The following is a 72,089-nucleotide window of genomic DNA, read 5'->3' as shown; positions in this document are numbered from 1 at the left end:
ACATAAGTGGCAATATAAATTTGAGACAAATCAACATAACTGGCAATATAACTTCGAGACAAATCAGCATAAGTGGCAATACCTTCCAATAGTCTTCTTGGATTCTCTCTTCCTTGGGGATTAGTTTGGATTGAATTTAAGCAAGAATTTCATACTTGAGGATAACTCCCATTGATTTTTGTGGGTCTATGCCCGCAATAAAAGAAAATCATTAGTTTAATTATAAACAATATCATTTGGCAATTGCATCTCAAGGTCTCTTATATATCGAGTATTAGTATTTGTGATTCAGATATTTCATTTAATCAACACAAAATTTAGAAATATTAAATATTTTAGGGACACAATACCTTCCGTGTACTTGCATAAGTTCATCTTATATAGACCCAAGTTAGACCTTGAAATTTACAGTTAAGAATTTCTCAAAGAAAGTATTTGCATGAATCGAATAAAATATTATTTTTCGCATGCAACTTCTGTTGCCTATTCATGGAATAAAGCCTGCTAGTTGCTTTTATTTAAGAAAATTATTACTTGAATATTTGTGAGGATGGGTGCTTGGTTGATGGTATTCACGGCTTGGTTTGTGATCCCTATACTTGCCATTTCGTTTGTAGTAATTGTGTCTGCAATGTTATTGGCAGCTCTTGCCTCCACGACCTTCGTAGCTTTCTTCTTCAGGGCCATGGTCTTTATCGTGAGATTGGAAAAAATGGAAATTTGGCGAAGGAGCTTGGGGGTAATTAGATTGATGAAATTTTGATTGATGGGAAGGAGTGATCACCAAAGATTTTGAGAAATCGAGAAGAGTCTTGATTCCATAAGAAGGAATAGGATAGAAGGGATGGAGGAATTGAATTTGAGAGCTCATGGAGTATCCTCCTTGTCTTCTTGATGAGAAATTCCCATGCTCGCGCTTCTCTTACCTCACTCCCCTTATTCTATACTCCTGAGAAGGGCCTCTCCCCTCTTGCTTGGATTACTCTCAATGGCTCCCCATGCCTCTTATTTAGAGATAAATTAGAGAGGAAGGGTTGTGGCTAAGAAGAAGAGTTCTTTATGGAGGGGATCTTATGATGAGGTCTCCTATGTCAAGATTGTGGGAGAGAAGGAAGGAGTCTCACTTGTAGCTTTCTTGCTTGCACAATGGGGGAATACACACAAAGGTGGAAGCTGAAAACAGTTTTCCTCTTCTTAGTTGTGTAAGCCAAAAGAACTCTCATACAAAGAAATAGAAGAACCCTATATATGGGTCTCAAACCAAACTCAACTAACTAAGGTAGCATACTAACTGAGCCACGAACTAGAGTAGATAAGGATAGCTGTCATCTAGCTATTATTCATGGGCGGTGTACCAACCGCATCTGCAACTGACACGTCGGTGACATAAATACACAACGGTCACCCTGGCATATCATGAGTGGAGCTCGATATCTCAACACTCCCCCTCGAGCTCAATCCCAATTCCTGCACACCAAGTAGGTCTCTGAACTTGCGCAACTTCTCTGCACCCAATGCCTTTGTGAATATGTTAGCTACCTGATCCTCTGTGCTGACATAAACTAGATCAATAAGACCTAGTAAAACCCTCTCCCGCACATAGTGATAATGCACCTCAATGTGCTTTGTTCTAGCATGATAGACTGGGTTATTTGCCAAGTGTATACTACTCATGTTGTCACAATAAATGACAACTGGCCCATATGTAGGCTGATGCATATCATAAAGTAGCTTATGCAACCAAGCTACCTCACATGTAGCCATTGCTGCACCCCTGTACTCAGCCTCTGTGCTGGATAAGGCAACCATAGGCTGTTTCTTGCTGCTCCAAGTGACTGCAGCACTCCCAAAAGAGAACACATATCCACTGGTAGATCGTCTATCAGAAATGCTACCAGCCCAATCAGCATCAGTGTATCCATGCAACTGTATATGAACCCCAGTCTCATAAAATAGTCCATACTGCAATGTGGACTTCACATACTTGAGTATGCGTCTAGCCGCATCCAAATGCGGTTTCCTTGGGCCTGCATAAACTAACTTACCAATCCAACAGCATAGCTCAAATCTGGCGTGGTAATAGTCATATAAATCAAACTTCCTACTATGCGTCTGTACATAGTAGGGTCTTCTAGAAGCTCACCTGCATCTGCGCTCAGCTTCACATTCTGCTCCAAAGGAACTGAAATAGGCTTATAGCCTGTCATCCCATATTTGGACAGCATGTCCAATCCATACTGCCTCTACAAGAGCTGTATCCCATTTGGTGATTTAATCACCTCAATGCCCAAGAAATAACGCAGCTCTCCCAAATCCTTCATCTCAAACTTTTGCTTCAATAGCATTTTCACATGAAGGATATCTTCATCAGTGTCACCTGTCATAATCAAATCATCAACATAAATGACAAGTAGCATAATACATTTCTCTGTTTTTCTCACATAAAGTCAGAAATCTGCCTTGGAAATCTGAAAGCCAATAGTGACAAGATACTCTCCTATCTTGTCAGACCATGCTCTAGGTGCTTGCTTCAAGCCATACAAGGCTTTCTTCAACCTACAAACAAACTCAGGATGAACATCATGCACATAAACTGGTGGCTGCTCCATATATACCTCTTCTTGCAAATCACCATGCAAGAAGGCATTCTTTACATCCATCTGATGTAAAGACCATCCCTTTGATGCAGCCATAGCAATGATTGCTCTTACGGTTGCCATTCTTGCAACCGGACTGAATGTTTCTTCATAGTCAATGCCATATGTTTGTGCATACCCCTTGACTACTAATCTTGCCTTGTATCTGTTCACAGAACCATCTGCATTGTGCTTCACCTTATAAACCCACTTACAGCCAATTGCATTCTTACCTTTAGGCAAAGGTACCAATTCCTATGTAGCATTTGCTTCCAAGGCATCCATTTCTTCATCCATGACTTTCTCCCATTTTTCTTTTCCCATGGCTTGCTCAAAAGAAGTGGGTTCTGGTTCCTGTATCACTTTGACCATATATGCATAGTGAATGGCTGTAAATCCATCATATTTTAGCCTATCCACAGGATACCTAGCTCTGGTGGACCTGCACAAAGTAGGTTCACTCCCAGGTGCTCTCAAAACATCCCTGGTCTTCCTTACTCCAGGTGTAACAATAGAAGGAATACCCAACTCATCATCAATGCTCTGTTCTGAGCCACTGGATTCATCATCCACATAAGAGTGACCTGCATTCACATCAAACATGGGCTGATCTACCTTCTCTTTTCCTTTTCGTGATACCTACATACCACTATTTGCACTGCCTTGAGAAGATTCTCCTGATCTCAATCTGCCTGTCCATGGCGAAGAATGTGAACCACTGCTAGAGGACGCTCCAGGTCCACTAATATCTTGTGACTGCTGCTGAGAATTCTGTGCAACATTACTATTTTGTGCATCTACATTATCAATCACATTTACTGGTTTATACCAGCTACTCATCTCATCAAAAACAACATCTCTGCTCACTGTAAACTTACGAGTAGAAGGGTTATAGCATCTATACCCTTTTTGCTGCAGAGAATAACCAATAAAGATGCACTTCTCAGCTTTTGGATCCAACTTGGATCTCAACTCATCTGGCACATGAACATAGGCAATGCAGCAAAAAATTTTCAAATGAGAAATATCTGGTTTCCTACCAGTATACCTCTCCTCTGGAGTCATGCCATATATTGCTGCAGTGGGAGTCCTGTTCATTATGTAGACTGCTGTAGCAACTACCTCAGCCCAATAAAAATCTGGCAAGTCTTTTTCGTTGAGCATGGCACGAGATACCTCTCCAATATGCCTGTTTTTTCTTTCTGCAATTCCATTTTGTTGTGGGGTATGACTGCATGAATATTGCTGCTTTATGCCATGCTCCTGCAGGAACCTTGCAAACTCATTTGCGAGGTACTCTCCCCCTCCATCTGACCTTAGGCATTTTATTTGCAGGCGTGTTTCTTTTTCAACCATAGCTTTAAGAGTTTTGAAATGCCCAAAAACTTCACTTTTCTTTTTCATAAAATACACCCAAACTTTTCTGCTATAGTCATCAATAAAAGTGACAAAATAATGACAACCTCCAAGAGATGCAGCTTTAGTAGTCCACACATCAGAGTGGATTAATTCCAATGGCTTCTTACTCTCTTAAATATGTCTAGGAAATGGTTTCCTTGCCTGTTTTCCAAACTGACAGGCTTCACATACCTTATGCATTTCTGCAATCTTGAATTTAGGCAATCTTGCAACAATATTTTGGGCCTGCATTGATTTAAGTCGCTGTACATTAACATGACCAATGCGTTTATGCCAGATATCAATATCCGCAACTACATCGGTCCCATGTGCAAACATTGCTACACTCAATTCAGACATGTCTGCATCCAACATAAACATTCTGCCCTTCTTTTTTCCTTTTGCTATCAAGCGACCTTTATTTTTCATATCCTCAACAAAGCATCTATGAGGATTAAATCTGACCTGTAAGCCCTGTTCAACCATTTGACCAACATAAACCAAATTCTTGGTGATATTCGGGACATGAAATACATCGGAGAGGTATTTCTTTTTCCCATCCTGCATAGACAAATGAATTTTTCCAATCTGCACAATAGGATGTGCAGTATCATCACCAGTCTCCACAAATCCTGGTTTTTCCATTTTCCTTGCATCCTCCATCCATTCTGCATGACCTATCATGTGGTTTGATCCACCTGAGTCAACATACCATACATCATTGCTTTCTTCTGCACTTGTCACAGAATTGTTCATGTGCTGCACCATAAACAAATGCTCATTTTTGTCATCACCCTGTCTACTAGAAGATGCATAATTCCCTTGTTGCAATTTACCATTCATGATGTCATTCTGCTTTTTATAGCAGTCCTTAGCCATATGACCCATTTTACCACAGTAGTAGCATTCAACATTGATGTTTGCATTTTGGCCTCTTTGCCATCCACCACGACCTCTTTGGCTCCCCCTGCCTCTAGAGTTACCACGTCCTCCTCCATAGGGCTGGTTTTCTTGAGTTTGCTGCATATTCTGATTTCTACCACGGCCTCCAAATCGGCCTCCTCTACCTCTGTCTCTACCTCTTCCAGCATTTGAGTAGAAGACAGCTTCTTTCAAAGTTCCTCCTGAAGAAGATGCACCACCATTTCTCTGCTCCTCATAAATTAGAAGAGCAATCAACTCCTCAAAATTAGGAAATCCTTCACGAACTGAAATGGATGTCCGAAACTGTGCATAATCCTTTCCTAGACCATTCAAGGTCACAGAAACTAAATCATCATCTTCCACTGGCAACCCAATGGAAGCAAGTGCATCTGCAATCTTCTTCACCTTCATGTGGTAGTCATTGATGCTCATACTTTCTCTTTGCACATTGTGCAACTCTTGCTTGAGCTGCATTTTCCTGGCTTGCGTATTTGTGCTACACATTTTTGACAAAGTATCCCATGCCTCCTTTGGCGTACTTGCATCCTGAATATGCACAATCATAGAGTCTGAAATACTGATAGACAGCCAGTACATAACTTTCCTGGCTCTCTCATGCCATGCTTTGAATGCCTACATTTGCTGTTAATTGGGAACATCAGGAAGAACTGGTTCTTCTTCATTTCCTGCAACAAATTCCCAATATCCTTTTCCCATAAGGAAATTCGTCATTCTAAACTTCCATGCTTGGAACTTGTTCTTGTCAAGCTTTTCAGTGACAATCTGTGAAAGAGAATCAGAAGCCATTACAGAACACTACAAAAAATTTTGTCACTGCAAAAAACACAGCTTCATCCTTACAAGGGCAAATCTGCAAAACTGGCAAAAGTGGTATTTGGCCACACAATCACTTCCTAGTGACAATTTTGCATCAACAGGCCACAAGGATGATTCTGTAACTCCCAATGTCTCTGTGCACAGGCATACGATGCAATTTCTACAGTAACTTTTCACCAACCTGTAGAACAGTGGTCGCACAGCATAAAACTGGGCATTTTCCTGAGTGGGTGCAGAAAACTTCCGCCTCCAAAATAGGCCCCGAAATGGCCTCAAATAAAAAAAACAGGGTCGCCAGGGGCTGAAGCCCTCTCCTGTAGCATATACTGTCCTCTTAATTCACCGCGAAGGGCGTCTCAACCTGAGACAATGCACTCTTGCAATTTCCGGCTGTGCTGCCTGCAGAGATTTGCTCCCAAAATAGAAAATGAAAGCAACACTGCTCCTCTTACCAGAACACCGCGAGCTTGGCTTGCTTTCTTGAGCTCCTTACCACAAACAAGGCTCTGATACCATGTCAAGATTGTGGGAGAGAAGGAAGAAGTCTCACTTGTAGCTTTCTTGCTTGCACAATGGGGGAATACACACAAAGGTGGAGGCTGAAAACAGTTTTCCTCTTCTTAGTTGTGTAAGCCAAAAGAACTCTCATACAAAGAAATAGAAGAACCCTATATATGGGTCTCAAACCAAACTCAACTAACTAAGGTAGCATACTAACTAAGCCACGAACTAGAGTAGATAAGGATAGCTGTCATCTAGCTATTATTCATGGGCGGTGTACCAACCACATCTGCAATTGACACGTCGGTGACATAAATGCACAACGATCACCTTGGCATATCACGAGTGGAGCTCGATATCTCAACATCCTACAACTGCACAAGATGTAAGTCCTATCATTTCAATGTGAGATAATCAATCTGCAAGAGCATTTACGCCTCCTCTCTAAGTGATATTTATCTTTTATTCTTTCCCTAGCGCAATACTATACAGAATTTTAACTTGACTTTATCTTTCTTTCTCAGGAATCTGATGCTCATATCACAAATCTGATGGACCCGTAAAGGGGGTAAAACCCCAAGACACTTGCTTAGAAATCTTCTAGATCACTCCTTCTCTTCTCCTTGTTAGAAGTGTTGTTTGATGCTTATAGACTGCGATCGCGATGCGCGTGATTTTGCCAATCCTTTTTTTACATTAAATCTCCAGAATTGGCTGAAAAAAACCACTTTTTTTAAAAAAAACATGACATCCTATTCTAGAAATTTTCATATCTTTTTAGGATATTTACAATAAGTAATATCTAAAATAAGCTAGTATTGTCTAAAAATCTAATATTTTTGGACCATCCATATTATACACATTGACACTAATGACTAATATGGCTCATAACTCTCATTCATATGGTAACTTCTATGATGGGTGGCTACACTCCTTGTCAATCCAAAAAATGTGGATTACGATCCTCGGGTCTTTTTGCTCGAGATCTTCTCTATTTAATGATGTTAGAGTTTTTAAAGTCCATTTTGTGAGAAGTTGGAAAATTTTCAAATTAAAGTCGGGATATCACACTAGCTGCTTTTGTGCAATGCACCTGGATCATGGCAACGAACAGCAGACAAGACCTTTAGTGACATCTCCCCAGATGAGTTAAAAGTATTTATTGATGACCTGGGGGCAGCCATTGTAAGGGAAAGGATATTGATTATCTTAAGTGCTTTGAGCGTTGTAGACAATTTTGTATCGCTCTTAACCCACAGAAGTGTTGTTGAGATATCGAGCTCCACTCGTGATACGCCAGGGTGACCGTTGTGTATTTATGTCACCGACTTGTCAGTTGCAGACGCGGTTGGTACACTGCCCATGAATAATAGCTACATGATAGCTATCCTTATCTACTCTAGTTCGTGGCTCAGTTAGTATGCCACCTTAGTTAGTTGAGTTTGGTTTGAGACCCATATATAGGGTTCTTCTATTTCTTTGTACTTGAGTTCTTTTGGCTTACACAACTAAGAAGAGGAAAACTGTTTTCAGCCTCCACCCTTGTGTGTCTTCCCCCATTGTGCAAGCAAGAAAGCTTCAAGCGAGACTCCTTCCTTCTCTCCCACAATCTTGACATGGTATCAGAGCCTTGTTCGTGGTAAGGAGCTCAAGAAAGCAAGCCAAGCTCGCGGTGTTCTGGTAAGAGGAGCATTGTTGCTTTCATTTTCTGTTTTGGGAGCAGATCTCTGTAGGTAGCACAGCCGAAAATTGCAGGAGTGCATTGTCTCAGGTTGAGACGCCCTTCGCGGTGAAGCAAGAGGGCAGTATATGCTGCGAGAGGGAGCTTTAGCTCTTGGCGACCCTGTTTTTTTGATTTGAGGCCATTTCGAGGCCTGTTTTGGAGGCAGAAGTTTTCTGCACACACTCAGGAAAAGGCTCAGTTTTATGCTGTGCAGCCACTGTTCTACAGGTCGGTGAATAGTTACTGTAAAAATTGCATTGTATGCTTGTGCGCAGAGACATTGGGAGTTACAGAATCATCCCTGTTGCCTGTTGATGCAAAATCGTCACTAGGAAGTGACTGTGTGGTCAAATACCACTTTCGCCAGTTTTGCAGATTTTCCCTTGTGAGGGTGAAGCTGTGGTTTTTGCAGTGACAGAATTTTTTGCAGTCTTCTGTAATGGCATCTGATTCTCTTTCACAGATTGTCACTGAAAAGCTTGACAAGAACAACTTCCAAGCATGGAAGTTTAGAATGACGAATTTCCTTATGGGAAAAGGATATTGGGAATTTGTTGCAGGAAATGAAGAAGAACCAATTCTTCCTGATGTTCCCAATCAACAGCAAATGCAGGCATTTAAAGCATGGCATGAGAGAGCCAGGAAAGTTATGTATTGGCTGTCTATCAGCATTTCAGACTCTATGATTGTGCATATTCAGGATGCAAGTACGCCAAAGGAGGCATGGGATACTTTGTCAAAAATGTATAGCACAAATACGCAAGCCAGGAAAATGCAGCTCAAGCAAGAGTTGCACAATGTGCAAAGAGAAAATATGAGCATCAACGACTACCACATGAAGGTGAAGAAGATTGCAGATGCACTTGCTTCCATTGGGTTGCCAGTGGAAGATGATGATTTAGTTTCTGTGACCTTGAATGGTCTAGGAAAGGATTATGCGCAGTTTTGGACATCCATTTCCGTCCGTGAAAGATTTCCTGATTTTGAGGAGTTGATTGCTCTTCTAATTTCTGAGGAACAGAGAAATGGGGGTGCATCTTCTTCAGGAGGAACTTCAAAAGAAGCTGTCTTCTACTCAAATGCTGGAAGAGGTAGAGGCAGAGGTAGAGGAGGCCGATTTGGAGGCCATGGCAGAAATCAGAATATGCAGCAAACTCAAGAAAACCAGTCCTATGGAGGAGGACGTGGTAACTCTAGAGGCAGGGGGAGCCAAAGAGGTCGTGGTGGATGGCAAAGAGGCCAAAATGCAAACAGTAATGTTGAATGCTACTATTGTGGTAAAATGGGTCATATGGCTAAAGACTGCTATAAAAAGCAGAATGACATCATGAATGGAAAACTGCAACAAGAAAATTATGCATCTTCTAGTAGACAGGGTGATGACAGAAATGAGCATTTGTTTATGGTGCAGCACATGAACAATTCTGTGACAAATGCAGAAGAAAGCAACGATGTGTGGTATGTTGACTCAGGTGCATCAAACCACATGACAGGTCATGCAGAATGGATGGAAGATGCAAGGAAAATGGAAAAACCAGGATTTGTGGGGACTGGTGATGATACTGCACATCCGATTATGCAGATTGGAAAAAATCATTTGTCTATGCAGGATGGGAAAAAGAAATACCTGTCCGATGTATTTCATGTCCCGAATATCACCAAGAATCTGGTTTCTGTTGGTCAAATGGTTGAACAGGGCTTGCAGGTCAGATTTAATCCTCATGGATGCTTTGTTGAGGATATGAAAAATAAAGGTCGCTTGATAGCAAAAGGAAAGAAGAAGGGCAGAATGTTTACATTGGATGCAGATATGTCTGAATTGAGTGCAGCAATGTTTGCACATGGGACCGGTGTAGTTGCAGATATTGATATCTGGCATAAACGCATTGGTCATGTTAATATACAGCGACTTAAATCAATGCAGGCCCAAAATATTGTTGCAGGATTGCCAAAATTCAAGGTTGCAGAAATGCATAAGGTATGTGAAGCCTGTCAGTTTGGAAAACAGGCAAGGAAACCATTTCCTAGACATGTTCAAGAGAGTAAGAAGCCATTGGAATTAATCCACTCTGATGTGTGGACAACTAAAGCTGCATCTCTTGGAGGCTGTCATTATTTTGTCAGTTTTATTGATGACTATAGCAGAAAAGTTTGGGTGTATTTTATGAAAAAGAAAAGTGAAGTTTTTGGGCATTTCAAAACTCTTAAAGCGATGATTGAAAAAGAAACAGGCCTGCAGATAAAATGCCTAAGGTCAGATGGAGGGGGAGAGTACCTCTCAAATGAGTTTGCAAAGTTCTTGCAGGAGCATGGCATAAAGCAGCAATATTCATGCAGTTATACCCCACAACAAAATGGAATTGCAGAAAGGAAAAACAGGCATATTGGAGAGGTATCTCGTGCCATGCTCAATGAAAAAGACTTGCCAGATTTTTATTGGGCTGAAGCAGTTGCTACAGCAGTCTACATAATGAACAGGACTCCCACTGCAACAATACATGGAATGACTCCAGAGGAGAGGTATACTGGTAGGAAACCAGATATTTCTCATTTGAAAATTTTTGGTTGCATTGCCTATGTACATGTGCCAGATGAGTTGAGATCCAAGTTGGATCCAAAAGCTGAAAAGTGCATCTTTATTGGTTACTCTCTGTAGCAAAAAGGGTATAGATGCTATAACCCTTCTACTCGTAAGTTTACAGTGAGCAGAGATGTTGTTTTTGATGAGATGAGTAGCTGGTATAAACCAGTAAATGTGATTGATGATGTAGATGCACAAAATGGTAATGCTGCACAGAATTCACAGCAGCAGTCACAAAATATTAGTGGACCTGGAGCGTCCTCTAGCAGTGGTTCACATTCTTCGCCATGGACAGGCAGATTGAGATCAGGAGAATCTTCTCAAAGCAATGCAGATAGTGGTATGCAGGTATCACGAAAAGGAAAAGAGAAGGTTGATCAGCCCATGTTTGATGTGAATGCAGGTCACTCTTATGTGGATGGTGAATCCAGTGGCTCAGAGCAGAGCATTGATGATGAGTTGGGTATTCCCTCTATTGTTACACCTGGAGTAAGGAAGACCAGGGATGTTTTGAGAGCACCTGGGAGTAAACCTACTTTGCGCAGGTCTATGAGAGCTAGGTATCCTGTGGATAGGCTGAAATATGATGGATTTACAGCCATTCACTATGCATATATGGTCAAAGTGATACAGGAACCAGAACCCACTTCTTTTGAGCAAGCCATGGGAAAAGAAAAATGGGAGAAAGCCATGGATGAAGAAATGGATGCCTTGGAAGCAAATGCTACATGGGAATTGGTACCTTTGCCTAAAGGTAAAAATGCAATTGGCTGTAAGTGGGTTTATAAGGTGAAGCACAATGCTGATGGTTCTGTGAACAGATACAAGGCAAGATTAGTAGTCAAGGGGTATGCACAAACATATGGCATTGACTATGAAGAAACATTCAGTCTGGTTGCAAGGATGGCAACCGTAAGAGCAGTCATTGCTATGGCTGCATCAAAGGGATGGTCTTTACATCAGATGGATGTAAAGAATGCCTTCTTGCATGGTGATTTGCAAGAAGATGTCTATATGGAGCAGCCACCAGGTTATGTGCATGCTGTTCATCCTGAGTTTGTTTGCAGGTTGAAGAAAGCCTTGTATGGCTTGAAGCAAGCACCTAGAGCATGGTCTGACAAGATAGGACAGTATCTTGTCACTATTGGCTTTCAGATTTCCAAGGCAGATTTCTCACTTTATGTGAGAAAAACAGAGAAAGGTATTATGCTACTTGTCATTTATGTTGATGATTTGATTATGACAGGTGACAGTGATGAAGATATCCTTCATGTGAAAATGCTATTGAAGCAGAAGTTTGAGATGAAGGATTTGGGAGAGCTGCGTTATTTCTTGGGCATTGAGGTGATTAGATCACCAAGTGGGATACAGCTCTTGTAGAGGCAGTATGGATTGGACATGCTGTCCAAATATGGGATGACAGGCTGTAAGCCTATTTCAGTTCCTTTGGAGCAGAATGTGAAGCTGAGCACAGATGCAGGTGAGATTTTAGAAGACCCTACTATGTGCAGACGCATAGTAGGAAGTTTGATTTATATGACTATTACCAGGCCAGATTTGAGCTATGCTGTTGGATTGGTAAGTCAGTTTATGCAGGCTCCAAGGAAACCACATTTGGATGCGGCTAGACGCATACTCAGGTATGTGAAGTCCACATTGCAGTATGGACTATTTTATGAGACTGGGGTTCAGATACAGTTGCATGGATACACTGATGCTGATTGGGCTGGTAGTATTTCTGATAGACGATCTACCAGTGGATATGTGTTCTCTTTTGGGAGTGCTGTAGTCACTTGGAGCAGCAAGAAACAGCCTACAGTTTCCTTGTCGAGCACAGAGGCTGAGTACAGGGGTGCAGCAATGGCTGCATGTGAGGTAGCTTGGTTGCATAAGCTACTTTATGATATGCATCAGTCTACAGATGGACCAGTTGTCATTTATTGTGACAACATGAGTAGTATACACTTGGCAAATAACCCAGTCTATCATGCTAGAACAAAGCACATTGAGGTGCATTATCACTATGTGCGAGAGAGGGTTTTACTAGGTCTTATTGATCTAGTTTATGTCAGCACAGAGGATCAGGTAGCTGACATATTCATGAAGGCATTGGGCGCAGAGAAGCTGCGCAAGTTCAGAGACCTGCTTGGTGTGCAGGAATTGGGATTGAGCTCGAGGGGGAGTGTTGAGATATCGAGCTCCACTCGTGATATGCTAGGGTGACCGTTGTGTATTTATGTCACCGACTTGTCAGTTGCAGACGCGGTTGGTACACTGCCCATGAATAATAGCTACATGATAGCTATCCTTATCTACTCTAGTTCGTGGCTCAGTTAGTATGCCACCTTAGTTAGTTGAGTTTGGTTTGAGACCCATATATAGGGTTCTTCTATTTCTTTGTACTTGAGTTCTTTTGGCTTACACAACTAAGAAGAGGAAAACTGTTTTCAGCCTCCACCCTTGTGTGTCTTCCCCCATTGTGCAAGCAAGAAAGCTTCAAGCGAGACTCCTTCCTTCTCTCCCACAATCTTGACAAGTGTGTCTTTGGAGTGCCTTATGGGCTATTGCTAGGCCATGTGGTCAGCTCAGTAGAGATCGCAACTGACCCTGAAAAGATCAAGGTTATAGTTGCTATGAGTCCACCACGCGCTCCAAAAGAGGTACATAGCTTTCTGTCATCGATAGGGTACTATCGGAGACTTATAAATGCCTTGGCAGAAAGGATGTTGCCATTAACGAACTTGTTATCCTTTAGCTGTCTATTTGTATGGAGCGACCCTTGTAAGGTAGCTTTCGAGGATGTGAAACATGAGCTAGTAAAAGCACCAGTTTTAAAAGCACCCAAAAGAGGCGAGGTATTTTACATATTTTCAGTAATCACCATGCATACTATCAATTGTTGTTTAGCCCAAATCTGGGAGGAAAAGTGGTATCATCCGATAGCTTTTGCTAGTCGAAAATTGGGCATATCAGAAATTAACTACACCTACATGGAGAAGTTGTGCCTTGCAATGGTATTTGCGACTAAAAAATTCAGGCACTACATCCTCTATGAGAAGGTAGTTTTCTATACGAAGGCGGAAGGGCTTAGATTTCTTATGAACAAGCTGCAACCGCATGATCGTCTGGCAAAGTGGTTAATTAATTTGCAGGAGTTCGATTATGAGATTAAGAGTAAACCACCGAGGTTGCAGGGGATTGTGGAATGCCTTGTGGATTTCGGGGAGCCAAAAGAGACTTTGGCTAAAGGAAGTGATATTGAAGAAATGTTTAAAATTGATACAGCTTCTATCCCATCTTGGTATGCTGCTATCACACATTATCTATCAAAGGGAGAGACTGGAGCTAGTTTATCAAAATCAGAAAAGAGGAAAATCAGACAACACGCTTTGAAGTTTTCCTTGATTGTAGGAACACTATATCGGCAGGGTGTTGATGATATCTATCGCCGATGTGTGATGCCTGACAAGGTTCATTTCATCTTGGAAGAGTGCCATGACTCTGCGTGTGGAGGGCACTTCGCTGGACAGTTGACGGCACAGAAAGCTTTAAGAGCTAGATATTGGTGGCCGTCCATCTTCCAAGATTCCTTTGAGTACCTTAAGAGATGTGATACCTGTCAAAGACATGACAGTAGAGAGAATAGGAAACGCCCACTTACGCCTATCATGGCTATCCTTCCATTTGAGAAGTGAGGCATTGACTTTGTGGGTCCTATCACCCCGTCGTCTACTACTCAGAAGAGATACATTATAGTAGCAACTGATTATTTTACAAAATGGTCAGAAGCGCGGGTGACGAGGTAGGACAATGCAAAAGAGACTGCAAGTTTTCTCCTAGAGCAGATTATCTGCCATTTCGGTCCACCGAAGGAACTAGTGTCGGACCGTGGAACCCACTTTTTGAATAAAGTGATCAAATTCCTGACTGAAGCTTGGCAAACCAAGCATAATAAAATGACCCCCCTATAATCCACAAGCCAACGGGCAAGTCGAAAGTACTAATAAGCAGCTTGTGGGTATCTTGTCTAAAATAGTCTCGAAGAAGAAACGAGACTGGGACAGAAAGTTGTATGTGGCAGTATGGGCGTACAATACAACGTTCAAGTGAGCTACCGGCCATACTCCATTTAAATTAGTTTATGGGGAAGAGTGTATGTTACCCCTCGAAATCGAGTTGCCAACCATACGGTTTGCAATTAACCACTCTTTGGGAGACGAGGATTCACTCTTTGAACGTTTCACGACCATAGCCCACCTGGATGAGCTGAAATTGCAGAGCTTATTACACCAGGAGGTAGCTAAATGTCGAATGAAACAGTTGTATGACCTTAAAGCAAAGAAGTAAACCTTTAAAAAAGGGCAATTAGTTCTGTACTAGATGCGCGTAGGGAGTTGTTTCCAGGGAAGCTGGAACCTAGATGGGATGGCCCCTACAAGATTGTCAGGATAGGAAAAAATAGGTCTACTGCTCTACTAGCTGATTTGCAGGGAGTAGAATTTAAAAATAAGGTTAATCTTAATAAGATTAAACCTTATTATTTCTAAGTATGCTAATACGAAAAAATGCATTGCAGGTCCATGCTGGGGCCGATTTGAGACTTGCAAAAGAGCTTAAAGCTGGTTGATAGGGTGGTTAATTCCTTATTTGGAGCACCCATATCTGAAGCATAGATACCATTAGGGGAAACTTATCTAGTGGAGCAAAGGATACAAAGTGATTGAGCAAGAAGACGGAACCTTTGTGTGGGAGATCAAAGTCTTCTGCCATCACTGCTTACGAATGTTGACAAGTATTCCTGTTGAGTTTAATGAAGAAGGTGGGATGGAGCCGTCAGTTCATCCTCTAAACATGCTAAATTTTGACTATCATAATTATGAATAGAGGAGTTCGTGATGGTAGACTGTGTAAACCCATTGTGGACGTATACATTATATTTTGACAGAGCATCCAGGGGCCCTAATAAAAAAGGGAGTGTTGGAGTAGTAATCCGAGATCCCCAACGTAGAGTCACGATGAAGTTAGCTACTTATCTCGGGGTAGGATTCACTAACAACATGCCGGAGTATAAAGCCTTGATTATGGGACTATATATTGCCAAACAAGGTGGTATTCGGCGGTTGTTAGTAAAAGAGGATTCCCAGTTGATCTTGAATCAGCTAGATGGGACATACACAGTGTGGAATCCCATCCTTTGTATGTATCATCGAACTGCCATGACCCTACTTGAGGAATTTGACAGAGTGTCTCTTCAATTGATTCCACGTTACTGGAATCAGTTTGCGGATTCACTCGCAAACCTTGCTTATGAAGAAGACCTTTTCTTCAACTGTGGTCCTAGTTTGAATATTGCTATCAATAATGAGATAGGACCCGGTCGCTTGTGGGGAATGTTATCAGAGCATGCAATATATGGTAGGCGATGGTTGATATAGGTGATGCAAAGAGTAGCCGAGACCCATCTACCGTTATTATCCTGGACCCATAGGCTGATTAGACAACATGTTATGCGTATACCTCTAGCTATATATGCAGGAGGGATGGGTCATAATCTTATGCATTTAGCTTAGGGCTGTGAGCCCTATTTTTCCTCCTTGGAAAATAGAAGTGAGCGTTAGAAAAGGATTAAGTGTCACCTCGCGAGGTCTTGGTAGGTTTTTGGGTATCGAGACAGGACCCGAGGCCAATGCCTTGTTCTCCTTGGGTCACTATGCTCAGCTCCCTCCTTTTTACACGCTCGAGTATGGGAAAAAAAAACCTAAAAGAAGAAATGTACTAAAAGAAAATACTTCTTGACCAGGCTATAGGAGTCCTCGCCCAGTAGGAGCTTTTGGGGTGTGTTGTCCTTAGTTAGGTAGGTAGTTCAGACCACCACTTAGGGCGACTTCTTTGATAGTTCTTTTTAGTTTAGTCGTGTTGGAGCAGTCGGTTAGTGACTAGCTTGGGACCTTCTATCAGATTATGCTAGGCCTACTCCTTGTGGATTTCATGCTTTGGTTTTGTCAGGGGGAAGGGTGAGCATTGTGCTGTGTTTTAATATGTATCTATTTTGTATCAGCTTGATGCTTCCTTTGGATGTTTTGTACAGATCTGTTGTGGGATTCGACTGGCTGAGTCGCTCTATCCCATGGTCGCCAATGAGAGTGGAGTTTTGAGCCCGGGATGTGCCTAAAATTTGCAAAAAAATCTGGAATTTAGGGGAAAAATATTCGACATCGAAGGCGGCGGCTGCAGCTAGGACGATTTTAAGCACCAAGTGAAAGACTGCTTTTAAAAGGCGCCCGAGCGACACTTGTGGATTTTTGATAATTTTTTCGATTGCAGTGCAGGATTCCGAGAGCTGCTAGTCAGTGCGGGATGCCGAGACGAACGCACAGGATTTTTTAGAGGGGCTGAAATGGAGCCCGGACGCGGAAGAGGCCAAAAATTGGCCAAGATTTGAAGAGGTGGACAAAACTTAGGCCAAAAGGGGGGTGCCCTTTGGGACCTTGACGCCCCCCCCCCCCCCCCCCCCCCCCCCCCCCCCCCCCCCCCCCGCCCCCCCCTATTTTTTCATGTGGATATGGCGGTAGCACATCATGAAGAAGATGGCGCCGAAAATTTCGCTCCCCCCCTCACAAATCATGAATGGAGGCTGCAAGTACCCCATGGAACCGACATTGCCTGGAAACTTCTCCCTCTTTCCTGATTCTATCGCCGCCCTTCACACGAGATATGGCTGTCTGGATGAAGAGATCAGAATCTAGTCTTTCTCTCTCCTCCCTCTCTCTCCTCTCTATGGCCTGTTCATGCGCACTATCTTGAAGGAGGAACCGGGAAGGAGATTGAAGGAAACGGTGATGGAGATTGATGGAGATGCTGAAGATTGATGTACAGCATGGGATTGAGAGCAATGGAGGCTTCATCCGTTGGCCATGCAGTCATTTAATACGTCTCGGGTTTCGTAAAAACACAGTATGACCATTTTTATGAAGAAAATGAAGTTTTTTGATAGTTTATGATGGTAATGATGTTCTTATTGGATGAAAATTTGTTTGAGTGCTGATTGCATCACGATTAATTGCTATGTATCAGAAAATTTTGATTTTGCAATGATTTACATACTCTATTTAATTCCCGTAAACCCGAAATGCGATTTTTAAGCAATAAAATGATAGTTTTGTCGTTTCAGGTAGGTGAAATGTGTTCCTATGGAAAAAAAATTGAAGATAAATTGAATGTTAGTATGTTGAAGTGATTGGAACAAGAAAAATAAAAAAATAGCATATTTTATTGATAAATAAATCAAGAAAATAGAAAAAATAAGGAAAAAAATAGAAATACGCCTCACAAAAAATAAGAAAAAATATAATGATTGTTTGTGGATGTATGGTAGTGGCAAAGTATGAGGTTTAGCCTCAGTTTGCCCTACCTCTTTGTCAAAGTTTGTGATTTATCGCTTTTCATACATCAAAACATGACAAAATGAACCTCTACACTTATGCAACGAAAGCAATACCTAAACGTAGGGGGTTGGGATGTTTGAATGGTGCGATTTGCATGCTGATTGTTGCTAATTTTCTGATGCATATCATGACATGGAGTTTGTTGCATTTTAATTAAGAGGATAGTAGCACGAGTGTTGCCTCGGTGCTATCCTTACATCGTCGCAACGGATTAGTGAATGATCATTGGAAAGCCTGGTTGTGCACAACACGTTTCTGATTAAAAATTATGTTTAAGCACTTTAGGATCATCCACTTTTGCATGTGCATGTCAACCATGGTATCAAAATACAAAGGACTGGATGCATAGCACCTATTTTCGATGATGATGACCCACGCTTGAATGTGGAAAGGCAACCTAAGCTGTAGGATAGACGCTCGTTTCTTGGGAATTAGTTGGTAAGGACACATGGCATCTCTTGGAATACATTCAAAATAAAAGAGTGGAGTTTGTTCATTTGTTCTATTTGTTGAGTAGCGCATCAAGGGGCTAATCCCTGCAATGTAGGAGAGCTGCAGTGGGACCATGACGATTCCACCGAGAGGTTGCCTCCCATGTATATGATTATCGTGGCATTTATTGCTAATGTGTATGGGTTCTCCCTCTATGGAGTTTAAAGAAAGGGAAACATTGGACTACAAAACTATAAACGCATAGATTAGGCTTTAGGACAGTTCTTCCTTTAGTAGCAGATAGACGCTCCTGGCCCGTGAGGCCATGAGGGTGTGTTTGTTTGTCATGAGCATGAGGTTCGGCTAGTGCCATAGCCAGTGCCGGCCCATTTGAGGTCCCATCATTGCAATTCACCATGCAAGAAGGTATTGTTAATATCCATTTTCTCTACAAACTCTAACCTTTGGCTACTTCCAAAGCAATCATGCATCTAACAGTTGCTATCCTAGCAACTAGACTGAATGTCTCTTCATAATCTATGCCATATATTTGAGCATACCCTTTTGCAACTAACCTAGCCTTACACCTAATAATCAAACCATCTGCATTATGCTTGATTTTGTAAACCCACTTATAGCCAATAGCTTTCTTGCCCTTAGGCAAGGGTACCAAATCCCAAGTCTTATTGACTTCTAATGTAGCCATCTCCTCATCCATTGATGCATCCCAATAAACATGACCAACAATATCCTCAAAATAAGCAGGCTCAACACCCTCAACTACCTTCACCATATAAGCATAATGGTGAGTTGCATAATCTTCAAAATCAAATCTTTTAACAAGGGGTCTGACCACCTTGCTAGACCTATGCACCATTGGATCACTCAGTGGAGACTTTATATTACTATGTGCTCTCTGTACACCCGGTGCCTCGACTAAAGGAATACCAAGCTCATTATCCAAAGCCTCTGAACCACTAGAATCTCCATCAAATTCCAAATAACTAGTAGATGTATCATTGCCATCCAAAACTTTCTTCTTTCCTTTTTTTAGCCTTTGGATAAAGCATCTTTTGCAACTCATCAGGCACATGAACATATGCAATATAGCCAAACACTTTCAAGTGTGACAGATTGGGCTTCTTGCTTGCCATAAAGCATTCTTTGGGGGTCATCCCATGAATTGTAGCTATGGGAGTTTCGTTCATAATATAGATAGTAGTATAAACAACTTCAAAGAAAAAATGTTTTGATATATTCTTTTCAACCATCAATGCGCATGAAACTTCTGCAAAGCAACTCCATTTTGCTATGGGTTATACTTGCACTACAATAAATAAATTATCGCTTTATCCCATGAGACCTCAAGAAGCAACTAAACTCATTAGAGAGGTACTTTCCCTCTCCATCTGATCTCAAGCACTTAACTTTCAAGCCTATTTCTATTTCAACAGCTGCCTTGAAAGATTTGAAGTGCTCAAATATATTAGTCATTTCCTTCATGAAATATATCCATAGCTTCCTTGAACAATCATCAATAAATGTGACAAAGTATTTTTTGCTACCAAGAGATAGATTATGTGTAGGCCCCCAAACATTTGTATGCACAACATCAAGTATATTTTTTCTCACATCTCTGTCATGTGAAAAGGATTGTCTTGCCTGCTTACCAAATTGACATGCTTCACACTTTATGAAATTTTGTAACTCTAAAAGTAGGTAATCCTGTAACCAATCCTTTGGACTGTATTAATTTTAACCTTTGCATATTTGCATATCTAATATATTTGTGGGAGCTCTCGCTCAACCGCCAAGACTCACGGATTGCTTATTGCTTCAAGCATTTCAAGCCAAGTGCAATGGATACCTCTCACATAGCCATACATGCTCTCACACCTACGAGTGTAGGGAGCTTACCTTCATGCTCGATCAAGTTGCCTCCTCCGCCAAGCTCTCTGGGAGCTCCACAATCTAAGGTGCAAGCTCAATCCTCAAGCTCCAAGCTCCATGCTCCATTGCTGTGCACACAAGAGAAGAGAAGAGGAGAGAAGAGAGAAGAAGAGAGGAGAAGATGGGGAGGTTCTCCACCACGGTCTCTCATCCTCACACACTCACTCCCTCACACTCCCTTTCTCAAGCATAAGCACAAGCAAGCAAGAACAAGAAAAAGAAGAAGGGAAGAGCTAGTTTTGGCAACACACAAGAATGATCTTCTTTATTTACCTTTTACCTTTTTATACATGCCCTCCTCCTCTTTGGGTGTCCATCCCTTTTTACATGACTCACAGTTTTAGCCTACGTTCTCTTTTCTTATTCCTTCATATTTTCACGGTTCCTTCACCCATGCCCGTCCACATTTTGGTGCTCTTTTACAAAATGAATTACAATGCATCCAACGCCCTCCTTGTTAGAATATTCAGTGCACTTATTATCGTGTGCTTCCTTTTACATTGAGGCTTTTCTTGCATTTTTCTGAGCTTGCCTTTCTATTCCCTTTTTTCTTGCCTTGGGCTGTCTTCCATTTTTGACTTTTTGGGGCTTTTTCGTTCCATCTTGGACTTCCAAAGATGTAACATTACCCCCTCCTAATAGAGTGCTAGTCCCATGGAATGCGTGCGAGAAGCGATCTTTTTGAGTGAGCTTTTGAGCGAGCTTATTTTGGGAACCTCAAGTTTTATTCCACATAGTCCACTTGGTCCTCTTTTTCTTTTGGGTATATATCAAGCACCAATGCTACTCCTCCAATGCCGGTGCCACCACCACCACATCTTACTCTTCCCCTCCTCATTAGAGCCACAACCAATTCTCCTCTCTCTCTCTCTATATATATATATATATATATATATATATATATATATATATCTCTCTCTCTCTCTCTCTCTAATAAAACATTAGTTCTCTCTCCTTCATTGCTTTACATCACTACATTAAGCTTGTGTGATTATTTTTTATAATATTATCACAATTTTAGTGGTTAAATTACACATATACAAGCAAAATCACACTCCATATACATTTACATCTCCCCTCTCTCAATTATTTGTATATATGTTATAATTACATTATGGTGTATTAATACTTCTATTGTGCACAAATAAACAAAACCAGATACACTTACACATTCCTCTCTCTTTCTCATGCTCACTCTCTCTCTCTCATATGTTAGGGACCAACCCTTGACATTTTACTCCCATTAAAAACATCCCTCTCTCTCTCTCTCTCATATATTGGGGATCCACGACATCCATTTCCCTCTCCTCCTTTTTGAATAACAATCTCTTTCTCTCTCTCTCTTTGTCTTTTTCACCCCCAACTCTATCATTTATCATCTCTCTCTCTCTCTCTCTCTCTCTCACAATGAATTAGTAGTTCTCTCTCAGCTTATTTACATCACTAGATTAATCTTATGTACTTATCTTTGATAATATTATCACAATGTTAATAGTTCAATTACGCACGCATATGAGATATCACGCTACATATACATTCACATCCCCCCTCTCTTCTTTGCACATATTTTATAATTACATCTCAATGTGTTAGTACTTTAGTTATGCATACACGAGAAAACTATAGACACATCCACTTATACTTTCACATTGCTCTCTCTCTTCCTCATTTGATTAGGCTTACATATAGATTGAAGTTTTAAACTTCAAACATCAAGAATCAAATATTTTAATATACTGATATATTTTACATTATACTGCATGAACTTACTACAAAAACTACTCTTTTTTTTCTAAATCCACAAATGTATTTGCAAGTTAGTGAACTACTATATGCAAAGCAAATGAACATATTTTTTGCAAACATTAAATATCAATCCAACTTCATTGCAGGAGGATGAAATGGGTGTTCTCTAACAAACTCCTAGCCTCCCCCATGAAAACTTACTAGCTCACTCAAACATGAAAGCATGTATTTTAAGAGGATGGTATTCAAGGGATTTTTCTTAGTCAAATAGGGAAGCATCTATTCCTTTGTAGAGAAGAGACAAAGCCTTCCCTAACCATCGGGGTGCCAATGTCATGGAAGTACCATAGACCAGTCCCGACTTCTTGCTGTATGAGGCAAGGAACTCATCACACATGGATGGATCTTCTGGAATCAAGGGAAAGGAGGCAGCCACAAAAGTCACGAGTCCTGCCTTCGTGAGAGGCTCAAAAGTAAGTAGAGAAGAGTAATCCCTACTAACCAGTGGGACATACTGGATAGGGGGAGGAGCGTGAGGTGCCATTCAGATAGTAAACACACACACCACAACACCGACAGTCACAAAGAATGCCTGCAAAACAACCAAAGAGCTATAAAAAAGGAATCAATCCAAAAGAAGGACACACATACATACATAGACATAACTAACCCATTTACCACCCCAGACAATACACAACCTAGAAAAATTTCGGCATGACCTCTACACATATGCGACCGAAAGCTTCATGCGATGCAACATTCAAACACCCAAATCCCTGTATCAGGCAAGAAAGAAAGAACTACACACCGTACGCGTAATCACAACACATAGACAAATCAGACTACCATAAAATTGTACCGCAGGACTTGACCATAACCTTGACCATCAGTGTCAACTAAAAGACTTTTACGTGCCCATCCCACGAAGCGTGTTCATTAAAAAGGGGAAAAAAGTGCAGTGAGGGGGAATTATTGTAATGAAGGGTTCATTTTAAGAAATTATTAATAGTGAGTGACATTTTATTAGGTTATAAACCTTAATAAGAAAATGACAGTTCCTTCTTAAAATTTTAATTACAATTTATTATGTTGAAACGGTGCTTTAGCACAACCCGGACTACGATTTTCAGACTGGGTCTCTAAATGCAAATTCCTTAATTAAAAATTAATAGTGATATGGAGCACTTTTTTGCTAACGTGTGCTTTTTCGTGACGGCTGGTTCATTTTTATTACAAATTAAAGTACCTCTTAAGCGCACGTAGCGTGTGCAAAGTGAACGGCTGGTTGATTTTAAATTATAAAGTGGTGTGTTTAGCGTGAATGCACGTGGAAAAGGTAGATGAATAAAGAGTTTATTTTAGCAATTAATTGTGATTAAGGGAGTAATGAAAATAAATAAATCGCACAAAATAAATACCTGGTAGGGGTGTGTATGCAATGGCCGGAAGGCGCACGGAAGAGTCCCCCAAAAGCAATGAATCCAGTAAAATAAAATCAAAGACCACTGAGACTGAACAACAAAGACAACAGCTTAGTGGGTTTGATAAATTTTAATGTATTTGTATTTGTATTTTTAAAATTTTTATTATGTTTTAAAAAAAAATTAGAGTGTGTGGGGGTTATATTTGAGGTGTATTTGTTTTGGTTTTATAGTGTGGTTTGGTTAATTTATTTTATTATGTGTGGTTTTTTTTTGTTGTTTTAAGAAATTGTATGTGGTTGTTGTTTTTTTCTTGTTTTCAAAAGAAATAATAATTAAATATGGATATGTGATGAAGGAAAAAATAAAATAAAATTGCAGCCATGTAGGAAATATCCACAATTTATATTATGAAAATAAGTGCTTTATTTGTATGTTTATTCTGTTTTGTTTTTTCAAAGAATATTGGTGCCTTGTATGAAAATATTTTAAAGTGAAAAATGAGTGAAAAAAGGTCAAGGGGGGGTGGAATTTTCTAGCTTTTTTCAAAATTTATATGTATTTTTTACTAAATTTAAATGTTTTTTTGTATTTTTAGGTAATTTTGAATAAATTATCAAATATTTAATTTTTTGTAATTCTAGTTATTGAAATTTCCACTTGACAAATTTTCCAAAAATTTACAAAAATAGAGGGGAATTTTCAAAAAAAAAGGAATTTTTTCTGAGTTGAAATGAATTGATAAATTAACTAAATCAATTACATCATTGAAATCAGGTTAGTTTGGTAAGTAGGGTCAAATCAAGTCAACTAAGTCCTGTTAGGCTGGGTAAGTCGTGTAAGCTAGACTAAGTCAAGTCAGGTTAGTCAAGGGGGATTAGGTTAGTCTGGGTTAGTTAAGTTAGGCTAAGTAAGTTCAAGTTAGGTTAGTCTGGGTTAGTGTAGGTTAGTTAAGTTAGGCTAGGTCAAGTTCTAACTAACCTAGGTTAGACTAACTAACCTAGGGTAGTTAGTAGGGTGGGGACTAACCTGAGGTGGGTTAATGAACTTACTATAGTTAGGTTAGGGTTAACCTAAGTCTAGTTAGGTTGGGGTGAGGGTTAACCTAAGTCTAGTTAGGTTAGGGTTAGGGTTAACCTAAGTCTAGTTAGGTTAGGGCGAGGGTTAACCTAAGTCTAGTTAGGTTAGGGTTAGGGTTAACCTAAGTCTAATTAGGTTAGGGTGAGGGTTAACCTAAGTCTAGTTAGGTTAATCTTTAACTAACCCTAGTTAAATTAGTGTTTAGCCTAAGCCTAATTAGGTTAGTGTTTAACCACGATTAGGTTAGTTGTAACTAATCTAAGGTTAGTGGCTAACCTGGGGAGGTGGGTTAGAGATTGGGAGGAGGAGGAGGAGGAGGAGGGGGAGGGGGAGGAGGAGGAGGAGGAGGAGGAGGAGGTCGTGGCAGGCAGGCGGCAATGGGCGACGGAAGAAGGCGCCAGGGTGGGAGGACAGAGGCCGGGGCGGCGGGGGGTGGAGGAGGCCGCCGAGATGGGAGAGGAGGGAGCCGAGGCGGGAGCGTCGAGGGCTACCAGGAGGGCGTCTGTGCCACCGCGGGTGGAGGTGCTGCTGAGAAGAGCGCCTCTGCTGCCGCGAAGAAGACGCGGGGAGCCGCCAGTAATGGAGGACGGGCACCGGGCAGGAAGAAGGCCGCCGTGCAGGAGAAGAGGGCGCTGGTGGTGGAGGGGCACCAGAAGGAGAAGGAGGAAGAAGGAGGGGTGGAGGGAAGGAGAAGTGGAGGGAGAAGGAGAGAGAAGAGGTGGAGGGGAGGAGGAGGAAAAGAAGAAGAAGAAGAAGAAGAAGAAGAAGAAGAAGAAGGAGAAGCAGGAGAGGAGGAAGAGGAGAGGAGCGTCAGATAGGTACGTAGAGGTTTGTTTTTTCTTTTTTTTCTTTTAAAAAAATATGGATTTTCCTTTGTATGTGTATGTGTGTGTTTTTTTGTTATTCTTTCTTTTTTTTTTTCATTTTTTTAAAAGGTAGATTTTGTTTTTAATTGTTTTTATTGTTTTTTTTTGTTTGAAATTGTGTGTATAGTGTTTTTTTAAAATTTTATTCTTGTGATATTAAATTATTAAAAAAAAGAAAAGAACACATCCCCGGCCCGTGCGCATGCGCGGGCAGGGGTAAAAAAATTTGCAATGACGGGTTCAAACGGGCAGGGATGGGGACACGCGAGCCATGGACGCCACGGGGAGTCCCGAGGCGCGTAAAACCAAAAATAGGCGCGTTCATGCGCGAGGCGAGAAACACTGTTAACTGGAAAAATAAAGAAAATTTAATAAAAGCCAAACTGTTTGTCGGATCAAAAATCCGTAAAAAGGAAAAATGTGACGGGAGACGAGGGGAAAATGCTAGAAACATGGGACACGAGTTTTGGGACAAAATCAGGGTGTTCACATAGGAAAAACGCAAAAAAAAACCTGAAAACACATACGGGCATTAATATTGGAAAATCTGCACATCGGAACGAAGTGCAGAAAGAAGGAAAAGTATGAAGAACAATGTGTTCGACAACCCTATCACGTCAAAACGCAGTTCCGATCGAGGTAGGACACATTCACATGGGAAAAACCCCAAAAATGGGCCCGAAAATGGACTCGAAAATTAATACGGGAAAAACCATGCGTCAGATAGCAGGCAATAAAAAGGAAAAATGTCCGAAAAAAAGAAATTCATGGGACTAGCACATTAGGAAGGGTTCACATGAAAAAAACACAAAAAATGCATTAAAAAATGCTCTGAAAAATTCATAACTAGAAATCCGGCAGGCGAAAGAGGGGGGAGGGAAAAGGAAAAAGTGGGGGAAAGGCTGGCAGGACACGGATGTCAAATCAAACTGGAATTTCGGTGAAAATAGGGCAGGTTCACATGGAAAAATGTGAAAAATAGGCACAAAAAAGACTCCAAAACTCGCAAAAATTAATAACGGATAAACCGTGCATCAAAAGGACACGGAGTAAAAAGGAAAAATGTCAAGGGGAAGGGGTAGGATAGGATTGACTCATCAGATCAGGGTTTCAAAGCAACAAAGATGCGATCTTATGAAAAAATGTCCAATTTATGAGAATTGCTTCAAAAATTAATAACTTGAAAACCGTCTGTCGGAACAGGGGTTGGAAAAAAGGAAAAATAGGCAGTTCGAAGGGACAAACAGGGCTGTAAGGTTAGATTGAGTTTTCAATGAACGTGAGATCTGTTCGTATGAAAGAAGCACAAAACCAAGAATAAGAGAAAACGATCAAGAAACAACCCCGAAGACAAGGTGAAATAGAACGTAAGGGTGGGGAAGGGACCTCATCAGGGTAAAATGAAATCATGGCATAGATGCATGATTAGAACAAGGTATATACATGGGGATATGCAACATAGACGTGCAGGGACGCGTCCCCACACTTAAGATCTTAGCAGGGAGGGTAAACCAAACTTCAAAGACTTGGTACATCACATCAGACCAACCACGACGTCCCCACATTTAAAACATGACCGGTACTCAGAGACAGAAGGCATAGGGTTAGAAAAACTTGGCCCATTTTGCCGAGGAGGAATGTGGACTATCGAGGTTGCGTCTGGTGTTGTTGTGTCGGCTAGAGGAGGTAACAAGGTGTCTTCACAGCACACATCCTTTGTCCTTCGTGGCAGGGACCAAGCAACAACACCTAGGGAGGTAGCTGGTTGAAGGAATCACGGAAAATTTATCGATGGCGAGAGATATTGCACTCAACTCATGATCACTCAAATGGATTGAAAGAGCAGTCACTCGCCCCATGACTAATATCACTCAAGGAGATTAAGATGAAACCCATAGCTCACACCCGATTTAGAAATCGACAAGGGAATGATGTTGAGGGAGTATGCCAGGGTGCACAATTGATGGTGCATCTGTGCATCCAATCCGTCTGGCATAGGTGTGAGGAGGGCCAGGGAGCCTTGTAGTGCAACAAACAAAGTGATGTGTCCTGTGCTGATGGTAGAAACCCAGCCCGTGGGTGCATAGGGAAATAGGAACATACCTGACTTCAAAGGTCGTAACATCCCTCAATCCTCACCTCTCGGTAATTGATTGAAGAAACTCCAGTCACACTCAGCCCACCCTCTGTCTCACGCTCGGTTGAAAGATACAAAGGGCAGTCCTTCCTGAAACCCATTGATGTAATCCTCACCATCACTTGTGCAAAGGTTGTATGCCTTGTGAGCATTTGATGGTGCAACTATGCATCCCGCCCTGTGCTAGCATACAGTGCAAGAAGGAAGGCCAGGGAGCCTTATAGTGCAGTGTATAGAAACAAATTGTGCGTTGTGCATTGAGAGGCCCATCCCATGCGTGCAACATTCTGTTCACACATCTCACCTCTCATTTGATTTGAAGGGAAAGACTGGTCACTCACCCCACCCTCTGTCTCACGCTCTGTTGGAAGATACAGAGGGCAGCCCATACTCACATCCCATCCTGCTAGGATGAAAGCTCATATCACTCAAGGGGTTGATGATGAAGATCATGTTGACTATTGTTGTCGTGAGGATCTTGAGGATAAGGCGTACCCAAGGAGGTAGCCTACAAATCTCGTACTTCAATGATTGGTAAGAAGAGTGGTCTGTTAAGAAGGGCAGACGGATTGATATTGTAGAGACAACGCACTAAGGGAAGTGGCTTCAAATTACTTGCTGAAGAGGTTCTGCTGGTGAGTTAGCTATCCTAAACTACAGGGTGTTACCACCTTTTCCACAATCAGCTTCTTGCCCAAGGGTGTTTCCACCTTTTCTTGAAACGAGGCCTGTTATAACAGGGAATTTCTTCCTTTTCCCCCATAACAGTTTTGTTGTTTTATTTTTTTGTTTTTTGTTTTTTTTAAAATTTTTCTTTTCTTTTCTTTTTCCTTTTTTTTCATTTTTTTTCGTTAAGAAAGAGAAAAACACTCTGTCTACTAACTTCCAGTGGGTTGCTAATTGGACAAACAGAATATTATAAGTGCACCAAGCATCCCATGTATCTTGCTGTTGAGCATCCACAAAACAAATTCCAACTCTTTTCCTTCTTGTCTTCGTGAATCTCTACAGACCAAGACTCCTGAAGCTTCTTCACAATCTCCCACTTGATGATGTCTGGAAACTTATCAATGAATGCCAAATCTTCCATGGATGGTCATTCTCTCTATTTTTGCTCTTCAGTTTGTTCCCAAACAGTTTGCCACTAAGATGCAAGTTTCTGCTGCTTCAACAGGAAGAGGAAACTGTCCACCACATAGAGCATACATCATGATGGTGATATGTTTCTGCCATTGTGGGATAAACTTCTTGTGGAAAGTGGCTTTGATAATGAGAAATTCCAACTCTTTAGTGGAAGAAGGAACTTTACAAACATCCATTGAATTCTCCTCTTCTTGGCAATGCCATTTCCTTCATTTTCAGCCTCTTCTGGTGCTTGTTGATGGCAAGTTTCCCCGGCTGCGCACCAAAAACATGGAGCCCCAAGAGGAACACCAAGGAAAAGGGAATTATCTTGCAAGAAAATCTATCTTGTAACATCAACAAGATTTTATTTCATTCTTTTGATCATCAAAACAAAGAAAACAACAAATCTTCATGTAGCATCATAGTAGATATCTCCCATGGATTTGATAGAATCAACCATAATCTTCAACATCTTCATAGAATCCATCAATATAACAAAGAATACAAAAGAATACACCATCTTTGAATGAAAATAAATCACATAGTATTCATCTTCAATGTCTTCATAGTTCTCTCTCTCAATCTCTCACATACAGTTACACTGTTTTTATAGAATTGACTATCTCTGACTCTCTCTCTCTCTCTCTCTCTCTCTCTCTCTATCAATAGTACATCATCTCCTCACTAAAATACTCTCATAATAACCCTCAATAATCCTTCTTAGGTTGTGGATGCACCTCCCAAGAGGTATGTTTGATATGAAGAGTCACCAGAGCCACTACAGTGTCTTTTTACAGCTCACTACTGTCACTGTCACTTAGTCTTCTCTTCAGTCTTCAGTAGCTGCTTCTTCCACTTGTTTTATCTCTTTTGAACTTAGATTAATCCTTTCCAAAGGTTAGAAAACTTTCCCAAAGTCACACATACATTCTACAGAACACTTACAGAAGGTCTAAGAACAGTTACAGTACAGTACCAAAACAACTACAGTACAATTACAGTATAGAGACAGAGCAGAGATAGAGACTCTACAGAGGGTTTACAGAAGGTCATTAGAACCTCATAAGTCATAATCAAACCATTCCATATTATCAAAAACTATTCAATAAACTTTTAAAAGATCTCAATCTTCATCAATCATCAATCCATGCTTCATATAGAAGACAATCAGAACAAAACAGAAGCTATACAGAAGGTATACAGAACCAATCAAAACATCACATAGCTTCATATCTCCACCGAGAATCATCATGGATTTTCAAAATATAATCAATATCATCCAAAACACTCTCAAATACTTCCATTATCAACCATATATCACTCTAAATGCATCAAAAATCAATCATTCTATCCTAAAAAACAATAAAAATTAGTAAAAAATTTAGTCTTTTTCCACTCTCAACATGCCACACACATACATACATACACAGAGAGAGAAAGAGAGAGAGAGTATGTGTGTATGTGTGTATTTTGATAGAGATCCAAAGCTATTAATATAGGAGAAGTTCAAAGGTAGTATTGTGGTGTTATCGGAGAAAGTTGCTAGAATTTTTTAAAGCCACATGGGAGAGAGAGAGATTGTATGTGTGTGCGTGTGCGTGTGTTTAGATAAAAATTCAAAGCTATGAATATGTAAGAAATGTACAAAGATAATATTGTAGTATTTTGAGAGAGAGAGAGAGAGAGAGAGAGAGAGAGAGAGAGAGAGTGTGTGTGTGTGTGTGTGTATGTGTGTGTACGTGTGTAAAGATCCAAGGCTATTAATGTAGGAGAGGGTCTAAGGTAGTACTATAGGAGAGAGTGCTAGAAAAATTTGAAGCCAAAGAAGGGGGCATTGGCGCCCCCTTCTTTGGCTTCAATTTTTCCAGTGCCCCCTTCTTTGGCTTCAAATTTTTCTAGCACTCTCTCCTATAATACTACAATCCTACTTTTGGGCCTCTCCTACATTAATTTGAAAAATGTACCTCTCTATCCAAACTACTTTTCACATTTCTTTCTCTTCTCTCTTATCAATGATTTTTAAAAAGACACATTCTTTCTTGTCTCTCATCAATAATTATTTTTATCTCCTCTCTCTCTCTCTCTCATCCAAAAGTTATTTTTATCTCTCTCTCCTTCCTCTCTTCTCCATTGAGTCCTAAAACCCTTCTGTTGAAATTCCTTACATTCAAAGTATCTAGAATACAATTTTTATTTTAAAGACTAAGCAAACCATTGATGAATTAATTAGTTAAGGTGGATTAGAGTTTAGATGAGCAATAATATTTAAAGTTATGTCGTCTTTAGTTCTCTAATATACACTAGGCAAACTTTACCTTGATTGTTCTCTGTATGTGTATGTGTGTGTGCATGCATGCATGCATGCATGTGTGTGTGTCCCATTAAGAACTTGTTTCTATCTCTCTCATTAATATATATACATATGTATGTGTGCATGTATTTATGTGTGTATATTAGAAGTCTTAACACATGCACACACACATATGATTAGTTCAAAGAAGTATAACTATATATTTATAGCCTATGAATATTAATATTTTAACAACATGATGTCAACTTAGCAAAGACATGCACAATGAGAGACCAAGATGATGCTCTCTCTCTCTCTCTCTCTCTCTCTCTCTCTCTCTCTCTCTCTCTCTCTCTCTCTCTCTCTCTCTCTCTCTCTCTCACATTAAGCATATTGATTGAGCATCGAATTTATACTTGTTTTCATCAATTAATATCCCTTCTTGCCACCATTACAAATAATCCAAAAATATTCAAGCTTTAATAATGATTTTTTATTTTTTAACCAGTGTTTGATAAGGTTGCTAGAGCCATGTATAAAGAAAACAATTTAGTGAGTATTTGGAATGGATGCAAATGAATATATGTTTATACATCAACCCATGCTTACCAAAGAGAACTTACATCTCATATTTGGAAATAGAACAACTTTTCCAACATCGCCCATAGTGTGACCAACAAAACAAAGACTTTGTTAATTATTAGAGTAAATGCATTTTATTTTGTTGAGAAAATACAAACATATCTCGCTTTGGCTAGCTATGATTAAATTTATGATAATATTTTACTATCATTATCTGTCAATTTGTGAAACAATAGTACACTTACCAGAGATCAACGTAATATGAATCTAGATCTGGATTGCTTGTAGAAATTGTTTTGTATTGTAAATATGAGAGAGAGAGAGAGAGAGAGAGAGAGAAAGAGCGCTATTCACAAGTAAAAAACAAATTATTTGTTGCGACATATGTCATAATCCAATGTAAAACAAGTTCTATCAAACCTAGAGTACTCGCAAAAATACTTTTTATTGCAATATATATATATATATATATATATATATATATATATATATATATATATATATATATATATATATATATATATATATATATATATATATAGAATTGTTCATTGAAACACATGTCACAATCCAATAATTGAATACAAGTTCTATCAATTTGGAGTGCTTGCACAAATGTTTCTAGATTGCAAACATGAGAGAGAGAGAGAGAGAGAGAGAGAGAGAGAGAGAGAGAGAGAGAGAGAGTGTGTGTGTGTGTGTGTGTATGAGTGAGTGAGTGAGTGAGTGAGTGAAGGTGGTGGTGAAGGTAGTGATGGTGGTGGTGGTGGTAGAGCTAGTGACGGTGGAAATGGCAGTGGTGGCGACGACAACGGCGATGGTGGTGGTGGTGGTGGAAGTGGAAGTGGAGATGGATGCATCTAAGGCTGGAATAAGTGAACTATGTGGAATAAGAATAGAGGGGTTGTCAAAAAAAACTCGCTCAAAAAACTCACTTTTTTCCCTTCCCCCAATCCCATGGCACGTGTTGGTAAATGCTTGGGTGGTTGAAGATTTTCCATGTGAGTCGATGATGGGGTTTTGGTGGGGATGTTGATGATGGAGAAGAATACACCAAAATCGATAAGAGTTTGTGGAGGCCAAGGATGGATTGAGTGGATGACGGGGGTCTCCAATGTTGGTGGTAGATTGCAGATTACCAAATATACCTAAAAGAAAAAGAAAGTGCACTACTTGGGGGTGTACCTACCTCACCATGCAGTGCATGTTGTGTGTGCCAGTAGAACTAGGAGTTGAGTTGAACCTTAGGCACAAGCTCATGGTGTTGTCCCACACTTGAGGACCCAGTTCATGTACAAAGGGAGTTGCTATGGGTGTGACTTAGGGAGAGAGGTCTAGCTGTAGTAGGTGACTAACTGTAGGTGAGTGGAAGCACCCTAGGTGTGTTCTTCCCTTAAGGTGCCCTAAGTATATGAAGTGGGGGAAGGGCTAGGGTGGTCCCTAGAAGGTGTAGTGCTTGTGATGCTCGTAGAGTATAGATGGGTTTATTTCCTTGATGTGCTTCTTTTCATTTTCTACTTCTTTTCTTCTTATCCTTGTCCTTTTTATCATCTTTTCTTTGCTCTTTTTCTTTTTTTTTATTTTTCTCTTTTTTTGAATGAATAAATTTAATAAGGGATCATAGTAGGAGGCATTCCATTGACGAGCAAGGGAAATGTTGCATGGTGACTTGAGGGCTTTATTGAGGAATGCCTTGCTCTACAGATATCCCTTTAAGTTGGTTCTTACATTGAGTGGGGTAGGTGACAAAAAGGGATGGTTATACCCTTGTCACTCATATATTCTAAGAGGTTCATACAAAATGCTATCAAGAGAGTGATTGTCATCATGAGATGCACCATTGCACAACTATCTATCCCAGCATTGAGATAAAAAAAGAGGGGTGGCAACTGCTCTTCTTCTATAGTAGGTTTTTGTTTTCATAATACTTGTGGTAGGTAGAGGTAGTTGCATGTGGTGATGAAAGCAGGGTTGGGGCATGAGGAGAAGTCCTTGAGGAAACCTCCTATAGATGGGCGGAGGTCCCTTTCAGTGAAAGTCATGCTCTCTTGAAGGATTGAGGCATTTACATTATACATAAGAGGGAAGTCATATTTACCATGCACCTTTCAGTTATAATCTACTCTAAACCTTCTTGGGTAGAGCATGTAGATAGAATCATCCCTCTCATGGGGTAAGGTGTTGCAGAAAAATATCCATGCCTCTAAACTAGAGTCCTAGATATTCCTATGCCACTTAGGCTATGCCTCATATGCCTCTACCCTTCAGGGTAACTCCATCGCCTTATCTTCCCAATAGTCTACAGGTTCATGCTGCTACCTTTTGGGATGCCTCCTTTATTCCTCTAGCCATCGCTTTCCTAGTCTTGCTGAAAGCTTGATGATTTCCTCCACCATCCTAGGAGATAATACTCTATCCAATCTATTAGGGAAAGTCAATGAGAACTCGAAGGGATGGCCGTGGCTCTCCCATTTCTCTCACATTGCAAGTTCCTAGCCCTAGTTGAGGGGATCACACTCCTCACTTTGAGGGATGGCCACTTGTGGAACTTGCGGTGTCTTCGCTTGCAACTTCTTGTGGGTATGTTCCACCTACACTATGCGCCTGTGCCTCATCTCCACCATCTATTTAGGTGGCCTTGCCTCCTCCCCTTGCTCTTCTAATTGCACTTGTGGTTGCATGGGGGGGGCTTGGTTCCTACACTTGTTTTTTCTCTTGATAGTCTAGTTTGAAATCAGGCCCTTCTTCCTTGACTGGCTCTAGTGGCTCCTATTGAGGTGGCTACATTTGTTACTCTAGCTCCCTAAGCCCTAGCAAGGCAAGTTCTTGCATGGTTTAACTAGCTGAAATTAGGTGAGTGCATTGCTCCTCTACTCCCAAGTTGGTGCTAGGCTTGGGTACCTTGTCATGAAGTCCATGTTGCGGGGGCCTCCTTGTTAGCTCCAGTTTTCTTCTTAATTGCTTCAATGTCTCTTCCTCTTGTGGATGCGTGCCATTTAATATTGTGATGAAAAACATGTGTTATTGGTCCAACATTCTAATCTCAATAGCCATGGCTTTGCTTTGTGCCAGGAGGTGCTCATTCTTGGAATGGGCGAGCTTGTAGGCTAATTTTTTGATTTGCTCTTTGTTCCTGGCTGCCCATTTTTTCACTTTTTTCTTCATCTTCTCTAATCCTTGGTTTTGGTATCGAGCTAGGGTGGCAATCACTTACTCTTGCTCCTACCACAGTGTATGCATTTGCTCTTGCTCTTGGTTTTTACGTTCCATTTGCACTTTCATTATGGCGTTTTTGTGGAGAGCTAATTGTAGCTGGCTATGTAGCTCTATTAGTTTCTTTGTGTTCTCTTCATCCCTTTGGTTCCTTGCCTCGTGCAACTCTTACCTAGCCTATTCTCTTTGCCTCTTCAACTCCTTTATCTCCAACTCTAGATGTTTATTTTCGCAGGAGTTGAAGGCACACATATTTTCTAGAGAGATGCAATTCTCTCTCTCTTCATCATAAACCTCTTTTAGATCCTCTTCTCCCTCTCTTTCCTTCAAGGCCTCTTTTAGTGCCATCACCTCCCTATTTATGATGGTCATTACTCTTGCTTGCTCCATCCTGTTGTTTGTGAAGGCAACCTTTTTTTTTCAAGCTCTGTAAGAGCAGCCTTTTTATATTTTTTTGCCTTGTGGAGTTGGATTTGAAACTCCTTTACCAATTCATCCTGATCTTCATTGTGGCACATGGATGAAGGCACCAAAGTGGTCGACACTTCTAAGCGGGGTACCTTTAGCCCTTGGTGTGACTCTGTGTTGGTTGCTGCTAGCCTCTTCGTTCTTGCAAGGGGGATCCTTCACTGGGTGCACATGCAATTTCTTGTACTCTACTATAATAATGAGGTACTATAACTAGGCCATAATATTGCTTTTTTTGACTACCCACCCTTCCACAGTACCCTATGTTGGGGTGATTGCTTGGTGGGGCCAGGATTGGTGGGATTGGTTGTAGTGGGGCTTTACCCTTACCTTTCACCACTGGCCTTGGTCCCCCTTCTTCAGTTGCTGTTGTGCTAGTGCTTGGCATGTCCTGTCTTGCTGGTCTCATCATTGCCAATTCCTAAGATCAGGAGGGTTGCTCCACCCCAGATCTTCGAATGTCCAGGGGCAATCTCCTCTCTTCCTCCTATTGCCTCAACCGTTCTTCCTCCTCTTCTTACCTCTTTTTGCGCTCTTCTTTTAGCGTCTTTGACTCCTTCTCTACCATTTGCAGCTCTCTATTTTCCTTGGTGGTGGAATGAGTCCTTCCTATGGGGATTTTGAAAGTGATCTGTTTTCTCCCCCCTTGACTTGAAAACTTTGAGCCTTGCTACCCACTAACTGTCTCTTGCTTGAGGTTTCTTGCGGTTGAGATGGTTGGACAATTTTCTTTTCATTAACAATTCTTTTCATGTTGTTATGCTCATCTTTATGGGTTTCTTCTTCCCCTTGTTCTCCTATTGAAAGAGAGATGGTTGGGCTTGCTAGTGTGAGAGAGCGATGCTTGTCATGGATTGATGATGGCTTTGGGGTCTGCTCAACAACTTCTCTTTCCACATCCTCTAGAGCTTCTTGGATGATGGCTATTAACACTCCTCTAAAGCCTATGATTGAAGCCTTGGAGACATGTTTTTTCCTCTCAAACTTTGCTGTGGTAGTCAAGGACTCTCCTCTTATCACCCTTGGTGTTGTGGCTAGTACCTTTGTTGATGCCTATATTGTTTTCTGAATGTAGGCATTCCAATTCACCTCATCCAGGGTATTGACTGCAAGGCTTTCCAACAGTGGTAGGCCGATTCTATTCATAAGGGCATTGTATCTTTGGCTTGACAAAAATGTGTGGACCATTTTAGCATGCCACTAAATGGTGGGGTATGGAATATTAGCTAGGCTAATTCCATCATTGGTGTAGACATTTATTTTGTCTATCTCTAGCATTCCGTACACATTACCCTTTTGCCTCTTCTCCAGCTTCTCTACTAGCCTTGATGCCTTCTCCATGATCTCTAGATCAAGGGAAACTTCCACCCTTCTAGAGGTTTTGCCATGCTGCCTGATAGTCATCATGCCACTATTCCTTTGGACATTGAAAGTCTGCAACACTATATTAGAAAATTTAGGAATTTCCATGCACTTTGGGAATCCCCAATACCTTTATTATTTGACTACAGGGTCAAATCTTGTTGTCTTACATAAAAGTGGAGTCTACCCTAAATACTATATAAGCTACCTTTCCAAATCCCATTTCAAATATGGATCAAGATTTAGCCACATGGTCAAATATTTATCACTTTTAAAATTGGGACTTGGGAAATTCCCACTTTCTCTAATATGGTATTCCTCGGGAATTTTGTACATTTACTATGGTTGATGTCTTGTCCCACATTTTTGAGATACTTGGTAAGGTTACATTGCTCTATCATTTGTGCCACTGCCTCTTCCAATGTCACCAATCCTTTGAGATTGTGGTGGATGCTACGATATTTTAATTGATTGAATGCTCAGCTCTCCATGGCTAATCCATATCTTCTATGCTCCTCCTCCAAGAAGGGGAGCCTGTTGGCTTTATCCTGTTGTCCTGCCATTTAAGTTCCTATCACCACACAATATCCCACGCTTAGTTTTCTTTAAAGGTCTCTTGCATGGAAAGTAAAATGACTAAAAGGATTAGTGTTTGACAATGAGGAATATAACCCTTAAAATAAGAATTCTCACACCAATCAATCCATATACTTTACACATTCATTCCTCCCTTTTAGAATTCAATTTTTATTTTGAGTTTTCATCTATTACTCCCCTTTCCCCTTGGAAAGGATGAAGATCCTTCCTAGGATTGTGGAAATCAAGGTGTATGGGCATGCAGTGCACCTATGGTGTGCCTCACTTTCTCAAGAACCAGTCATAAAACTTGGGGTTATACTCAAGAGTTGTATAATAGTCCATATCATGTGGGGGTGAATGCCTACTTGCATGATGTAAGTTAATACACTAGTCAAGAGGTCACTTGAGTTGATTCAACTTGCAATATGGAGTTCCTCCTCCATTAGAATCTTATCCAAGTATGGGTGAAGCATTTTATTGTCTTCTATTGGTTGATTCCTGGTTATGACCAACACACTAAAAGAGGTGGAGCCCACATAGATCGTGTTGTTGTACTCAGAAGTCTTGATGACATATCATTGCTCCACATTGATAATGATTTGGTAACCCTCTTGAGCCCATGAAATGCACAAATTATACCACTTGTGTAGGAAATTTGACTCAGATTCAATGAGTCATTGGAGTTCAGAAAGCTCTTGTGATGGTATGGAAATTTTACTTTTCTAATAGGATGTGATGAAGCGTCGACGTACATCATTTTCTCAAAAAATTTCATTGCCAATCATCTGGTTTTGCAATAGTGGAAGTATTAATAAAAATAAATTCATATTCTTCCCAAGAACACAGCAAGGAATGTACCTTAGTTGCTATGGGTTCGTCAAGTAGACCTAGGTTTAAACATTCATAACTTCTAGAAAATAGTGTGAAAGTTGAATCCACTCAGCGGATGCATGTAGCCAAGTCCTCCCCTGTGTCCATGGCCATATTGGATGCCACTTCAAGAATGGATCATCATGGCTACAGTTGCTTAAGGTGTGTTGGTGGCTTGGGTTTAGTTGAATAGGACAAGTTGATGTAGGGTAATTCAATTTGAAGATTATCAGTGGGTGTGACAGGCTTAGATTGTCAGGTTTGAAATTCAATTGACGCTTTGTCATCAGGTTTTTCTGTGATGATCATCTTAGAGTCCTTAGGCAAGGGCTTGCTTGGTTGCTCATGGATCTTGGTTGAACTTTGGGTCAATAGACCATTTGAGCACTCAAGGATTGAGTATCCTCCCTTTTAGTTCTTCTCCTCCCATGTTTCTATTGGCATTGTTGAAGCTTAGTTTTTTGGGCCTAAGATTAAGGATTAGACTTAGCATTCGTGAGTTTAGGCAACCATAGTGAGATGTTACCCTCATAGTATCCTTGGGCTTGCAATAGGGCTTTTGGAACCCAACATTGCTTAGTCACATGTGCACTAGGAGCACCAACTCCACCATTTAGACCTAGAGCATGATGTATCAAAACTATGCATTTCCAATGATTGATGTTTTTGAACCTATGGTCTATGCTTAGGGGCCCACTTAAGTTGTTGTTGGACCATGATTCCTTGATGTGGTTGGGAAGGTACCATGGGAGCACATTGGGAGACTAGGTTTAGCTATAGGTGACACTATAGGTTTTGGGACAATTGTAATGCCCTTGCTGAAAGCCATTCAAAATTCTAATGTGCCGTGTGGCAAGGTGGATGTGCTATGAGTCATAGTCCACATTACAATGAACTTGTTTTTTAAATGCTTGTCCCAATAGTTTCTCCTTACCACTAGCACTTTGCTTGTTCACATAGAAAACAATGGGTAGACTCAGTCTTGTGGAAAGCATTTGCATTTTCCCAAGAATGGATACCCTGAATGGGCTCAATTTGCATTGGTTGGTTGCAATTTGGGTTGACCCAAGGTGGTTCAATGTTTATGCATTGTAAAGTGCTCGACTATAGAATGTCCAAGCACGTTTTAGTGGTCCATCGAGAAATGATTCTAGGTATCGCCGCCCGGCACTCCCATGGAATGTTTCGGGGTTTGTTGTCTAGGGTTTCCCGAGTCCACATCGCAATGGAATGTTCATGGACAACACACTAGGATCAACCTGAAATCTAGGTTCCTAGGGTCAAGGTCTCCTGACAGCATTCTAGTGTTGGGTTTTGGACATCCTACGTTACGCAGAGATACTCAATCCGAAGCAGATCCATGCCATACTTGGTTCAAAGATAATGGGAAACGAGAGGGATACACCTCTCAACCTCTCTATCCGTAGGGCATAGTCCCATTCTGGTCCCCTAAAAAGGCATGAATCGTGTTCTAACTTAACAATACCTAAAGTCATCCGATGATAAATCCTTGTGAGAAGCCTTGTTAGAATATCAAGCTCATACTATTCTCCTTCTAGTATGTATGACCAACATTAGCTGTGTCCAGCTATATCAGCAAGTGTGGGACATTAAATAAGTAGGTCTTCTTAGACCCAGTGTGAATGGTCCTACGGACCTTAGTACTATTGTATACATTTATGTTATGTTAGTAGTCTATGAAATAATGGAAGATGATGAACGACCTGAAGGTCAGGTTGCTGCTCCATTACATTGTCTCTCTCCCTCTCTCTTCCAACATGGTATCAGAGCCATCATGGATGGGCTCTTGAAGGCATGAAGCTATGAAAAAGACCTACAACCTGAAGACTCAGGGTAGTGGTTGAAGAGAAGCAGGCTGACAGTGTGCAGGCTGTCATTGTATCTATGAAGGTATGCATTTTTTATCAGATGGAGTTTGTGCTTCATGTTAGTGTTTGAGGCTTCTGTGGGAGCTTTGGGGAGCACCCTTGAGCATATTTGAGTGCTCATCATCATCATTACCATCAGTTGCTGGAATCAGATCTATAGGCTGCGTGAACTGTGCCTGTTTATGTTGCTGCCCTCATGGTCTGCAAATCATCAACTCCATCATCCATGACTGACACACAGCTTGTCTATGCTCTCTGGAAGGTCATTGAAGTCCTGGATGTGTCAGTACTTGATCATGAGATCATCTATGAGCTGTAACAGTTGACCACAGGTCTCAAAACAGTGAAGAACTGCTGTAATCAATGAGTATACAGCATACACTTGACTCTATTCAAGAGCCTTGAGCTCCTTGGCATGCTAAGGAGAACTTGTTGACGCATATACATAATCTAGGAACCATATGCATTGTCTGACATGGTTGTAGACTGAAATTTTTGACTGAAATGCTCAATTTTGGGAAGCCAATGACAGGCTGAAATCTATCATAAAACTGTCAATAATATATACTCATTGGCCTTGAAGAAATACATGCCTTTTGTTACCTATAGGGAGTTGTATGGTACGGGATATGATTTTTGAATGCTTTGAGCATTGAAGGCTCTTAAGAACTGAAATATGAATCAAAGAACAAATGCTTTGACAGTGTATTGGCTGGTCATAAACAGTCCATGTACTTTTTGACATTACTTCTTGAAGACAGAGAGTTTGTGAATGCCCGTATGGTTATGTATTGATCCTCCCTACACACAGTGGCATATGTATGAAGTGGCTTGAGGATCTCTTGGGCTGAAATACATCTTGGTTTGACAGTTTATTGGCTGTATACAATCTGTGAGCAGATTTATATCACTTGTACTTGCTGGATATGCACTGTTTTGTGCCCATATGACTATGTCTAGTTTCCTACATAAAATCACTACTGGTTACTGAAAAATTGCAAGTTCAAATTGCATATTATTCTCTTTACTGCAATAAGCTTGCATGACACAGAGTTACAATACCTGCAAAGTCTATGTACTGACTGATGTACCTACGGGTTATACCACATGTTTGTGGATGTTTTTGAGGTTGTAAAGGGCTGAAATACCCTGGTTTTTTGCAAAGAATAGTTGTAGAAAACTGTCACAAACAGTTAAGGACTGAGGTTGGTCAGAGTGACTTGTTGGCTTGAAGGAAGTCAGGCAGTGACTAAATAGTGTCTGGTACAACATGGAAAATGCAGAAAGGACTGACAACATAACCTAGATAGTGGGGGAAAAGCTTGACAGTAACAATTATGCCATATGGAAGTTCCACATGGAGAACTTCTTAATAGGGAAAGGCTATTGGGAGTTGGTGACTGGGGCGGAAGCTGAACCTGAGCTCCCAGATCGCGACCTATGGCTGATCAGAGACGATTACACCGCGCTTGGATAGAAAGAGCTCGTAGAGTCTTGCACTGGCTCTCTTTATGTATATCAGATGCCATGGTAATGCAAATAATGAACTGCAGCTCTCCTAAGGATGCATGGGACATTTTGGTCAAGTATTATGGCACAACCACAAGTGCTAGGAAGATACAGTTGAAGCAGAAGTTCAACAACATGGAGAGGAAGACCAGATCTATACAAGATTATGTCACGGAGGTTAAGACCATTGCGGATCAGTTGGCATCTATTGGTTCATAGGTTGAAGATGAAGACATGGTTGTTGTGACCTTGAACGGCTTGGGGCCCGAGTATAAGTCTTTTGGCACTTCTGTGTCTGTGCGGGCTGAAATGCCTGATTTCAATGAGCTGGTTGCATTGCTTATCCATGAAGAGGTTAAGCTTGGTTTGGCTGCAGGATCTAGCAGTTCTAAAAACAAGGATGTAGTTTTCTATTCCAATCAACGTGGCTGTGGAAACCATGGTAGAGGCTATGGATTTGGCAGAGGAGGCCAGAAAAATGCATCCTATGGCAATAACAATAAGCAGATATCGAATGCAAGAGGTGGTGGAAACTTTAGAGGCAGGGGGAGATCTAGCCCTAGAGGTATAGGCTCCTTGCAATAGCAGCGTCCATCTAACAATCCGAACAAGGATAAGGATTGTCATTACTGTGGAAAGTATGGGCATATTTCCAAGGATTGCTGGAAGAAGCATGGCAATCAGAAAGGCAAACAACATGGGCATTTTTCTACATCTAGTCAGGCAGATGATACTTCAGGAGATAGATTGTTTGCCATGCAGTATGTAAAAGACAGAGTTGCTGAAAAATCCACTGATGATGCAGTTTGGTATATTGATTTAGGGGCATCGAGCCATATGACTCCTCATGGTGATTGGTTCACTGATATGGTGGCTAAAAAAAATGGCTATGTCTATACAGGTGATGACACACAGCATAGTATTGAGCATAAAGGCAAAGTGCCTCTTGTGGTTCATGATGGCAAAAAGAAAAATTTGCATGATGTATTGCATGTTCCTTCAATTACGAAGAACCTACTATCTGTTGGGGCAGAACTTGGAGGTTAGATTCAACAAGCATGGTTGCTTTATTGAAGAGTTTGGTAATGGATGCAAGTTAATAGCTCGTGGTCACAGGAATGGCAGAATGTTTACTCTTGATGCTACCTTGCTAGAGCTGAATTCAGCCATGTTTGCCCATGGTTCTGGCACTATCAGAGACTTGGAAATTTGGCACAAGAGAGTGGGGCATGTAAATTTGCAAAGGCGGCAAATTATGCAGAAAAAACAGCTTGTTACAGGTTTACCCAAGTTCCAATAGTCAGATATTGGTCATGTATATGATGCTTGCTAGTTTGGTAAGCAATCAAGGTTGCCATTTGTCAAGCATGTAAGGCAGAGTACATGTCCATTGCAGTTAGTACACTTTGATGTTTGGGGGCCAGCCCATAATCCATCCATGGGAGACCCGAAGGATTATGTTACATTCATTGATGATTACAGTCGCTATACTTGGGTTTACATTCTGAAGACAAAGGATGAGGTGTTTGCTGTTTTTCAGCAATTTAAAAAGCAGGTTGAAAAGGAATTTGACTGTTATATCTCTTGCTTGAGGTCAGATAGCGGTGGGGAGTATGTGTCAAATGAGTTTGATAACTTTCTGGCTGAAAATGGCATATGTAGGCAGCTTACCTACAGCTACACTCCTCAGCAAAATGGGGTAACTGAAAGGAAGAATAGGGTCTTGATGGAAGCTGCTCGTTCCATGATGAATGAGAAGAAGATGCCACTCTATTATTGGGCTGAGGCTGTTATGAAGCCATGTATATCTTGAATCGGACTCCCACTGCAGGTATTCATGAGATGACACCGTTTGAGAAGCTGTATGGCTATAAGCTAGATGTAAGTCACATGAAAGTCTTTGGCTGTCTTGCTTATGTGCATATTCCAGATGAAAAAAGGAAGAATCTGGATCCAAAAGCGCATAAGTGTGTCTTCATTGGATATTTGCAAGAGAAGAAGGCATACAAATTCTATGATCCTTCTACCAGGGAGACCTTGGTGAGGAGGGATGTTATTTTTTATGAGATGGGTTCTTGGTATGTATCATTGGCAACAATGCCATCGGATATGCCTTCCACTCATGTATCTATAGTTGATATGCAGCAGAGCACTGCTATGACAGGACCTAGTAGTCAGGCAGTATCTCCATGGACAGGGAGATTGAGGAGCTCACCATCCACTGACACCAGTATGTCAGTGAGGGGGAGATATGATGTCGCGGACAAAGGAAAAGAGAAAGTTACTAAGGATGTATATGGGATGATGACACCTGGTACGATGACTTCTGGATATGAGTATACTGACACTTTAGACAGTGAACTTGGAATTTCGACTGTCTATACACATGGCGCAAGGCAGAGTAGGTACATTCCACCTCATGAGAGAGGGGAATCAAGCAGTGCACCACAGCTTAGACGCTCACAGAGGGTCAGATACCCTGTTGACAGGGCGACATATAGTAGCTACACTGCAAAGCATTATGCTTACATGACAAAAGTGATGGAGATCAAAGAACCAGGTACATATGCTGAAGTAGTGGAAAATGAGAACTGGTGTGCAGCTATGGATGAAGAAATGAATGCCTTGGTTGAAAATAAGACATGGGATCTTGTGCCACCGCCTGAAGGAAAAAGGACCGTTGGCTGCAAATGGGTCTATAAAATAAAATGCAAGTCAGATGGCAGTGTGGAAAGGTACAAAGGCAGGCTGGTTGCTAAGGGGTATGCCCAATAGTATGGACTTGATTATGAGGAAACATTCAGCCCTGTTGCCAAAATGGCAACCATACGCACTCTGATTGATTTGTATGCTGCTAGAGGATGGAAATTACAACAAATGGACATTAAGAATGCATTTCTTAATGGTGACTTAGCAGAGGATGTCTATATGGTTCAACCAGAAGGGTATGTTCACCCTGATTTTCAGCATTATGTATGCAAGTTGAAAAAGGCACTGTATGGGCTGAAGTAGGCTCCGAGAGCTTGGCATGCTAGGATCAGTAACTACTTGCAGAGGTTGGGTTTTACTGTTGGTAGGGTTGATCACAGCCTATTTACAAAGAAGACTGATAGTGGCTTGGTAGTGCTGGTTATATATGTTGATGATTTGATAATCACTGGTGATGATGACTTGGGCATACAGCATGTAATGAAGATGATGAAATCTGAATTTGACATGAAAGATCTAGGTGAATTGAAATACTTTTTGGGTATTGAGGTAATCAAGGCTGAAAATGGTTTATGGCTGATGCAGAAACATTATGCCATGGAAATGCTGAAAAAGTATGGCATGGCTGAATGCAAACCATTGGATACAACCCTTGATCAGAATGTTAAGCTGGACATTGGCACTGGAGCTGAAATTCAGGATGTGACTATGTACAAGCAGATGGTTGGAAGTTTGATCTACTTGACCATCATTAGGCCAGATTTGAGTTATGCAGTTGGGTTCATAAGTCAGTTTATGCAGAAGCTTAGGAAGCCACATTTGGATGCTGTTAGGCAAATTATGAGATATGTTAAGTCCACTGTAGATTATGGGCTGATCTATGTGAGAGATAAGCCCTTGAAACTAGTTGGATACACATATGCGGATTGGGCAGGATGCTCATATGATCACAGATCTACGAGTGGTTATGCTTTTGGCCTTGGAAGTGGCATGATCAGCTGGAGCAGTAAGAAGCAACCAACAGTTGCATTGTCTAGCACTGAGGTAGAGTACAGGGGTGCTGCATTGGTAGCATGTGAGATTTCATGGCTGCTCAAGCTTATGGCTGATTTGGATATTCAGGTGGATGCTCCAGTGACCTTATTATGTGACAATCTCAGTAGTGTACTCTTGGCAATGAATCCAGTATACCATACCAGGACAAAATACATAGAGGTACACTACCATTTTATCAGAGAGATGGTTCTTGTAGGGAGAGTAGATCTTATGCATGTGAAGACTGATGAACAGGTTGCAGATATCCTTACCAAGTCTTTGGGTAAAGATAAGTTTAGTAGTTTCAGACAGCTACTTGGAGTTCATCAGATGATTTGAGCTTGAGGGGGAGTGTTAGAATATCAAGCTCATACTATTCTCCTGCTAGTATGTATGACCGACATTAGCTGTGTCTAGCTATATCAGCAAGTGTGGGACATTAAATAAGTCATTGGTCTTAGACCCAGTGTGAATGGTCCTACAGACCTTAGTACTATTGTATACACTTATGTTATGTTAGTAGTCTATGAAATAATGCAAGATGATGAACGACCTGAAGGTTAGGTTGCTACTCCATTACATTGTCTCTCTCCCTCTCTCTTCCAACAAGCTTCCCAGTTCTCTGGGACCACCTAGTCGTAGGACAGACCGTCGGGGGATTCCGTCCACCCGCTTCCCTTGATAGCTTTAGTTTTCTAATTAGATTCTACCACATTTATGTGTGACATTTAAAATCAGCTTCATTAATTAAGCCTTTTAGGGCACAGAGTTTGTTCATGTAATTTACAACACATACACAAAAACAAAACAAGCAGTCCTTTTATCAAACAAGTTCCTTAACATATCTTTAAGTTAATCTTTGTCTCCTGCCCATACAGGAGAATTATGTATCCCTTCTGTCCAACAGAAGTATCCCTTTTATCAAACAAGTTCCTTAACTTATCTTTAAGTTAATCTTTGTCTTCTGTCCATATAGGAGAATTATGTATCCCTTCTGTCCAACAGGAGTACCTGGTCCAATTCACATGGCACTGAAATTTCCATCATTTATCTAGAATAGGATCTTCCAATGTCCCAGACATTGGGCTCACGGGGATCTCCAACTCCATTCTGGACAGGCAAGGGGTATTCAGAGCTCTGCCTGACCCACAAGCGGTCTAGGAGTGAGATGCCATTTCCATGGTTGGCCTTTTTACCACTTGACCTTCGACTTGTGAATCGAGCAGTGCCCTCTCAGGATAATCTGCAGTGCGATCTTGGAGATGATTCACGCGTGCAAAATATCCTTCATTAATTAATCCAATTAAAATTCAAGCATGATCAAAGAAATCAACCCTAATATCATCTTCTAGGAAAACATTCCTTTATTCCCATGGCAACTTGTCATCACAGACCCCTGCCCTGCATTTTCCATCAAAATAAGCCTTGGAATATTTATCCAAATCACAATGCAACAATCCCTTGATTGAAAGAAAAACATTTAGGGTGTTGTTCAATCAACCATCAAAACTAATTGTATTTTTTCCAAACAATATAATATTAGATGCAATAATAATTCCATCACTTATTCACTCTCCCCCTTGGGGCCAAAGAGTAGAATTTACTTAATATTCCCTCCTTTAGCCTAAGGAATATGCTAAAAGTTACAATACTATACATGATGTAAGTCCTATCATTCCAATGTAAATTAATCAATCTAGCAAGAGCATTTATGCCTCTTCTCTAAGTGACAATTATCTTTTAGCATTTCCCTACTATGCAACATTTTATCTTGGCTTTATCTTCCTTTCTCCTAAGGCAAGGAGTCGCATGTCATCCATGTAAAGTTCACATATGTATGTACCATCTATATGCATTTGCGAACCTTAAACAATATTATCCTCGGTAAAGATTAATCAAAGACTCATCGATGCTCAATACTTTAGTGTCCCATATGTTGCTTATACTATGCATGGATTCATCACATAGCTACTAGGTGCTATTTAACTCCCTTTGAAACAAGCACTTCACAAATTTCATCTTTGAATATTTGAGATGCGATTTATCCTTTTCAATGACCTATTCTAGTATCACAAGGTACGGAGCCTAATGTATCTCTTGCGAGCATTAAATCAAGCATCTATCAATTTGAAAATACATTACTTACGACTGGTACCGCAATTGGATTAACAGTGATGACTTCACTTGAAGCTTCGTTGCTAGTTGTAGGATTGCCATCTACATGCGACATTCTTTGCTTGGAGGAAATCATCCGCAAGTAGACTCAAGAGATTAAGAAGGTGGAATAGATTTGAGATGGGAGAGCGTAAGAGAAGATGGTTAAATCGAGGATCGAGATAGAGGGAAATTGTGCATCCTCTCGAGGTAACTCTCTTCTCTCTCTCTCTCTCTCTCAAGCTCTCTCACAATATCTTGGAGGGGTATCCTCTCTCTCTCCCTCTCTCTTGCAGCCTTTCGGAGTCTCCTTATGCCTTCTTGTGCTTCCCCATGTCTCATATTTATAATGAATTAGAGAGGAGGGGATAAGGCTGAGAACAAGAGTGGAGAGGCTCTTAGAAGACTCAGTGATCTGATGCTCAGGTCATAAATCTGATGGTTGCATTGGCTCCAAGAGGGGGGTGAAACTCCAAATCACTTGATTGGAAAGCTTTCAGATCACTCCTTCTTCCTCTCCCTATTGGAAGTGCTGTATACTGCCTATAGACTGCGATCGTGGCGCGCCGATTTTGCCAGTCACTTTTCTTTATTTTTCTTTTTATAAAATCTCCAAAACTAACTAAAATATCACTTTTCTTTTCTTTTAAATGACTTTTAGTTCTATCTTTTTAGGATAATATCTAAAATATAATAGTTTTTTCCCCAAAAATCTAATATTTTCGAACCATCCAAAATATACACATTAATACTAGTGATTAATATGGCTCATAAGTCCTGTTCACATTGTACTTTTCGTGAAGGGTAGCTATGGTCCTTATCAATCCAAGAAAAGTGTCGAATTTACATCTCTCAAAATTTTTAAATATATTTTTAATTGAATCAAAATTATTAGCTATTAATGTTAGTTAGTTTTTACCTTAGTTAGTCTTTAGTTAGTAATCTTACTAACTTACTAATTGACTAACTAACTTTCGAACTAACCAACTAAAATTTATTGCATGGAAATATTACATGCATTAAGATAATGGTGTCAGCTTCCTCATCAATTAGCACATTGAGGGTGTATACCTTTTGGGAGGTTATGGTGATCCGCAGGTAGGCTAGTGCTACTGCTTCCTCTTCCGCATCCTCGAGTTCTGTGATGGTTGAAACCCTCACGCTTGACGATGGTGGTTCTATCATTGGAGATTCTTGAAGTGGATGTGTAGAGGGTAATACTTTTTGATGCGACTTCAGTTGAAGAAACCTATACCATGTCCTTCTAGGGTTTCAAGTTTCACATTCCTTGTTCTACACTGACATTGCAGACCTTGAAGGGTCCCTATCCCCTAAACTTCATTTTTTGCTTGTGTCCCTTAACGAAGTATAGCAAGACTAAATCTCCTTGCCCAAAGTCTCATTGCTTGACTTCATTTTCAAACCAAACCTTGCGACATGCCTTTTTGCAGATTAGGGTAGGGGTTGCAATGCGACGGCGGATCTCAGATAGGCATTCTAGTTCAAATAATCAATTTGTCCATGCTTCTTGGCTCTCCCATCACTCTCAGGCTACTATTCTCAAGTTGGGAACAAAGAATTCCACTAGCAAAATAGCTTTGGTTTCATAGGTCAACCTGAATGGAGTGTGCCCTATGGCTATTTTGTAAGCCGTTCTATATGCCCATTAGGCTACCATAAGCTTGTTATCCCAGTCACTGTGTGAGGCGTAGAGATGACTTTTGTTAGAATACCTTGTGGATTTGTCTTGGCCATTGGCCTGTGGATAATATGGAGAGGACTTCCTGTGGATTATCAAGAAAGTGGATAATAAGTGAGCGATCACTTCATTGATGAAGTGTGTGCCTTGGTCACTAACCAACTCTACAGGGCAACTAAACCATGAGATTACTTGCTCCCATGGGAACTTGGTTGTGGTCCTTGTGTCATTTTTATAGGTTTCTCAAGCTTCCATCCACTTGGTGAGATATTCAGTGGCAACAATGACGTATTTGTCTTGGGAGTATTTAGCTACAAGGGATGATTGGGCCAATGAAATTCATTCCCCACTTCTCAAATTGTTGGCGTGTGATCACTGGGGTTCACTCCATTTTGTCCTTAAGAGTATGGACCTTAGTCCATTGGCACTCATCACAATGTTTTACAAATTTGACTACATTCTGGAATAGCATTGGCCACCGCAATTGGGATTGGAGCACCTTGTGTGTGGTAGTGTCCCCACTGAAGTGCCCTCTAGCTATTCCACCCTGTGCTTCCTTGAGCACATCATGCATTTCATGTTCACAAGCACATCTCCTTGAAAGTCCATCCTGTTCTATGCAATACAATTGACCTGCAATCAGCTGATGACGTTGGATCTTCAAGATTAGTTTTTTCAATCTAGCTTTTTCTATTAATCATTCTAGCAGTCCATTCTTGAGTATGTGGACTATGTCATCCGCCCAATATGGTGTGAGGTCTAATCTAAACAATTCTTGTTCCCTAGATATTTTAAAACAGTGTTCATTTAGTAGGTCATCACACTGATTCCTTGTCCACATGGCCTCTCATGTGGGTATGTGGGACATATGATCTACCATATAATGTTGTTTTCCCTTGCGTACGACCACATAAAATTCAAAATCCAAGAGCAGAAGTAACCATTGAGCAATGCGTCCCATTGCGCAAGCAAGGTTATTTCACAAGATAAAGCAATGTTTGATGGTCCACAAAGAAGGTGAAGGGTGTCGTTAGGAGATAGTGTGTCTGAACTTCTTTATGGTGAATACCATGGCTAACCCTTCTCTCTCTATTATGGAGTAGTTTATTTCTATTTCAATGAGTTGTCCGGTAACAAAACTCACTGGATAGTCTAGGTTATGTTTGCTAGGTTGGCACAACACTACCTCTATGGCAAATTTTGATACATCAATGTGCACGTGAAAGGTAAAGGACCAATCTAGGGCTCTCAAGATAGGAGCTGAAGTTAGAGCCTACTTAAGTCTTTCATAGGCCTATTGACATTATTCAATCCACTCGAAGACTATTAGTAGCTTGTACAAGGGTCTAGCAATCATCACATAGTTTAGTACAAACTGCCAGTAGTATCATGTGTGGCCTAAACTCCCCTAAAGTTGGTCAAAGAGGGGGAAGGTCTATAATCAACTTGACTTTGGAAAAGTCTGTGGCTATCCCATTCTTGACACAATATGCTCTAAGTTGCACTTGTGCTTTATCCAAAACTGGCACTTTAAGGGGTTCAATGAGAGATAGTATTACTAACATTGATCAAAGACTATTTGTAGCTTTTCCAAGTACTCTTCCCAGTTGATGTGGATGCATAGGTCATAGACAAAGACTTCCAACCATTTCCTGAGCATATCCTTGAAACTAGTACACATGAGGTGTTGAAAGGTAGTAGGAGTATTAGTTAGTCCAAATGGCATGACTATGTAGACAAACACCCCCCATTTAGTGCCAAATGCTATCTTCTGTCTATTATCCAAATGGACTTGCACTTGGTTATAGCCTAAGAAGCCATGCATAAGGCGGTAGGCTTCCTTTTCTGTCACCCTCTCTAGCATATGCTCCGTGTATGGTAGCAGATAATTGGCTCTCTTAATGGCCATGTTAACCTTCTTATAGTTTACACACACTCGTATCTTCCCATTCTTTTTCATGAAAATGATTGTGGTGACACCCAATCCATATGCTCTATCTCTGAGAGTTGGATTTTAGGATCCTTTTTTTAGGCAAAAAGTGGCAGAGAGGTGTAAACGACCAATTTTTTTATGAAAAATGAAATGGTTGTGGATCGATGAGCTAGAGTTTTCCTAGATAGACTTCAATGCTAGGAATGCAACACAAGTCTCAGTTCATTGATGGAGGTTGTTTGACCCCCCATTTAATCTCCATAAGGTTTCATTTTATAAAGCAACTATGTGATCCAAGAGCCGAAAAGTGCATGAGGGAGACCAGATCGATTGATTTCAACGCCAAGGGAGCCGTTCTAGCCAGTCAGCTCTTGAAATTGAGTTTATTTGCCTCGACAAATTACAAAAATCCACTTGTTGCTGATAGTGTGAAAACTCTAAACTTGAACTGAATATTTTAAAGGTTAAGCCTTAATTAAAAGAAAAAAACTCAAAAAATGAATCATGAGCAGGGAGAGGGCACAAACTTTTTGCACCCCAAAATTTGTTGAATTTGTCCCTTCAATGCTAGGGATGAGAGAGATGATGCACATCCTTGATCTACTCCTCAAGGGCTTCAATTTGACTGTGGATACGCAGATTATGGTGCAAGGAATCAAAATGCCGATTTTCAACCTTTCTCTCTCCTCTCTTCTCTTATTGTGTGTTCCCATGCTTGATTCTATGAGAGAAGAGGGTGGGTTGAGATGAGAGATTTTAATCGTGAGACGATGGTAGAGCACAAAAGAAGCATAGATTGAGGTTGGAAGGATCATCAATGGGCTATTGAAAAGTGTCAGCTATTTGGTTGCCAATGCTGTGCTTGATAACAAAATGTTAGAGAAATCAATATAAATCAGTCATTCAACAATTTCTTTATAAACATGCAAAATCTACAGCCTTGTGATTTTAAGGAAAATCATACGTTTTTGGAAATTTTTTTGTTGTCACTATGGGATAGAATATGATAGAAAAATAATTCTCAACAAGATCAATCAATATAAATCAATAAATCTAAAAATATTGGTATTTATCCATAAATAAATAGCAAAAAATTAGGAGAAAGGAAAAAAATAGGTTTATTTATTTGAAAAATAGAAAAAATAATATTCATATTTATGAATGTATAGTAAGGTTGAGGCATGAGGTTTAGCCCTATCTCTATATTAAAGTGGATTTTTATTACTTTCATGAAGGAAAAATACATAAAAAGTGCTCTCTAAACCTATCACCAAATGCACAATCTTAAAAGCGGTAGGAAGAAGGGGGTGTTAAGTGCTTATAATTCATTTTCTTTGGGGGACTCTACAAAGCCTTGTCCGAAATCTCAAGCTTACATCACGCACTAGCAAGGGTCTTTGAAGAAGCTATTAGAGTGGGTGACCAGTTCAAGGAAAGAGGCTCCAGAGGCTTGAATCAAGAAGAGTCTAGTGCCAAGAGTTCCGAGAGAACCTCAACACCGAGTGAAAGAGTAGACCCAAGCATGCTAGATAAAGGGAAGGGTACTAATTCGAGACAAGAGCTAGTAGAGATTAGGATGGACATAGCCAAACTACATGAGATGATGAGATGGCCAATGCACCCACATGTTCAATGTGTGCATTGTGGAAGAAACCACATGCCAACTGAGTGTTAGAATCCTAGGTCATGACCTTGTGCTAATTGTGGTAGGTTTTCCATGACACCATGCATTGTCGATTACCTCGGAGGCTCCCATACCCACAACCTTCAAGTCAACCATACCTTATGAACAGGTCACCAAACCTCATTGGAAAGGGAGCCCCATTGGCTCTCACAGCACCTAATGATGCTAAATCGGCCATCCCTAGAATAGAAATAAATCCTACATGCATCCCTAGACCGTCGGGACCCTACATGTTCCACCAACTGAGTGATGCTTCAGTCCACTATGTGGACGATCCTAGCAGCAAGACGGGCCTTATGTAAACTCATATGTGTCGTACGACGAGGACCCATATAGCTTTGTGGAGCAGTTTGAGCAAGTCTGCGAGGCCAACGACCTCACTGATCCTACTCAATGCTCCTAAGCCTTCGGATTGTGCTTAGGCCACAAGGGTCGGACCTGATACACAAGTCTAGATGCGTGCTGATTTCAATGGCTTGAAAAATCTCTTCATTAAGAGATTTTCTGAACCTGGATACTTTGATAACCTGTTAGTGCGACTTATGAACGTCAAGCAAAAGGAGAGAGAGAGGATATTTGAGATTTTGTGACCCACATGAGGAGCCCCTTCAAGAGAATTCCCATGGGTGAGAGGCTAACCGAAAGGGTGGTATCCACAGTATTCGTCAAGGGAATACAAAGCAAAGAGCTCTACAAAACCTTGGCAGAAATCTCAAGCTTACATCATGCACTAGCAAGGGTCTTTGAAGAAGCTATTAGAGTGGGTGACCAGCTTAAGGAAAGATGCTCCATAGGCTTGAATCAAGAAAAGTCTAGTGCCAAGAGTTCCAAGAGAACCTCAACACCGAGTGAAAGAGTAGACCCAAGCATGCTAGATAAAGGGAAGGGTACTAATTCGAGACAAGAGCTAGTTATTTATATGTTATGTTAAAGTACATGTTTTGAAAAATGGGATTATTATTGGGTTTTGGAAATCAAATGATGTTCATATGGCATGAAAATCAATCTGCTGATGGATTACACTTCTCATAAGTCATACAAATCACAAAACTTAGAAAAAGCAATAATTTATGTTGAAATAAATAAAAAATTTCATAAAAATAGTCAAAATTTAGTTTTTGTGATTTAAAATTTATGAAAAATTAGAAGAATATTTGTGAATGTATAATAAAGGTGAAGCATGAGGGCTAGCCTCAATTTGCTTTTATTTTGTGTTAAATTACGTGTTTTAGAGTTCATTTTTGTAAAAATTTATTACAAAATCTCCCTACATTTGTGTAATCAATCGAAATTTAAATGATAGGGGATATGGGATTGAAATGGAAAGATATTTGATTAAGTTACTAATTTCTTTGCATATCTTAGCATATAGGTCGTATCTTGTATAAGTTTTAAAGGGTTCAGTAGCACATGTTAGCCTGATACTATTCCTTAGCAATGCCGCACGACACAATTAGAAAGAAATCATGAAAATTTTGTTTGTGCACTTCACATTGTCTTATTTTTAGTTAAGTTATTTGAGCATGGATTACCATACACTTTGCATGTGTAATCTAAATATGACATCAGAATATAAATCCCTGGATGCATATCAATTGTATATTTAGGTGACAACCAATGTTGAGAGTGTAAGATTGCGACACTTGTACAACAAGTTGCAACGTCGCAAATCCCTTTTGGGCAGTCATCCCCTTTTCCCCTTTTTACATGGCCGGCCATAGCCTAGGCCCTTTTTCCCATTGTCCTTCTATCTTCCTAGGTTCCTGTCCACCGCCCATCTACATTTACAAATTGCACGGGTGAGAGCCCGGTGCTCTTTTACAAGATTTCAAGGTGCGCCTTTTTATTTTAAAATGCGCCTTTCCCCTTTTGCCTTTGCCTTGGACTTTTAAGGTTGCCCTTGCACTTTCGGCCTTTTCTCCTTTTCTTTCTTCAGTCGGGCTACCTTTTTTCCGCCTTTGCCCTGCGTCTTTTCCACTTCCTTTTGCTTTCTTCGTGTTGGGGTTAACATAGAGGGAGACTAGGATGGAGAAGTAGAGGTCTGGAGCTACATGCTCACCTCATATTCATTCACATATCTTCTCAGAGTCAACTACAAGTGTTATCCTCCAGTGATAGATAGCCTCAACTTAGGGACACTTTACACTTGCTTCTAGTTAGATACATACAACCATATGATAAGGCTTAGAGTATGCCTTAGACTATGCCTTATTTCTCAACACTCCCCCTCAAGCTCAGAATGAGCTTGCAAAGGTAATACTCCAAGTGCACTCCTGAAATATTCAAGCTTATCTTTACCTAATGCTTTGGTAAAGATATCAGCAACTTGGTCATTGGTTTTCACATAGACCAAGTCAATCTCTCCATCAATGACATTTTCTCTAATGAAATGATAGTGCACTTCTATGTGTTTTGTTCTTGCATGGTAGACTGGGTTCTTTGCCAACATCATGTTGCTAACATTGTCACAATACATAATGACAGCACCATCAATCTCTATGCCCATGTCATATAAGATCAATCTCATCCATGTCTGCTCACATGCTGCCAATGCAATGCCTCTATATTCTGCTTCAGTGCTTGATAAAGCAATTGTAGGTTGCTTCTTACTAGTCCAACTTACCATGGCTGATCCAAATGAGAATGCATAGCCACTAGTAGATCTTCTATCCATAGAGATACCTGCCCAGTCTGCATCTGAGTATCCAAATAATGTAGGCTTGATTCCTTTTCCATAAAACAACCCAAATCCAGCTGTCTTCTTCACATACCTAAGAACTCTTCTCACTACATCCAAATGTGATTTACATGGTTTCTGCATAAACTGACTTATCAATCCAACAGCGTAACTCAAGTCTGTTCTTGTAATGGTCAAGTAGATAAGACTACCAACCATCTTTTTGAACATAGTAACATCCTCAACATAAGATCCATCATCCATCAACTTAGCATTTTGATCTAATGGTGTATCAACCGGTTTGCATCCTGTCATGCCATATTTTTCCAACATCTCCAATGCATATTGCCTTTGTATCAGCCATATACCATGAGGTGTGTCAATAACCTCAACACCCAAGAAGTATCTCAACAAACCAAGGTCCTTTATATCAAACTCTTTATATAACCCATGCTTGAATTCAGTAATCTCCTTCTCAAGTGTACTTGTAATAATGAGATCATCAACATAGATGACCACAACAACCATACCATCTTCTGTATGCCTCACATGAAGTGAATAGTTAACTTTGCTCTGCTGAAATCCCATACTGCACAATAATTTTCTGATTCTATCACACCATGCTCTTGGTGCTTGCTTCAGTCCATATAAAGCCTTCTTCAACCTGCATACATAATGTGGGTATTTTGGATTCACATAGCCTTTTGGTTGATCCACATACACTTCCTCTTCTAAGTTGCCATTCAAAAATGCATTTTTCACATCCATTTGATAAAGACTCCAACCATAGATAGAAGCCAAAGCAATTACTGAATTTTAGCTAGTGGATTGAATGTTTCTTCATAGTCCAAACCATAAATTTGTGCATATCCTTTTGCAACTAGCCTTGCTTTATACCTTTCAAGAGAACCATCCTACTTACATTTGACCTTATAAACCCATTTACATCCGATGGACTTCTTGCTATAAGGTAGTTTCACCAAATCCCAAGTCTTGTTTTTCCTTAGTACATCCATCTCTTCATCCATTGCTTGTCTCCACTCTTTGCTCTCTACTGCTTCTTCAAAGCAAGTAGGCTCCACATGTTGTACATAAGAAACCATATATGCATAATGCATCTTCATGAACCCATTATAAGTCAATCTATCAAGTGGATACCTTACCCTTTCTGACCTTTTCAATTGAGGTGCACTACCGTGTGTCTCATCAGATCTAGCATGTGGTGGCACATACTTTCTTGCACTTCTAGCGCCAGGTGTTTTAACATGCGGAATGCCATACTCGTCATCTATAGATTCATCTTTTGAACTTTCAGTCATTGGTCTCTTATCTTTTGCAACTTCTACACTCCTTTGTGCATTTCTCAATCTACCACTCCATGGACTGTAGCTGCCACCGCTTTCCACATTCTCTTGAGGTCCTGAAGCATCTTTCACATGCTGATTTTCAGCCTTGTTGTTTGCTGAAATTTTCCTTCCATAGCCATCATCATCATTGCTTTCATAGAAATCAACATCCACTGCAATTTTGAGCTTGTACCATGATTCATATTCACTGAATCTAACATCCCTGCTTATGTATACTTCCTCACTCACTGGATCATAGCATTTGTATCCCTTCTTCTCATCAGGATATCCAAGGAAAATGCATTTTATAGCCTTAGGTTCCATCTTCTTTCTCAAATCATCCGGAACATGAACATAACAGACACACCCAAAGACTCTAAGGTATGCAACAATGGGTTTCATGCCATACATTCTCTCATATGGTGACATATTATGAATCAAGGCTGTAGGTGTTCTATTCATAATGTGAACAGCAGTATGCACTACTTCTGCCCAATATGACAATGGCATGTTCATTTGATTCATCATTTCCCTTGCAACCTCTGCAATAATCCAATTCTTCCTTTCAGTCACACCATTTTGCTGAGGTGTATACTTGCATGTCAATTGCCTTTTGATACCATGATCTCTCAAGAAGTCACAAAACTCATATGACATGTACTCTCCACCATTATCTGACCTCAAACATTTTATGTAGCATCCAAACTGCTTTTCAGTCATAGATTTAAATTCCAAGAACTTTTCAAATGCTTCACTTTTATGCTGCATAAAGTACACCCAAGTCATCCTGCTGAAATCATCAATGAAAGTGATATAGAATCTACATTTTCCGCTCATGGAAACATTCTGACATGGGCCCCAAATATCTGAGTGTATTATTTCCAAAGGATAGATGCTTATTCTCCCCCTCTTTGGACATGGCAATCTGGACTGCTTGCCAAATTGACAAGCCTCACATGCATGATCAAAATTCACATATCCTAAATGTGGTAGACCACGGACTATCTGTTTTGATTGCATTTCTTCAATCTTTGCAAATTAACATAACCAATCCATCTATGCCATAATTCCACATCCTTATCTTGCCCATGTCCTCTCTCAACATACATAGAGTTTTGAATCACTAGAGTACCTGCATCCAAAGCAAACAATCTCCCTTTCTTTCTACCATGAGCAATCACCCTACCCGTTCTCCCATTATGGAACTCTTCAATGAAATATCCAAACTTATTGAATCTCACCTGCAATCCTTGATTTGTCATTTGACCAACCGATGCTAGGTTCTTAGTTATTGTGGGCACATAAAGTACATCACCAAGCTTTTCTCAATCCCATCTTTAGTAACAAGTGGCACACTAGCAATATGAGTAATTTTATGTAAAGTATCATCACCAGTGGCAACATATTCATCATTCTGCATTTGCTCCTTGCTATCAAACCACTCAGCATGATGAGTCATGTGGTTTGTAGCTCCTGAATCCAAAAACCAGTCATTCTCACGAAGAGGATGAGTCATGATCCCAAGCACATGCTCCATAGCAAATAGGTGACCTCTAGGCGATCCACCTCTAGGTCCATACCCTGTACCACCATAAGTGCCTGCATAGTGGCCATATTGTGTCCTTCCAGGACCCCTAGACATAGCATTCTGTTTCTGATAACAATCCCTCTCAAAGTGACCAAACTGCCCACAATAATGACAAGTGCCATCTCTTTGTGAAGAAGGACTAGACCGTCCTCTACCTCTAGGGAAAGATCTCCCCCTGCCTCTATGCATGAAGTCACCACGATCAAAGTTGCCTCTTCCATGAGCAAAACCATAATTAATACGACCAAGTGAAGAGCCTCTAGCTCTAGATGAGTTGTCACGACCTCTCTCGTGATAGAAAACAACAGCTCATTGAAGATCATGACTGCTGTAAATTTGTCATATGAACTTCCTATTCTCCATCCTGTAAGACCACACATTATAGTTGTCTTTGGTCAATTTGTCCCCCACGATCTGAGTGATCTATGCCGTGTCAGACATTATGACTGCTGCAAATTCACAAGAAAACAATAATACAATCTGTCCAGAAATGGTATTCAGCAATATGATTGTCATACATGTGTCCAAAAATTGTCATATACATCCATCCATGATGCCAACATGTCATACATTCAGTTCCCAACAAGAAACATCCAAATTGGATTCCACACGATGTCTGTATGACCCAAAATGCATCAAAACATGGGTCTAAAGTTGACCACTTTTCCTGCAATTTTTATGCAATTTTTTTGTGCCAAACTGAAAGTACATGTCAAGTTGAAGTTGCAGAAGATTTCCCATAATTTTTTGAGCAAAAAATCGACCTCCAAACAACTAATTCAACACTACAAGACATTAATGCAACACAACTTTCCCTTGAGCAAACAGAACCCTGTATAATGTTGCAAACACCCAAGAACATTGAAGGCCATTCCATAGCCCCGTTGTTAAGGTCTACCGACAGTTTACTTCTGATTTCAGCATGCCTTTCTGATGAGCATCCATGATTTTGCACACATAACCATCTTTTGCCACTTGGAACAACTAACCAGCCAGCTTACAGCTTCTGCCATAGCTCAGCATTGAGCATATATGTATGTTGCTACAGACCTGTTTTTTTTTTGTGACAAAAAAAACAGTAGCTCACTGAAGATTAAGCCCATTTCAAAATGACAGCTTCGTCAGTAGTTGCAACAACTCCTCTGATAGTCTGATACTGTTGCATTTCTTGTCAAACTGCCTGATCTGAAACTCATTTTATTGTGCTTATACAATGTGGTTCCTTTTGAACCATCGTTGTTTAATTGTCTGATTTCTAGATTCCCAAAATCCACACTTCCTCGTATTTTTCACCCAACCTCCCTGCAGCAATTGTTGATTTTCTACCAACCAATGCCAAGTCCATGAACTAGGAAGAGGTCATCAACATATTTGATGACAGGATCCACAAAAACAATGTACTCTTGCATGAGGTCTTTTGCAGAGGTTTCATCTTCATTAAGCTTGTCTAGTAACTGTGACCTTGTTGGAATAGTGTAAAACCCTGCTACCACTGTTGTTCTGATCGGAAAGCTATGGTATGGAGCAAATACCTGAGCATATGCATGGGATGCCGAATGTTTCAGAGAACTGTCCCTTGGAGACGTAATCTCATTCAGCAAATTTGAAGGCAAAACTGAGGCAGCCAAAGAGGATGGAAACGTGAGAGCAAGCGCGGGCAAACTTTGAAACCTGAACAGCTCGATGCCAAATCAAAGAAAGCCTTCATGATCTCTTGAAGCGGCATGTTCAGCATGCCAGAGCCACCAGGAGGAGAGGGCATGGCAACAACTAACACTGACATCCTGCTGACATCCTACGAGCTGCCTGTACCTGATCTGCACAGCTGTTGTTGAAAACAGTTCTAGTCACTCCTGGTGTTCCCACTTCAAAATTATTGAGGGAGGTGGGTAGATTGATCTACAGTACACTTCTTAATCATCATGTTTGATCTCAATACGGCTTTCGTAGACCAGGTGGTTGATGCTTTGGGGCTCAATTAAGAGGGTGAGGATGAGATGGTCCCGTGTACTGAAGGATATGGCTGAGGCAGTGGCTCCATGCTCTGATACCAACTGAAAAACTGCAAGTAGAGGGAGTCTAGGATGGAGAAGTAGAGGTCTGGAGCTACATACTCACCTCATATTTATTCACTTATCTTCTCAGAGTCAACTACAAGTGTTATCCTCCAGTGATAGATAGCCTCAACTTAGGGACACTTTACACCTACTTCTAGTTAGATACATACAACCATATGATAATGCTTAGACTATGCCTTATTTCTCAACATCTTCCTATTAGGGAGAAGAGAGAGCACCCTTCTTGTAATCCTTTCTCTCCCCTAGCACCACAATTGGCTGAACCAGTAGTACTTGTAACTAGTAATTGTATTTGTGATGAATCTACTATAGATAAGTTTGTTGCTACCATCCAAGGTGGATTTGGACCATGGCTTTTGCTAGTGCCTTGATTGCTAACCTTATGACGTTTTTCAAAGTTATTTTGATTGCTAACCTTATGAGGTTTTTCAAAGTTATGGACACTGTCTTTGCAAAGATTGGAAGTGGAAGTTCAATGGCTATTAAATGATGATCAATGATCTGCTCAGATTGACATGTTTAAAGTTTGACAAGGATTACTACACAAGATGATTTTTCTAGGCTCGCACAAGGGAAAGTTATGTTTTTTGTCAAACCTTTTATGAGCTAGAGAAGCATTTGGCTCATTCCATGAGGTTTTTTGGTGGCTGTTTTTGTAACATTGGAGCATAAAGTTCTTGGGTTAGTCTCATTCTACCTGCTACATTCCTTGTTGTGACCGTGGGATACGAGATAGAGATATTTTGGCCCCTAGATTTACTAGTTGTCTTAGCATCCAGTAGAGTGACAGACCCATGATCATCTTCATCATCCATTTCATAATTCCTTGAACCACTCACACAAGATTCATGTGCAGGTACTCCTTGAAAGTAGGAGTAGAGTTGAAGTTGTATTCATTGACATGTAGAACTTAAACCTTAAAATGTTCATGTGCTAGTATCTCAATAACTAGTACATTCCCAAGTTTGAGACTATGATGCAAAGCAAATTCAGGCCATCCAAGAGTCAAGAAAGCAATTACTTTTTCTCACAAGAATCCATAGTTGACAATGAATACTTTTTGGTAAATGGGCACTGTTTTGGACTTGGAAAAATATGCAGCAATAGGTTTGATATGTAGCTCCATGACTTTGATGAGATATTTTCAATCACACCTATTGTAGCCTCTTTGTATGATGCAGTTTTGGGCTTAGGACATGTAGGCTACAGGAATCCCATATGCACAGAGAGGGAAAACTACTACCATCCAACAACTATAGCATTGTACTTGACTACCACTTTTCATATAGAATGAATACAATGTCATGATGCTTTGTACTTTCAATTAAGTGTCTTGTTTTTGTCAATCCAACACAAGATTGTGTTTATGAGTCCAAGCTGTCATCTTGGAACCTAATTCTCTTGTGTAACAATTTGTCTCTACTTGTCTATGTCATCATGAGTTTGGTCTTTATCTTCCATCCGCAATAGCATCTGCCATGCTCTAGATCCACGTCTTTTGACATGGTATCAAAGCCTAGTCAGGCATGGCATGACTCCCTTCTTTGCACTCGCAGTCCCTCTTAACCTCAAGTCAGCTCAATGAGCTTATCTCTCAACTCATCTCCACTTGCTCAACCTTGGCAGCCATAGCCAACAGGTCTGCACCTTTCTTCCTTCAAGCTTCTATACCTTTCTCTATAAGGCATATCTCTCCAAGATCCCTTTTGAAGATTCATTCCTTGACTCCCAAGGCTTCTCTGCATCACATAATAACCTGATATCTCCCTATCTACTACTCAACATTGTCCTTTCTCTCAGGTTCTATCATGTGTGGCCTCCATAGCCAAGCAACACTTAGTCACCTTGGAGCCCCTGGATCTCACACTACAAGCCATAAATTTTATCACAATTCCTTCTAGGGGAATCTTATCTGACACCAAGCACACCTTCTTGGCACATCATGTCCTGACATTGGTGTTGCTTTAGCCTAGCATTATCATTACTATCCAAAATTGTGCCTTCCTATGTTTGTTTGATCTGTGCATGACGACTCTCCATCGATCTAGATAATGATCATAGGAATTTTATAGAGCATAAAGAGAGATTCATTTCCATAAAAAAAGTTTTCAAAATGATCCACTATAACTCCTACAATGAGTAAAAAACTAGGCATGGATCAAAACCCTAATCTAGGAAGCCATAGTAAAGATTACTTAAAGCTTCACTTTTCTTCATTTTCTCACTCCTCTTGGCACACTCAAGCTCCTACCACTTTGAATTGAGTAATCACTCAATGTTTAGAAAATATTTCATCAACCAATAATCAAGCTTTGGAAGATTTGGAGAAATCAAAGCTCAACGGGACAACATCATTGCTACTACAAGTCTCAAGCTCTTCAATTTCTCTCTCTTTTCAATCAAGTAGAGTTCCTACCATTCAAGATCTGCTACAACACTCAGTCTTCTAGAAAATATTTAATTGATTTACCATCGAGGAGGGGTTTCAAGCTGAAGGGGTAACATCAAACATCAAGCAACAAGAATCATCATCTTCAAAATCATAGTATCTTTTGATACTACATAGTGGGATTTGATACTGCCCCATCACTTGTGCTTGTTAGCACATTCAAGAATCAACTCACTACTGATTTATCTCAGCTTTGAAGCTAATACTCAATGACCAAAATGAATTTTTTCATATGGACACATGCTATCAAGGGTGACACAACTACTCTTGTTACTCACTTGTACTATGTAGAAGATGTTACTTTACCTACAGGAAGACATGGAGCTGCCTATATTCAAATGCCATCAATGTACCCATGTGAAGACCTTGAAGACATGAAACTGCAAAATTTTGCAATTATCTCCGTTGCCTCAAAGATAATGATATATTTTCTTGAGGGGGACATGAAGACTAGTCCAAGAAAAGAAGACCATGAAGAAAAGGACCAAAAGAGCAAAGTGAAGAACAAGTACAAGATCAAAAAGAGCAAGTTGGACTACATCGACAAGAAGACCTACAATAAATTGAAGATCTATGCAAAAATAAATGTTGAAAACTGCAAGGGCCTAACTGTCCTTGAACCAATTTTTTATTAACTTTTTTAGCCTTGTAATTCCTAGCCCTAATGCTTCTGACATAAGCTTGTGAACTCCTCATGTAACCATGTACTACAGCCTTTGTGCACTTTGTGAGGCCCCTGTTACAACCTCTGGATGACCATCATGTTTGTGGTACCCACACTTAGCCTTTTTTTGCAATGGCCCCTAGTGTTTTGCCATGTTTATGGTGTGCCCACACTTTGCAAGTGTTGCTCTCACTAAAGCCTCTACACACTTTGTACTTTCTGGTTGTGATTGCAGAGGGGTGTTGAGATATTTGCAATCACACCTATTGTAGTCTCTTTGTATGAGGCAGTTTTGGCCTTAGGACATGCAAGCTACTGCAGGAATCCCATATGCATAGAGAGGGAAAACTACTACCATCCAATAACTATAAAGCATTGTACTTGACTACCACTTTTCATATAGAATGAATACAATGACATGATGCTTTATACTTTAAGTTAAGTGTCTTATCTTTGTCAATCCAACACAAGATTGTGTTTATGAGTCCAAGCTACCATCTTGGAACCTAATTCACTTGTGTAACAGTTTGTCTCTACTTGTCTATGTCATCATGAGTTTGGTCTTCATCTTCCATCCGCCATAGCATTTGCCATGCTCTAGATCCGCGTCTTTTGATAGAATTCAAATTTCACCACCTATTCATGACAACAGGGAAAATCTTCTATTAGAGTCCACGACTCTTGCTATAGTTATTGCTAATAAGAAACATGGCAATAATAGTTTCTAGGATGGTGCCACCAATTACCTTGTCTAGATTAATGCTCATCTTTGCATCTTGGATAGTAGCATGCTTCAAGGGCTATCTATTACAGGCTTTAACATGTCTAACTTTTCTAGCAAGCTTAAGGGTTTGAGCAAGGATTGAGTGCAACTATTGTTAGCTTATCTGTTTTTCTTATGACAAGTTCACCACTATTGGATTGGTTGCATACTTGCTTTTCATAGTGGACTTTAGATCAGCTGTAATTTTAGCATGTTTGTATAACAACAATGGCAACAAAACTTGATCAACATTAGTGGATTATGATGCAAGAGATGCTTCAACAAGGGTATTGCTCACATGGTTTTGATCCCTATTATGTACCACAAGGAAATGTTGACTCTCAAGTGTCTTATAGGAAGCAAATTGCATCCATAACAATATTATGAGCATCATAAGGGCATTGGAATTCAGCAAGTCAATTGCTCACATGGCTAACATGATTGATGTGTTGGCATATGCACTTATGGAGTTTGATGCAACCATGATGGTAGATGAAGTGATAGATGTCGTTCAGATAGAAGGAGCACTTGTCAAACATTTGACATCTCATGTGGATCAATTGGTACCGCCATGCATCTTGGAAGCTCTCAACAATCTTAATGGTAATGTTGTTTTGCTGGAGGGTTTAGTGCATGTACATGACAAGTATATGTTGGTTGTATCGATTGCCATGGTTGATGTAGTAGTTCAGCAAGAATGAGTATAGCCAATCACCCTCTCATGGACACCAATACCTATATGGACAGTAATATGACTATGAATAGCATTCATGTACATCTTAGCCATATGCTTCTCATGAGTACCATGGATAGCATTCATGTACTTCTCAGTCATATGCTTCTCATGAGTACCATGGAAAAAAATATGATTATTTTATTGCTGATCTATATAGTGATGATGTGGGCAACATTGTGTCTAGAACCCATAAAGCTTGACAATTAACCAGTGATTAGATCAGAAGTTGCATGCCCAAGGGTTATGTTATAGATGTGATGAACCGATGTATTTTAATCATACACATATGAGCAAAGCAAAGAAAGCAAGGATATTTGTGGTACTTGAATATTTAGATGAAGAGAATAAAGACAGTCATGCTAAAGAAAATTTTGATTATGATTAAGAGAGGAAGATAAAGGGTTTATAGTTGCAGCCTATGAAGTTTCTGATGAGAAAGACCATGACCATGGGTTTCTATTTGATTCAGTTGTGCTAAAGTCCATGACTATGGGCTTCTATTTGATTCAGTTGTGCTAAAGTCCATGACTATGGGCTTCTATTTGATTCATTTGCTTATGCTTTTGTGGATCTATACATGCATATTATTTCATGAGTGATGATATCTCTAATTTGGTGGTCATGATGCATGGATGGGATATTACCTTTCCTTTTGACCTGGAAGGCTAAAGGCTGGACTTAACTCTCTGCATGGACCAACATTACTTTGGGAATGATGTCCTTACCTTCAAGAATTTTGAGACACATATCATGCTAACTAGTGGGCTTTGTTTCACTGCATAATAAATCTCTGTTTTGGACCAGATTTAATGTTGAATTAATGTCAAAGATGCAAATCATAGGGGCTAAAAGTACTTAAAGAGAGCTTCTATGGGGACCTAAAACAGGCCCGACACTAGCTCTCTAGCACTAGCCAGACCTCTAAGACACATACGACACCCCATACGGCCTCACCGCCAGGAGCGTCTAAGGGACACTCTATACTTAACTCTAATATTGATCTTGTGTTTGTAATAGAATACAGTCCAATGTTTTCCTTCCCATACTCCTCAGAGGGAGATCCCATACAAATTGGTAGAATATACCACATATCACATACATAGGAGGCAACCTCTTGGCTAAAACACCGCGGCTCCATTGCTGCTCTCCTACATCTTGGGGATTGGCCCCTTGATGCACTGCCCCAACATAAAGAAAAAATGTACAAGCTCCACTCTTTTGTATATTGAACAATCTAGGAGTTGATATTGCCTCATTAAACTTACCCCAAGGTACCGCTCGTCTATCCTACAGCCTAGGAATCCTCACACACTCCATGTTGGTCATTTATGTAGCAATCAAGTGCTATGCATCCAGGTTTTGTACCATGTGGCATGCAAAATGCAGAAGTGTATAACCATCGTGCAAAACCATTTTATGATTAAAAAACAGCCACATGGTGTGCAAACATAATTCCTTAAAGATTTTCCAATCTACTCGTTGTTGCTGCATTGCTAGAGACTAGCACTGAGTTTCCTCGTGCTACTAGCCTCTTTAACCTTAAATTTTTATCAACCTATAAGTTATGCATAAACCAAATGAATCAAAATTTTATGTATTTCTAGCAACTAAACACACTCAAAAATGCTCTCCCCCCCTAACTATTTAGGTTTTTCAACATTGCAAAGGTTCAAGGTTCATTTGTATGTCATTTTTTCATATGGAAAGCCATAAAAACACACTGAAACATAAAAACAAGGCTAAACAAGGCCTTAATCTTTGTGCCTCAGTCTTGTTAAACATTCACAAACATTAATCATATTTTTTTATTAATTTTTAAAGCACAAAAACTTATTTTTCTCTGATTTTTTCCAATTTTTTAATTTTTTATTTATAAAAATAGGGTATTTTCTGATCTATGATTCTTGACCAATTATGACAACTAAAAGATAGTTCTTATCAGAATCTTCATTTTCCCTCTAAAAAGGTGCTTTTCAGGTTGTAATTTAATTATTACGACTATGTATCATTACAATTCTAGATTTCTTTTATGTGCAGCCCTCAATCATGATGCAAACAAGATTCAAACAAATTTTTGTTTCATATTCGCACCATTTCAACCATCAAACATAAAAAAGAAGTAAATTTTCTTTATAAAAATGAAGCATACCGCTTCTTCGTGTGTTGTAGGTTTTTTGATAGTTAATACAGGCAGCCAACCAACTGGTAATCGTTCCTCAGTGATGAACACCTTCCCTCAACCTCCTCTTGATCTTGGAGTGATCCGATCACCGTTGGACAAGCATCCTTCAACCCCTCTTCTTCTTGATTTCCTTCGTGTGAATCCCCATTTGGAAGAGAAAGAGGGAGGAGAGAGAAAGACTAGATTTCAATCTTCTTACTCAATGCATCAATTCTAGATCTCTTCATGTCAATGGAAGGCAAAGAACTTTTGCAACTCAAGGCCCTCTCCATGCCTCGTATCTCTTCTGGCTGAAAAATGCCAATTTTTCCCAAAAAATGGCCACGCGAAAAAAATGCATTCCCCCCCCCTTTCATGACATTTCATTTCGTGATGATTAACACCTTGCTAATTAGCTTTAAGCTTAAAATTTTAAAGTAACTAATTCATGACTTCATGTTCACATTGCATGTAAGTGGACATTTTGATTTTGAGGGCCCAAACAAACTCGGAATTGAAATCCATCTGGCAAGGCGGCTTCATTCATCAAACTCCATCATCTTAACCTTCCCCATGCACTTTTCGACTCCCAGATCTAGTAGCTACTTTATAATGCCAAACCTTGTAGGGATTAAATGGAGGGTCAAATGACTTTTGATCAATGAACCGAGACTTGTGTTGGATTCCTAACGTCGAAATGCATCTAGAAAAACTCCAGCTCTTCAACCATCCGCCACCATTTGATTTTTCATGAAAATTGGCTCTTTGACACATCCAGCCATGTTTTCGCTTCAAAACCAGTCCGAGCCGCTTCCAAATTGGCTCAAAACCGATTCTAAACTCCAACTCTCATTGGCGACCATGGGAGAGGGTGACTTAGCCCGTCGAATCCCACAAACAAATTTGCACATAAACACAACCACAAAGAGCATCAAGATGATACAAAAAAGAGGCATAATAAAATACATCACCGCTCTCACTCTACCCTTGTAAAACTAAGGCATAAAATCCACGAGGAGTAGGCCTAGCATAATTTGACAAAAAGCCCAAAGCTAGTTATTAACTGACTACTCCAACATGGCCAAGCTATAAAGAACTAGTAAAGAGGTCGTCCGAAGTGGTGGTCTGAACTACCTACCTAACTGAGGACAATGCAACCAAGAGCTCCTTCTAGGTGAGGACTCCTATAGCCTAAGCAATACATATTTTTATTTAATACATTTTCCTTTAGCTTTGATTCTTCCATATTTGAGAGTGTAAAAAGGACGGTGCTGAGTGTAGTGACCCAAGGAGAAAAGGGCATCAGTCTCAAGTCTTGTCTCAGTACCCAAGAACCTACCAAGCTCTTGCCAGGAAACACATAATCCTTTTCTAGCACTCACTTTTAGTTTCGCTCCAACCTTCTCTTATTTTTATTTTTCCAACTAGATGCCACCCCTAGGAAGACAAGGCATCGGCCCCGAGTCTTGTCTCATCCCTAGGAACCTATCAGGCCTTCACAAGGCGATTCACAACTGCTCAAAGATTTTGCCTTCTTTCCTATTCTATTTTTAGAGGGTTAGAACCCCTTTTTACACACCTCGATATATTTGTATTCTTCAGCTATTCACAAGATTTTGCTGCTTTGCATACATTTATTTTGGCAGGCTTTTCTAATTGCCTCATAACTAGCAGAAACTCCTAGAATGGCCGCCTAGCATGTCAATAGAACAGGGTCACTAGAACTACCTTCTAAAGAGGTCTTTTAGTGCCTGACAATGCCTTTGTAGGAGCCAACAACTAACCTCCCACAAACATACCTAAGCTAAACTTGGGACTTCATGCCTTAATTGCCAATCCCCAACTAGCAAAAAGAAATTTACCCCTACATACACATATATCATTATCTGCTTAAGGGAAAAAAAATTGGCAAGGGGGCGAAACCACCTGGAATGGCCACGAGAACCTCCTTTGTAGCAAAGGCTCCCTCTAGTGACTTCAACAACCTGTGTGATGCAATCACTAAAACAGAAAACTATTAAATGCACATGCACCAAACAAACATATGGCCCTCATGGCCTAATGAAATAACATAGTTCACTCCTAATAAAATTGGCCCTCATGGCCTAAAGAAATAAGACATTTAAACTCGACAAAACCAGCCCTCTTGGCCTAATGGAAATCAAGCATTAAAATCCTTAAAAGAAATTGGCCCTCTTGGCCTAAGGAAATCAAGCAAACCAACTCATATATATGCCCCCTTTTAAAATCTTATTAATATACAACAAAATGCTCCATCCCAAGGAGGAAATAGGACTCCTGCCCTAGACTAAATGCATCAAATTGTGACCCATACCTCCCACATAAATATCAAGAGGTGTATGTATAACATGTCATCTAACCAACCTATGGGTCCAAGATAACAAAGGAAAATGGATCTCAGCCACTCTTTGCATTACTCATACTAACCATCACCTGCCATATAGGGCATGTTCTGATAGAAGTACCCCATAATCGACCGGGTCCTATCTCATCATCCATGGAGATATCCAAACAAAGACCACAGTTGAAGAAAATGTCTTCTTCACAAGAAAAGTTTGCTAATGAGTCCGCAAACTGATTCCAATACCATGGAACCAGCTGAAGAGACACTCTCTCAAACGTGTTGAGCATGGTCATAGTAGTGTGATAATACATAGAAAGAATGGGATTTCATACTGTGTAAGTCCCATTTACTTGGTTCAATACCAACTGGGAATCCCCCTTTACTAACAACTGATGGATACCGCCTTTCTTAGCAAAATTTAACCCCATGATCAAAGCTTTGTATTCTGCCATGTTATTGGTAAATCCAACCTTGAGATAAACAACGAATTTCATTATGACTCTACGTCAGGGGTCTTGTTAATAACTACCCCTATACTCCCTTTCTTGTTGGGACCCCTGGACATTGCATCAAATTACATTGTGTACATCCACAATGGGTTCACATAGCCCACCATCATCACCCCTACTCATAATTATGATAATCAAAATTCAGTATCTTTAGAGGATATACTGAAGGCTCCATCCCACCTTCTTCATTGAATATAACAAGGATGCTTGTTAGAATTCATAAGCAGTGATGACAGAAGACTTTGATCTCCCACACAAATGATCCGTCCTCTTGCTCAACCACCTTATATCCTTTACTTCACCAGATAAGCTTCCCCTGATGATATCGCTGCTCCAAGTATGGGTGCTCCAAGTAAGGAATCAGCCACCCCATCAACCTCTTTTGTCTCTTGCAGGTTCCTGATCAGCCCAATATTGACCTACAAGGCATTTATTTTGTTAGTGCATTTAGAGATAATAAGGTTTAATCTTACTAAGATTAACCTTATTTTTAAATTCCACTCCCTCAAGATCAGCCAGTAATTCTGTGGATTTATTTTTTCCTATCCTTATGATATTGTAGGGACTGTCCCATTTGGGCTCACGTTTTCCTGGAAACAATTCTCTACATGCATCATAATAAAGAACTAACTCCCCCTTCTTAAAGGTGTATTTCTTCGCTTTTAAATCATACAGTTGCTTCATCCAATGCTTAGCCACCTCCTAGTGCAGCATACTCTGCAATTTGAGCTTATCCAAGTGGGCCAGAGTTGTAAAGCACTCAAAGAGAGCATCCTCATCACCCAAATAATGATTGATTGCAAATCTAATGGTCGGCAACTCAATCTAGACTAACTTTAACAGGGTGTGGCAAATGGATCATTTAAATGTCATGTTATACGTTTCGAATACTATTTTTGATAGAATACCCACAAGCTGCTTGTTAGTACTTTCAACTTGCCCATTCACCTGCTCTGCTGGTTATAAGAAGTCGTCTTGTTGTGCTTAATTTGCCACGCTTCAGTCAAACTTTTAGTCACTTTTTTTAGGAAATGGGCTCCATGGTCCGATACTAATTCTTTTGGCAGACCAAATCGGCAAATAATCTACTCTAGTAGGAAACTTGCAGTCTCTTTTGCATCATCCTTCCTCGTCACTCATGCTTCTGACCACTTTGTAAAGTAGTCACTTGCCATGATAATATATTGCTTTTGCACAGTGGATGACAAAGTAATAGGACCCACAAAGTTTATGCCCAACTTCTCAAATGGAAGTATAGCCATAATCGGAGTAAGTGGTCACTTCCTATTCTCCCTACAGTCATGCCGCTGATAAGTATCGCCCATGTTAATATACTTGAATGCATCTTGGAAAATGGACGGCCACCAATAACCTACTCTCAAAGCTTTTTGGGTCGTTAGTTGTCTCGCAAAATGCCCTCCGCAAGTGGAGTCATGGCACTCTTCCAAAATGAAGGAAACCTTGTCAGGCATCACACATCGATGATAGATATCATCAACCCCCTACCAATAGTGTTCTTACGATCAAAGAAATTTTCAAATCTTGTTGTCTAATTTTTCTCTTTTCTGATTTTGATAAACAGGCTCCAGTCTCTCCTGTCGAGAGGTAATGCGTAATAGTAGCATACCAAGATGGGATCGAGGCCTTATCAATTTTAAACATTTTCTCAATATCACTTCCTGCAACTAAAGTCTCTTTTGGCTCCCCAAACTCCACAAGGCATTCCACAATACCTTGCAACCTTGGTTGCTTACTCTTGATCTCATAATCAAAGTCCTGCGAAGTGATTAACCACTGTGCCAAACTATCAGGCGGATGTAACTTGTTCATCAACAATCTAAGCCCTTCCTTCTTTGCATAAAATACACCCTTCTCATAGAGGATGTAGTGTTTGAATTTTTTAGTCGCAAATACCATTGCAAGGCACAACTTCTCCATGTAGGTGTAGATTTCTAATATGCCTAACTTCCAACTA

This window comes from Lygodium microphyllum, chromosome 5 (assembly GCF_053477565.2).
Source record: "Lygodium microphyllum isolate KBCC chromosome 5, Lygodium_microphyllum_v1.1.10, whole genome shotgun sequence".
Classification (NCBI taxonomy): Eukaryota; Viridiplantae; Streptophyta; class Polypodiopsida; order Schizaeales; family Lygodiaceae; genus Lygodium; species Lygodium microphyllum.
This window is presented reverse-complemented; position numbering follows the sequence as displayed.